The sequence below is a fragment of the Meriones unguiculatus genome, chromosome 7, assembly GCF_030254825.1.
Source record: "Meriones unguiculatus strain TT.TT164.6M chromosome 7, Bangor_MerUng_6.1, whole genome shotgun sequence".
Classification (NCBI taxonomy): Eukaryota; Metazoa; Chordata; class Mammalia; order Rodentia; family Muridae; genus Meriones; species Meriones unguiculatus.
The window spans coordinates 92,158,115-92,220,433 of NC_083355.1; the positions used below are offsets into that span (position 1 = coordinate 92,158,115).

At 44.5% G+C, this 62,319-nt stretch overlaps 3 protein-coding genes across 7 annotated transcripts; 1 reads left to right on the forward strand and 2 right to left on the reverse strand.

The window, feature by feature from the left end:
- Positions 1–1,619: 1,619 nt before the first annotated feature.
- On the reverse strand, positions 1,620–36,643 carry Mlh3 (mutL homolog 3). The gene is given in 14 exon segments (XM_021634152.2): positions 1,620–2,658; positions 2,661–2,733; positions 4,412–4,563; positions 6,979–7,057; positions 7,146–7,169; positions 11,827–11,986; positions 13,773–13,884; positions 17,090–17,161; positions 25,134–25,206; positions 27,287–27,391; positions 28,165–28,250; positions 29,096–29,194; positions 32,161–35,470; positions 36,599–36,643. Coding segments are annotated over 13 exon segments (4,329 nt in total). The 5' UTR covers positions 35,408–35,470; positions 36,599–36,643; the 3' UTR covers positions 1,620–2,611.
- A 1,547-nt stretch (positions 36,644–38,190) lies between these two features.
- On the reverse strand, positions 38,191–51,663 carry Acyp1 (acylphosphatase 1). 5 transcript variants are annotated; one of them, XM_060387876.1, is made up of 4 exons: positions 51,248–51,543; positions 45,764–45,855; positions 43,876–43,963; positions 38,459–38,596 (listed from the first exon to the last, which is right to left on the reverse strand). In XM_060387876.1, the coding sequence occupies exons 1-4, from the start codon at positions 51,525–51,527 to the stop codon at positions 38,592–38,594; spliced, it is 465 nt and encodes a 154-aa protein (XP_060243859.1). In that variant the 5' UTR covers positions 51,528–51,543; the 3' UTR covers positions 38,459–38,591. The 5 variants fall into 5 exon arrangements, with proteins under 5 accessions (XP_060243861.1, XP_021489805.1, XP_060243860.1 ...); XM_060387878.1 differs by lacking the exons at positions 43,876–43,963; positions 51,248–51,543 and adding an exon at positions 51,550–51,663 and having other exon boundaries at positions 38,191–38,596; XM_021634130.2 differs by lacking the exon at positions 43,876–43,963 and having other exon boundaries at positions 38,191–38,596; positions 51,248–51,541.
- Positions 51,654–59,957, forward strand: Zc2hc1c (zinc finger C2HC-type containing 1C). Its single transcript, XM_021634158.2, has 3 exons — positions 51,654–51,790; positions 52,380–53,715; positions 59,425–59,957. The coding sequence occupies exons 2-3, from the start codon at positions 52,399–52,401 to the stop codon at positions 59,686–59,688; spliced, it is 1,581 nt and encodes a 526-aa protein (XP_021489833.1). The 5' UTR covers positions 51,654–51,790; positions 52,380–52,398; the 3' UTR covers positions 59,689–59,957.
- The last annotated feature ends 2,362 nt before the right edge of the window (positions 59,958–62,319 follow it).

Below are 62,319 nucleotides of genomic sequence, written 5' to 3' on the forward strand. Positions count from 1 at the left end.
CAGAGGGTTTATGCACTATCAAGAGAGCTGAACCGGAGACATGAGGGCAGGGAGGAATAGCCTGGCTCTGAACCTCACAGACAACACAGAGCTGGCCCTCGTGGCAGAGATGCAGGCAAGCTGGCCCGAGGGTGTGAGCGTGGGAGAGCTGGCCACACCATATGTCTGCGGTATGGTAGTATGGACCAGAGAGAGATGGGCCCCTCATCCATGTCTGGACTGTGGAAGGAGAGAACTGGCTCTCACAAGTCATCCTCTGGCCTCCACACATACCTGAACCCGCGTGTATACACACACAGACACACTCATAAATAAACGAATGTTTAAAAATTACTAGGATATATCAGAAAATTAAGTGTGTCTTTGTTCTTATGGTCTGTGAGTTAAAAGGGACAAAATAAAACACTAATAGGCAATAAAAGTAATCTACTGGATATTTTTGGCTAACAAGTTGTTTTCATGCTGATGAATGCAAATGAGTTTATAAATTATTAAAAGATAATTGTCTCCTTGCTTGAACCAGGCTAGCCAGGAAGGCATAATTCATGGAAAATATTTTCTGATTCTCTGCTCCCCTTGGAAAAACAGGAGTTGGCAATTACACAGAAGCCTTCTGAGGGTCGCTCAGTCGCTCTGTTAGGAAGTACTCTACCACTCCTTTGAAACCCGGTGAACTGGGCTGACAGAAAAGAATTTTTTTCACATTCTTGGAAGCGAAAGCATAGTGAGTCATGCCTGGAGAAGTAAAGACAAAAGCAGGAGTTCAAAGGGCATCCTCAGCTACATCTGAGTTTCTGGACAGCCTGGGCTACAGGAGACTCTGTTCCCCACCCCTTTTCCTCCTCAGCACAGTGTTCTCAAACAGCTGGTCTGGGACAGTGCTGAAGGCGCTGTAGGCCGTGTCTCCCCACCACACACAGGCAAGAGGCTCTGAGCAGATGACATACCCGCTGATACAGCTCTGGGCAGAGAGGCCTGTCCTAGACCGTGGGGCCTATTCTTCACGGTTCCAATGATGAAAGTACCAGGATGGGCAGGAGAACGAGGGCTGGTCCCGTGAACCCGCCCTGAGGCCCACGCTCAGAAAGGCGTTACTTTCATCTCTGCGATTCACTCCAAGGCTACTGGCAAACACACTTTCGCCCATGAGCACACATTAGTTTTCTGCATTTAAAAATAACAGAGAATCATCTCATTGATAGAAAGGCCATCGTGAGCAGGATGGTGAGGAAGTGCTGCCATGGAGAGCCTCTTCACAGCGTCTTGTCGCTCATACAGCACCGAGTGAAACACTTGAAGTAAGCATTATCAGCTGGATTGCAAACCCCCCCCCCCCGCCCCCAGTCCTTTAGTCAACTAATTTGAAAAGCAGGGAAAATACAAATGAAAAGAAGCATAACAAGCATTTTCAGAAAGATCAGTCCTGGTCCCAAGTGAAAGTCTATGGCCATTAGGCACAATGTAATAAAACCAGCACACGATGAAAAAGGACCAAAGAACCTTTGTCTTCTGTGAAAAGAAGATGCACACTTGGTTAGGATTAAATAAATGCTGCACTTTGATATAAAATTACTTTCATTTTAGAAAGTATAAAATTCATTTTAAAAAAACAAACCCAGTATTTTTTAATGTTTTACTGATTCAGGATATGAACATTCACTTCTGGTTTTAAAAAGCAGTAAGACAATCAAAAAACCAGGGTAAGGTGGCAAATTTTCTCATGAGGAAGTAGTAGCACATGCCTTTAATCCCAGCCCTTGGGAAGCAGAGGCAGGTGGATCTCGGGGTTGAGGCCAGCCTGCTCTACAGAGCAAGTTCCAGGACAGCCAGGGCTACACAGAGAATTAAAAAAAAAAAAAAAAAAAAATCAAGTTCTCTCTATTCTAACTTTATGCTTCTCTTTGCCAATAGTTTCTTATTTATTTTGAGACAGGGTCACTACAGCCTAGGCTAGCGGTGACCTGCCACCCATCTTGCCTCAGCCTCACATGTACTGGGGTTTCAGGTATAAGTCACCACACCCAGCTATAAATAATTTTTAATCCCCAAAATAACTAAAGTCTTGCTGGAAGACATCAGGCAACATTTTTATAGAGAGCAAAGAAACACCATCAATCTGTAACATAAAATGTAAAGAAGCAGGAGTGAAGCGAAGAAGACAAATATAAAGTAGAACTGAATGGTAGAGGAGAAGGCTGGGCCCGGGGACCTTGAGGACAGCAGATCAGCCCTTCCGGTTTAGCATCCTCTCACATAAAGTAAATTGAGAGGCTGGGGAAATACTGCTCAAAAACAGCAGCCACACCCTCAAATTAACCAACCTACCAATTACAAAATCATACATTTTATCACTAAATCAGTTTACAAACGATAAGCCTTATATGGCAAACTCCTGTGTCCATGGGTGCAAAGGAATGAACTGTCCTTAGGCTTGAGTGCATCTGCCTGCTCAACTAGAAGGACCATCCGCTCCGGGAGACTGACGTGCCAGACCCGCTCAGGGCCGGCCGGCCGACCCGCCTGCTCACAGCCGTACCACCCCAGGTTGCTCATGCTGTCTGTCGGAGGCACACCAGTCCTCTTGGCTCCTTAGAGATCGGCAGTTTTCTTCTCATGGTGACTCACAAGGGGGCATGGACTGCTGCAGGTTCTGCTTCTATCACAGCCTTCTGCTTTTCCAAAGAGATGCCACGCACGGGCCATTTTTCGAAGTTTAGCGAGATTGGGTTTAACCTATGAAAAGAAAGAGAATAACTATACTTAACACTTTTTCAAAGTACTTCGAAGTATGACTCTCCAAATGTGTTTAGATTTCTCCTCAGACCTGAACTGTAAGTCTAGATTTTTATCTCCTCAGTAATGGGGACTTTTATAGACATGGGTTGTTGTGGAGGGGCAGTGGAGCTGCTTTGCCTGCATGTGTGTCTGTGTAACATGTATGTGCACGCCTTGTGCCTGCAGAATCCTGGCAGAAGAGGTTAAGTCTCCTGAAACTGGAGTTGCTGACATGTGAGCATCCATGTGGATGCTGGGAATCAAACCTGGATCCCCTGGAAGGGCAGCCAGTGCTTTTAACCTGTAAGCCATCTTTCTAATCCTTTAAAAGAAAAGTTTTAGTGGAGTAAAATCAACTGGATAAATCAGGGAACATGAAACGTCAATGCAAGCAAAGACTTTACAGCAAGAAACAGAAGCAAAAGAAAGGCTTCTGGAAAGCAGCAACACAGAATCACTCCTGCTCCATTTAAGATCATTACAGGATGCTGCAGAGATGGCTCGGAGGTTAAGAATATGGACTGCTCTTCCAGAGCCCCTAGGCTGAATTCCCAGCACCCATATGGTGGTTCACAATCACCTGTAAAACTCCAGTTTTAGTGGACCTAACACTCTCTTCTGGCTTCCACGGGCACCACGCACACACAAGGTGCCCAAACATACATGCAGGCAGAACAGCCATATGCATGAAAGAAAATCAGATTTTAACAAGCATAGGCAGTGTCCCCTGCATCTACCGCATTGCCCACAGCAGCGTTCACATGCTGCTCCCATCACAGACTGGAGTACCAGCATGGCAGAGATCTGCAAGGTCTAGCTCCATGCCTGATGATGAAACACGGAGATCCTCTGAGAGGGCTGGCTCAGCCTCCCTGCACACACTTGTAAGATACTGGACGCTTCAGCTCTGTTCTGACAACTGTGAGTTTGAAGCATTTCTACCTCCAGGAATAATCAAACTTGGAGCTGGGAGGCAACTGATGTTCAAGATAGATGTACATATGTTAAGCTTACAAACCAGGAGGCCATGACAGAGACAATGTGACACTTTAGTCTAAGCTCCATTTCAAATAAGAACTGAAAGACCAAGTGTATGGTCTTAAATAAAACTTCCAGTGCATGCTTTTCAAAACTCTCCTTTTATGGGGAGGATAAAGATGAATTGCAATTAGAGAGCAGAACCTGGAAAAGAAAAAAGATAAACTTTTACTCCTTCCTGGTTCTATAGGTTGATGCTGGTTGGGTTTCAGTAAGCTTACATAAGCTAGAATCCCCGGGGAAAAGAGGAAACCTCATTTGAGAAAATGCTTCCACCAGGCTGGCCTGTAGGCAAGTCTGGGGAGCATTTATTTGCCTGACTAAGAATTGGTGTGGGAGGTTCCAGCCCCTTGTGAGTGGTGCCCCTCCTGGTCAGGTGGTCCTGGGTACTATTAGAAAGCAGGCTCATTCTGCCACACAGAGCAGGCAGCACTCCTCCTGGGTCTCTGCTTCAGTTCCTGCTTCCAGGTTCCAATCCTGCTTGAGTTCCTACAGTATAATTGTGATGTATAAGCCAAATAAACCCTTCCCTCCCCCAGGTGTGTTTTGGTTGATCACAGCAACAGGAAGCAAACTAGACCAGGGTCATTACTGTAACCTGTTTTTCCTGCTCCAAGTGGTCCAGGTCAGCTAAGGGCAGCATTGAAGGTCTCCCATGAGCACACTGGAATGGCAGCTGGCACAAGGACAGAGCTTCGATAAGGCGATAGCTCTCCTCGAGGCTCAGGCAATCATTAAACTTAATGGCCCCTAAATGGAAGAGACACCAGAAGGTTATAGTGTGCACGGTGAAAACTCGTGCTAACCATGGGTCAGGGCTGAGTACCTGGCCAGAGTAACATATTTCTTAGACTCCTTTAGCCTGGCCTTCATACTGCCTGAACCTGGCACCTGAGGTCACGGAGTAAACCAAGGCTTCAGGACTGCCCTCTTGTCTCGGAGTTTGTCCCCATGCTCTCTCAGGGAGGCATTCTTAACCTCTTAGAATCTTGTTTTGGGGATTTTTTCTCAAAGGGCAGTATTTTTGCTTACTTAGGAGTGTGTGAAGTTTCAGTTTTCTTCTGTCTATTAGGTTCAAAAGCAAACTATTTTCTTATAGTGTCTATTAAATTTCCCCTTTTTCTTGATCTCCATAAAGTCTTCCTAATTTAAATCTTCACACATTAGAACATATTTTAAGACCAATTCAGTATCTAATTCAATGAATATTAATGTATGTATGCTTTGCGTTAGGTGCCTTTTCTGACAGTGAATGAACAGATGTCTCCACCCTCATGGTGCTCTAACAGGTAAGATAATGTAAAACACGTCAGTACAATGTAATTTAACTTATCAGTGCTATAGAAGAGGCTAAGCATCTACAACACATGGCCAACCAGTTTAGAATGCCAAGGAATGCTCTCTTGGTAAAATACTTCAGCTGAGACACTGGGTTAAGAAGACACAATCTGCTGGGTGCTGGTGGTGGTGGTGGTGCATGCCTCTAATTCTAGCACTTGGGAGGCAGAGGCAGGTTGATCTCTCTGAGTTTGAGGCAAGCCAGGTCTACAGAGTGAGTCCCAGGACAGCCAAGGCTACACAGAGAAACCCTGATTTGTAAAACCAAAAATGAAGAAATGAAAGAGGAGGAGGAAGAAAAGGAGGAAGAAACATAATTTACTGTAGTATTGGAGAAAGAGCAGAAAGGTATTTCAGGCTCAGGAAGGGCCAGTGCAAGGGTGTCAAACACAGGAGGGTCAAGTCCAAAGGAGAGGCTGGAAATGTACAGAGCGCGATGGAGTGTGACATGGGCTCAAATTCAAACAGCAGGAAGGGCCAAAGCACAGAGTCCCTTGTAGACTATGGCCTTTGCCAGGTATGAAAGAAGATGTCTGTGATCCTAGCACTTTGGAGGCAGAGGCGGGAGGAGAGTTTAAGAATATTTTCAGCTATTAAGTTAAGGGACCAACTTGGGCTATAAGAAACTTTATCTCAAACAAATTTAAAAAATACATAAAATAATTCTATAGCAAAAGTATTAGTAAATGGCAATATGTCTTTCAGATAAAGGATGACATGCCTGGGCTAGAGAAAGAGCTCTTTCAGAGGTTCTGAGTTCAAGTCTCAGCAACCACACGGTGGCTCACAACAATCTATACTGTGATCTGATGACCTCTTCTGGCATACAGGTGTACATGCAGATAGTGCACTCATACATAAAATAAATAAATCTTAAAAAAAAAAATGACATGCTAAAGAGTGGCCTGGCTGGGTATAGTGGCACACATCTGTAACTCCAGCAATTCAGAGGCTGAAAAGGGAGGATTGCTATGTTAGGGATCGGCTTATTCTATCTAAGTAGCCTGGGGTACAAACCAAGACCATGCCTGAAAACAAATCCAAACAATTAACAAGGATTCCTGTGGGTGCTAAGAGAACGATTACTTGAGCAGGAGCCAGAAGGGATGTGAGGACTAGGTAGAGGGGTCGTCACTTCTGGCAAGAAGAGAGGCAGTGGAGACATCCAGTTAGACTCTGAAGACACCGAAGATGCAGCAGGTGGGAAAACAGGGTAGAGGGGCAAAGGACACTGGATTTGCAGGGGCAGAGTAAGCTGGGAGAGGCCGAGGTGAGAAGGCTGAAAGGAGGACTAAAACGGGGGAGTCAGTGGGTCAGATAACAATTGCAGGAGGTTCTGAAGCCATCACTTCCCTAATCGGAGTCCCGCAATGCCATGTCCTTCACTCATCACATCCCCACCCAAGACCCCTCACTAGACCCGTTTTCCCTGCCAGCTCCAACGTTCTCTGTGGAACCTTCTAAGCGTCTGGTCTTTATTTCCAGCCTAATTTCTTGGTACTCTTGGCTGCTCCTCATGAGAGGAATTTACTCCTGGCCTTTGTGGCTCTGCCAAGGCTGCTTCTGCATGCCGTGAGGAGCCCCAGGCTTACTCAGGGCCTGACTCTGAGAACCTCCTGTAGGGCCCATTCTGCTTTGTTAGGCAGTCTGCACCTGAGTTCCATTACTGTTCTACTTTCAAAAGTAATTCTTAAGGTAGATTCAGTTTCTTGACCTAATTATACTCTGTAAAAGGTGAGCAGAAAAGGACATCTTGCCTCCTACACAATCACTCCCATTGCCAGTGCTATACACATCCAGGAATCTAGCTGATGTGCAGGCTCTTACCATGACAAGCCTGGGAGGCCAATACCTTCTGGACAGTCAGCGGCAATGTCCCTTGGATGCCTCCTGTGGTCTGGAGCAGCTACATTATTAATAAAAGGGAAACGAGATAATGAAGCCTTTGTGTGTGACACTTCAGTATGACATCCCCAAATAAGAGAAAAGCTTACCTCCACTTGTTCTCGAATAAATTCCTATAAAGCCAAAAGGAAAATAGGCATGAATCTACTGTTCTGTTGTACTTGCCCTTTTAGCATTTAAAAACATCCTCAGTGACACAGGAAATAACCCCAACAATTAAGAAATGTGATGACATGAAATCAAAAAGCAAATGCGCAGCAAAAGAAACTATCAACAGAGGGAACAGAGAGCCTACAGGTGAGGAAAATCTTTGCCACTAATACAAGAGGTTAACATTTAGAATAAATTAAGAGCAACAAATTAAACACTTACACACACAGACAAAACTGCCAATCAATAGTTGGGCTAATGAACTGAACAGACAATTCTCAAAAGAAATATAAATGGTCAATAAATATTTTTAAGTGTTCAGTGTTCCTAGCCATCAGACAATGAAAATTAAACCTTCTTTGAGATTCCATCTCACTCTAGTCAGAATTACAATAATTGAAAAACAAAAGTAAATTAAATACAAAAAGCCAGATGGTAGTAGTACATGCCTTTAATCCCAGCAATTGGGAGGCAGAGGTAAATCTCCAAGTTTAAGACCAGCCTGGTCTACAGAGAGAGTTCCAGGACATCCAGGACTACACAAAGAAACTTTGCCTCTGGAAAGCCAAAACCAAAACCAAAAAACCAAAACCAATAAACACCCAATAAAACAAAACAAAAACAAAAAACAAAACAAAGGAAGAAAGAGAACAAATGACAAGTCCTAGCAAGGATGTGCTGTAGAAGGAACTCTCATCGGTTGTTGATGGGAATGTGAACTACAGCAGCCGCTACAAAAATCCTTGTGAAGTCTTCTCAAAAAGCTCAAATACAACTACCGCATAAGCCAGCTGTCCCACTGGTGGGCATGTGCCCAAAGGACTCCATACCCTCCCATGGAGGTGCTGCTCATCCATGTCCACTGCTGTTCTTTCACATGGAAGAGAGTGGAACCAGACGAGATAGCCAGTAACAGATGAACAGACAATCAGAAGGAGGAAACATACCAAGCGAGGTAACCTAGGCTCACAAAGACAAGCGGTCTATGTCATCTCTCATGTGCAGATCTCAGGTTCCATTTGTTAATGATGTGTATCTAGGTGGGCAGAGGCTACAAACCAGCAAAAAGCTCCTGAGACAGAGCAGCTTTGAGGGGAAGGGGACAAAGGACAACAGAATACAGGAAATATTAAAGTAAAAAGGATACAGCGGGGAGAAGGGAGAGCAGGTAGATGGGAAGGAGGTCAGGGGGCAATCAACCTAAAGAAAGTATGAAAATGCCAGAGAAAAATGTTACTTTGTAAGCTCATTTTTAAGATTTAGTTTTATTTTAATGTTATGCGTATAGGTGTTTGCCTCCATGCTTGTCAAATTAAAAGGCTTATTTTCCAAAACACGTCTCAGAAGCTTCTCCTCCCTTGTGCATTTTTGGCCTTATAGAGACTTTTTTCCCCTTCAATACACTCTTGCTATGAAGCCCAACCTGGTCTTGAACTTGTCATCTTCCTGCCCAAATCTGTCTACACTCCTTTATTTACAAAATAAATTAAAACCTAGGGCCAGTGGGATGGCTCACCAGGTAAAGGCACCCCAGGATTCCTAGGGTGGAAGGAAAGATTTGTTGCCTGATACCCACACACCCACAGTAAAATTTTAAAATTAATTAATCTTGAGACATGGTTTCTCTGAGTAGCTCTGGCTCTCCTGGAACTCACTCTATAGACCAAGCTAGGCTCAAACTCAAATCTGCCTGCCTCTGTCTCCCCAGTGCTGGGATTAAAGGCGTGTACCACTGGCTAGAATGAAAAATTTTAATTAAAGCTGATACTACTTAATATTGTCAATTTGTTTAGCTTCTGGAGGCAAAAAACAAAACAAAACGAAACAACAACAACAACAAAACAGTTTCAAGGCATGGTACATTTAATAATTTTTTTAAACAAAATACAGGATTTATTACTTCTGGTAATAGCTATAAATCAGCTTCATAAGATTACAGAAGGATAATTCTTTTTGAAACTTCAAAATGAAATCAAACATTCTCCTCTTCTCCATATGCTCTAGTCTGAAAAGCTTTATAAATGCACATAATTACCAAGGTGCAAGACACTACACTGTAAACACTTAAAACCTGACCCAGTGCAAATCCAGCCTAACTCCTCTCTGCTGTATGGGTGAGTGGGCTGCACATCACAGTTGTAAGCCTGCAAAAAGCAAGAAGGGTCTCATTTTCAGCTCATTTCTTATTTCAGTTAGTGTAGATGGTTTAATAATGTTAAAAAGGCCCAGTCATGCCAAGCATGGTGGTGCAGGCCTTTGATCCCAGCAGGTGGCCAGGGCTGTTACACAGAGAACCCTGTCTGAGGAAAAGAAGGAGAATGTATCAATGACTGTTGATTGCTAGGATTCATGAAGTTACCTGTCTCAACACTGAATTGCTCCAACTTCTTCCAAAATCAACGGATCTGCCTACCAGCCGAACTTAACGTAATCAAATTTCCTGAAACCGTAAGCTTTGAAGTAAGCTCTTTAAGAGCTGTTTTTGAAGTCACTTCAGGAGTTTTTATTATAATTTTCTGGTTAAAACTTTAGGTATTGAATTACAGTAAGATTCTCACAGATCCTATCTTTTGGATTCAACACAATTCGAATCCAAATCCAGAGCAGAAGTCTGTGAAGAAATGAGCTCTGTGGGCAGCAGAGAGCTCTGCGGAAAGTGAAGCCGAGGCTTCTCACCAACTGCCAACTTGGAAGGGGGAGGCAAAGGTACCATAAAGGCTGGCCTGGCACCCTCCGCGGCAAACGCCCTCAAGTCCTTCTGTCTTAGGACAGAATGTCCTGCAGTCTCTGTCCTGCGCACGCAAACCCAAACTGCTGCCCTGCAGCCACTACCCAGCCACCCAGCTCCTCCTGACAGCCGGAGGCTTTGGTCTCTTTTTCTTCAGTGTTGTGGAAGGGCAAGGGCTTTGTACATGGTAGGCAAGCACTCGACCTACCATGGACCTGCATCCGCAGCCTTGAAGGTTTTGTTTGAGACAGACAGCCAGAGAGACAGAGAGACAGAGAGACAGAGAGGACTGCCCTGCGCAACCCATAATTGGCTAGTTGGCCTAGAATTATGTAGGTCAGGCTAGCTTCAAGCTTGTAATCCCCTTTCCTCAGCTTCCTGAGTGCCAGAATTATAGATGTATGACACCAGGTTGGCCAGAGTTGAGAGTTATTAGGCGTCAGTCCTGTCATCCCAGTGGGAAGACTCAGAAGACCAACCAAGCTTTCGGTAACTCCGAGTGCTCAGGCTTTCCTTGCGGCCACTGTGACTATTTCCTCTTGCTCGCAGCTTCACTTAGTTTAGACGACGTTACCTTCCTAGAGTCTCCCTCCCTCAGTATTGTCGCTCATCTTCTGGCTACTTTTCAGTGTCACTTCCTTGGCCTTCCACTCATCCTCAGCGGTGTGTTCTACAAGCTCTGCCTTCTGCTCTTCCCCTCTCACGCTTATTTTCCTTGTCAGTCTCACTGGCTCCTGGTCCTTCTTCACCTTCCAGTAGTACCCAAGTGTGCATGCCATTACTGCCAACAGATAGGTACAGTCTAGATTTCTTTTCTAGGCAGCAAGAGCTGTAGTCTGCCAGGCCCCTGGCCATCCCTACCTGAAGGTACCATCTGTGCTGAGGTCGCAATCACCACCCCAGCAGGCAGGCCGCTCTTTACTGCTACCTCTTCAGCAGCATCACCGTCCTGTCTTCAAGCTGCAACTCTTGGGATCACTGTCATGTATCTTCCTCCTTTATTGTTTTGTGCTGTTTCTGCATCAGATCTTCTGGAGTCTGCCTCGCATCCAGCTGTCAAATCTGTCGCTCCTCTCCATTCCCACTACTTCTTAGTCAATCTTCAACCAGTACACTAGCCTTAACTGCGCACCTGCTTCCAGCCTTTCCCAGACTTGCACGTCTACCCTAGCTTAGCCACTGTCTATCTTCTAATTTTTGTGTTTTATTTTATTTCATTGTTTTTATGTGCATGTCTATGTGTACATTCATGCATGCACATACAATGCCATGGTGTGTACTTGGAGGTCAGCGGATAACCTGAGGGAGTCAGTTTTCTCATTCTACCATCTAGGTTCTGAGGATTGAACTCAGGTCAGACGGGGCCACGGCACCTTTACCTGCTGAGCCATCTAGCTGCCTCTGACTGCTTTGCCTAAATGTATGTATGTGCATCACATGTGTGCCTGGTGGCTGTGAAGGACAGAAAAGGGCACTAGAGGCCCTGGAATTGGAGTTACTGATAGTTGTGGGCCAACACTTCGGTGCTGGGAACAGAACCCAGGTCTCTGCAAGAGCAGCAAGTGCTCTTCACTTCTAAGCCATCCCTCCAGCCCCCGCCCCCAAGCCTCACTGTGAAACCCTAGTTAGCCTTCCCCTGCTTCCTCACTCCTCAGCCTCCTGTGCCAGGTGCCACCTGAGTAGCTTTGGGGCACACTTTCCAAACACACCTCAACTCTCCACACTCCACTCTATTGTACCTAACTCTCCTTCCTCCTTACTGTGAGCTGAGTCCTCTCTAAAGTTCCTAGCGCCTGGCACACTGAACATAACACAAACGTGTGCTGACTAAAGCCAAACACTGAAGTTAGTGGCACTCAGCCATTTCCCGAACACTGGAAGACGTCTCTCACCTCCACAATGCTCTTCGTCACAGTAGATCTTCCTCTCCGAAGTTCATTGGCTTCTCTTTCTACAAAGCAGAGCGGCACTTTTCCCACAAGGATCAAAGCATCACTGGCGTCTGGAAAGAGCAACTCAAGGCCCAGATCTTCTAAGTGTTTGTGGTAAGACCTAAGGAGACAGCCCCAGATGTAAAATCAAGACTTCACTCACTTCAGTGCTTCTCCAAACACTCAATAGCTTTCAAAAACTCCCATGACCTTTGGAAGTCATATTGTTTTCCTTATGTTTATATGTGTTTAGGGTTTTATTATCAAATTTCCTTTTCAATTACAGTAATTCTCACTCACAGTTACACTTTCTAAGAATTCAGTTACTTGTGGTTGACTGTGATCCAAAAAAATAAATGGAAAATGCCAGAAGTAACCTTTTTTCTTTCTTTCTTTTGGGGAATGAACTGGGACCCTGCACATGTTAAACATATGGTCTGCCACTGAGCTACATCCCCAGCCATAAACTTTAAACTGCATGCTGCTGAGAAGTATGATAACATGTCAAGCTGTCCCACCGAAGCACCCTTTGTCCAGGTCACCCACACCGTACATGCTACACACCTGCTGATCCCTTCATCTTCAGACTACCCAGGATGACAGCTTTAAAGAAAGCATTTATCTATTATATTTATATCTGATGTGTATGATTAGCCTGCATGTGTGTGTGCCACGTGCTTGCATGGCACCTGTGGAGTCCAGAAGAGGGCACTGGATCCTCTGCAACGAGTTACTGTCGGCTGTGAGACTCCATGTGGTTGCTAGAGCCCACACCTGGGTCCTCTGCAAAAGCAGCAAGGGCTCTTAAGCATCTCGCCATCCCTCCAGCCCAGTACTGCAGTTTTTATGCTCAAGCAATCCTTACTTTAGTTCATAATGTCCCCAAAACACATTAGCAATGCAAAGGAGGCACAAAATATGAAAGACCGACCATGGCGCAATGTGGAGACGCTATAGGTAGGACATGCGGTTAGCTGTGCTACAAGGGGATCGTCTACAGGGAACACAAGGGTTTTACAGGGATCAGTACTGCTGTTTGCAGGTATCTACTGGGGTTTTAGAACAAATCCATCACATACAAGGAAGGACTACTGTATACTACCTTTTTTTCCTTTTGTTCTTCTATTGCAGGGACCAATTTGCTTCTAAATCTTATTCTCAAGTTTCATTCTTCACTAAGGAACTAACTTTCTGCCTGCATTTAAAGGAGTCTGGCTCAAAGAAAAGGTCTGAAAATGTTTTGAATTACTGTTAAAAGAGGAGGTAATTAACAGCCCCAAGAACTGAGGAGTCCTGCTTGGGGATGTGTTAGTGGCAGTAAGTAAGTAAATTATGCTCTAGGGAAAAAAGCTGTATTGGCAGCGGTGGATACCAAACCTGAAATGAACTGACAGTCTTTTCATTTTCAAAAATTTACGCTGCCCAGAAGTAGGGGAGTGTCTTATCCTGTGACTTGCTCCAGGACTGGCCCCACCCTGGCATCCCAGTGTTTTGCTTCTTGCTAATAAGATTATGGTAATGAAGAGTCTAGAATGAACCAAGACAAGAAGAATGGAAGCAATTACTACCCTGACTTTGCTTTCAGAAACACTGCAGCATAAACACTTGGCTCTTCCAAGAATGAGAAGTGTATTCTAAACCAACTGCTGGAAAAAATTACCCGGGAAATTCTATCCTATACTCAGGATCTATGCTACAACAGGAAGAATGGCTTTTGGGGTCAGAAGACAGGCTTGGAGCCTGCTCCCCTGCTAACTGTTAAGTCCTTGGGTAAGCCATGCAACACTCCTGTCTCGGTTTCCTTCTCTAAAAAGAAAGAAAGAAAAAAAAAGGAATGGATGCAGAAACCTCACAAAGCTTTGTAAAGCTTTGTATGGCCTGCACCATGTCTTCACAACGTTACTGACCGTAAGAGTCTCCTCTGTTCCTCTGACACTGTGATTGCTAGTGGAGGAATTATTGTGGAAGACAGTAATTTCTTCCGACCAGAGCTTTGTGGCGCTTGCTTCTCATAGGAGTCTATTGGAAGAAAGAACAATGAGACAAGAATAAGAAGGGAGGGCTTTTGGGTTCAGTTAAAAGGATGCTTGCTGAGGCACAGCCATGCTAAGAGTTCTCTAGAACTAAGTAGTGTGCTCAGTGTTTGTTTCTACAGTTTGGATTCTGGCAGTAAGCTAAGGGGTAGCCAGCCACTTGACTCATTTTAGCAGTTTTCCAAAACAAGAAATAGAAGACTTACCTCTTACATCCAGATCAACAAGGCAGTGCTCCTATCGTTAATATGTGTGGTACTGATACAGATATGTATATAATGTGGCATAATGTCTATATAATCTATATAATGCTGTAAGTCAAGAGGATTTCTTGGCTCCTTCAGAAAGGTTTCTCAGTCTTTGAAAAGAATTAGCCAGTATTATTTTCAAATGGTGTAGCCCCTATGTAGCAAATAAGTCTGGGTATGAATTTTTTAAAAATATAATTTAATTTTAAAAAGTTATGTATATGGGTATTTTGCCTGCATGTATGTCTGTGTACCATGTGTGTTCCTGGTACCCACAGTAGCCAGGAGAGAGCATCAGAACCCATGGAACTGGAGTTACACAGAGTTGTGAGCTATCATTTTGGTGCTGGGAATTAAACCTGGATCTTCTGCAAGAGCAGCAAGTGCTTTTAACTTCTGAGCCATCCCTCCAGCCTGATACTATTTATTATTATTATTATTTTATTACTTTGTGTGCCACGGCCCACATCTGGAGATCACAGGACAGCTTTTGAGGATCAGTTCTCTCTGTCCATCTTTATGTGGATGAGGATGATGGGGATTGAATTCAGGCTGTCAGCTTGCTCTGCAAGTGTTTGCCAGCTAAGCCTTCTCACTGACCTGTAAGTTTGTTTGTAATGAACCCAAATTTTTACTTGTTCATTTCTTGCATTTCAAACTATTTTTGATGACCTCGTTAGCCTGAGATTCTTTGCCAATCCTTAACTGCTGCACATCACGACCAACCACTTCAATAACTGTTATGATCTTGGAAAAGCCATGGAAAGACCAAGCTTCTTGATCTTCCTTTCTTCCTCTGATACTTTTTATGCAAAATCTCACAGTTTTGTACAGCCAGTTCGTTTCTTGCAGTCATCAGCCTTCTGACCATTGAGAGCTCAGTGTAGAAGGCCTCCATTTAATGTGCTCTTTGTGAAGATAGGTTTGTACCAAATTACCATGAAATCAGGACACTTGAGCAACAAATATCAGCTTAATATTTAGTGAACTGAAATGGTGATTGATTTGTTAGCGGCTCAGCGAGACTTAGCAACTATCCTCTGGATACTGTGAAACTGCTGACCAGCACCACAACCTACACATTTCTCAAACCACTGTATGTCACCCAGCAAAGGAGTAACAATTTAAGCTCACAATTTAAGCCCTAACTCAAAGTTAGTCGTTTTTCTCCCGCTGTATTTTACTGTATCTTTCCAAACTCCTGGGCCTTCATTTTAGAAGACAAAAGAAAATGGTGGTGACATTATTGCTATTCCAGTTCATAAAAATCTCCCTGGATTATCACCTAATTCTTGACATTAAGGCTGTCCATTATCTTATCATAGGAATCAAGATTTTCCTGGTAATTTAAATAAGGGTGTAGTGGCACATACTTTGGAGCATTTAAGGCCTGCCTGAACCACAGAGAAACTGTCATTTATTTATTGGTTTGTTTGTTTGTTTTTCAAGACAAGGTTTCTCTGTGTAGCCTTGGCTGTTCCTGGACTCACTTTGTAGACCAGGCTGGCCTTGAACTCAAAGAGATCCGCCTGCCTCTGCGTTCCTGAGTGCTGGGATTACAGGCGTATGTCCACCATGGCCAGCTATTTATTGGTATTTATCACTTGGTGAAGACAAATGCCTCACAATGACAGAGATTTTTTTTTAAAATCAAAAAGCCAGTCACTTTGAAAAGATACATTTAAACAGTATTGATAGTAGCTGCCCCTGAGAAAAGAAATACGATGGAATGAGGAGAGCACAGGACGAAAGAATGCTCTGTTATATTTTCTTTTGTACTTTTTAGAATTACATCAAGTTGATCATACTACCTGTCCCCAAATAAATGATATTTTAAAATAAAAGCATTATTTGAGACCTGTGAATTGTGGGGAAGGCTGTGAGAGTGCACAACAGTGACAGCACAGCAGTAAGAGCAGAGCAGTGAGAGCAGAGCAGTGAGAGAGGAGAGCAGTGAGAGAGCACAGCAGTGAGAGAGGAGAGCAGTGAGAGAGCAGAGCAGTGAGAGAGCAGAGCAGTGAGAGAGCACAGCAGTGAGAGAGCACAGCAGTGAGAGCAGAGCAGTGAGAGAGGAGAGCAGTGAGAGAGGAGAGCAGTGAGAGAGGAGAGCAGTGAGAGAGCAGAGCAGTGAGAGAGCAGAGCAGTGAGAGAGGAGAGCAGTGAGAGAGCAGAGCAGTGAGAGAGCAGAGCAGTGAGAGAGCACAGCAGTGAGAGAGCACAGCAGTGAGAGAGCACAGCAGTGAGAGAGCACAGCAGTGAGAGAGCAGAGCATTGAGAGAGCACAGCAGTGAGAGAGCACAGCAGTGAGAGAGCACAGCAGTGAGAGAGCACAGCAGTGAGAGAGCACGGCAGTGAGAGAGCACAGCAGTGAGAGAGCACAGCAGTGAGAGCACGGCAGTGAGAGCACAGCAGTGAGAGAGGAGAGCAGTGAGAGAGGAGAGCAGTGAGAGAGCACAGCAGTGAGAGAGCACAGCAGTGAGAGAGCACAGCAGTGAGAGAGCACAGCAGTGAGAGAGGAGAGCAGTGAGAGAGCACAGCAGTGAGAGAGGAGAGCAGTGAGAGAGCACAGCAGTGAGAGCACAGCAGTGAGAGCACAGCAGTGAGAGAGGAGAGAAGTGAGAGCACAGCAGTGACAGAGCAGAGCAGTGACAGAGCAGAGCAGTGAAGAGCACAGCAGCGAGAGCTTACATTTGTGCTGAGTATCAGTGTAAACTAGCTCAGTCCTCTTGTAGGTCTGGGTGGAAAGTAAATATATAGGAAATACTCCTTTGACCAAGTCCATCAGAGCCACATGTTTGAAATAGTAAAGCAAACTACTGCAACCTTCTGCTGGTTTTCAGACTGGGTAAAATGCATCCTTCCTCACAGTCATGTGAGAACTCTTGGAGGCATGTTACCTGTGCTGGAGTCGTAAGCCTCCTCTAGCTGTAGGTAGGTGCTTACCAGTAATGAGCTGTTCCAAACGAATGCGCTCATGGGCAGCGTGCTGGTCCACCAAGACTAGCAGGTTTCCACCTACAAAACCATCCAGGATTATTGAAGTTTCCATCTCAAGATGAAAAGAATCATAATTTATTTAATCCATTTAATGATATACACATAAGATATACAATTGTACTTTTTTGGTTTTGTTTTGAGACTGGGTCTTGTTATAGACTCCCAACAGGCCTGGAACTTCCTGTGTGGGCCAGACTGGTCTTGAGCTCACAGAGATCCACTTGCCTGTGCCTCCAAAGTGTTGGGATTAAAAGTGTGTGCTATCACATCCAACTCAACTATACTCTATATTAAAGACAACAACAACTGAATTTATCAATAATTACCAAATTCCTCCCTGGTGAAAAACTCTTTGAGTCACCAATATTTAATTTTAGAAAAGAAGGTTAAATTTTTAAATATTCAATACAGACTTGGCTTTATTAATTCAACTTTACTACAAGGAAGAATCATTAGATAATGCACTGTATACTTTATAATCAGTGGATTTTGATTTGCAAGCTGCTCTGAAACTCAAGAAGAATGTACTTGTTCACTTTAGATCAGAGGCCTGGACATTTTTTCCACAAAGAGGCAGAAAGGAAATATTTTATGCTTTCTAGGCCACATGAAGCTGTCATGACTACTCAACTATTTATTTTGAGCCATAGCAGCCACAGACAATCTGTGCCACTATAGCCATGTTCCGATAAAACTTTATTTATGGACACTGAAGTAACTGCATAGAATGTGGCTGTGTCAAGAAGTCTTCTTTGTTTTTTCCTAACCATGTAAGGATGTAAAACCATTACTTCCCTGGCTGCAGAGAAACAGACCCTCACTGTGTCTACTCGTAGGCTACAATTGTCGCTGTTTTCGCCTGGGGCTTCCCAAGCTTTCCCTGGGTGCATCTGTCACCTGGGAACATACTCAATGCGGGGCAAGAGGTCAACAATGGGGCCCAGCCTCTGTAATCCTAACTCCCGGATGATCTTGTTTACTGGCCCCCCTCTAAAAAATGTTATGGGGGCTGGAGAGATGCTTCAGCAGTTAAGAACACTTGTTCCAGAGGACCTGGGTTTGATTTTCAGCATGTACATGGAATTCACAACTGTTTGTAACTCCAGTTCCAGCAAATTCAAGGCCACATGATATCCACATGTACTGTTCACATGTGACACACATGCATACATGCAGGGGAAACTCTAATACAAACAAACATTTTTAAGTAAAATAAAATAAAATTTTTAATTAAAAATATTTTGAATTATGCGTATTTGTGTGTCTATATGCTGGTGCATGGGCACATGTATGCACATGAGTGCAGGTGTCCAAGAAGCCACTGGTGTTGGATTCCCTTTGAGGTAGAGCCACAGGTAGCTGTGAGCCTCTTGAAGAGGGTATTGGAGACAGAAATCTTGAGGAGGAGTATGCACTGCTAACCCCTGAGTCATCTCTCCACCCCCAACAGGCCTCACTTCTAAGATCAGGGCTTCAGATTTTCAAGCACAAGCAAGGAGGCAAAGGGTTTGGAAGTCAAACCTACAGGGAAATCTCACAGGTAGGACAATTCTACATGACATTATTATACCCTTTAAAAGCTGCATTTGTATTATTTTTTGGCCAACAGATTAAAGTTTATTGTTGTTAATTATATAGAGATAAAAGGTCTTCTCTTGAATTTTCCCCTATTTCTATTAAAAGATGAAACATTATTCTATGACACTGTGACAATTTTAGTTGTCACCTGGACACAGTGTAAAATCACAGAAAAAGGTCTCAATCTACACAGAGCAGGCTGGCCTGTGCATATGTATGTAGAGGACTGTCTTGATTACACTGCCTGGAAGTAGGAGGCACCAAGCCTGGGTGGATAACGCCGCTGAGCAGATGGGCATGCCTGTGCTCCTTTCTCTTCTCTAGACTGTGAGTGTGCTGTGACTAGCTTCAAATTCATGCCTGACTTCTTCCCAGGGATAAGGGGTGCACTTGTTGTATACTTTATAAAGATTGTCTCTGTATTATTCAAATGCTGATTTCCCTATGGCCTGTCATTTTTATGAAGCATTTCCTGCCTCTGTATTTTGTAAGCATTGCTCTCTATCTCTTCTTGATTGGTTAAATAAAGAGCTGAGCAGCCAACAGCTGAGGCAAGCAAGAAGGAAGGACTTCTGGCACAGACAGGAACTCTGGGAAGGAATCTCAAGGGGAAAAGTTGCCCACCAGACACGGAGGAAGCAGCAGGAGCAAACACTAGAGACGAAGATAGACAGGCCTGTGGTGGGACGTGGGCCAGGCCAGAATATTTAGATTAAAGTATCTGAGAATCTGCCTAGCTATAGTGCCACTTGCTTAAAATAAATATAAAAGGTCTCCATGCCATTATTCAGGAGTAGGGGGTCTCAAAGAAAATCCTGTTTTAGTTAATGCCCAACATGAGACACAGAATCCAAGTTTAAGGCCTGAGAGAAGTCTGGAGTACTAGGCGGGAAAAACTAGAATGCTGCTCTGTGAGTGGAACAGTTAAGTCCAACTGGCCACATGGGAAACTGCAGAGAGGCCAAGCGAGGAGGCCAAGTCCCTCTAAGAAAGAGCGGGGAACCAGAGCCTCAGGCAAGCCTCTCTCTGAGAAGCTTTTCAGAGCTGCTGTGCGAAATGCAGTATACACAGTGCGGCCAGACCTGCAGTGGGTTGCCCTGTTCCAGTCCTGTGGTGCTTGTGACCCTTCTGAGCCCTTCTGAGCCTTGCTGCTCAGGAGCCAAGAGGCTGCTGCAGGCCCAGAGTGGGCGGAGGCCAGAAGTGTCTACCTAGCCTAGCAGTGCACATGGGCTCAGGACAGGCAGCGGATCATGGGAGCATACCAGCCTAAAGGGCACCTACTGCTGCATGAGCCAGCACAGGGCCTACAGCCAGAGCTGGGTGGTTGACAGAGTCCCTGAGCTACCAGCAAAGGAGGCAGAATAGGTCCCTGTACTCCCTGTACGGAGGACCATGCCTTCCTGTAGGGTTGGTCAAGGTTGGTCAAGGCAGGCAGCCTGGCTCTTTAAGACTAGTCAGAAAACAGCTAGAGGATGCAGAAGCCAGGCCCAAACAGAAACCCAGAAATCCTGAGCACAGATGAGCCTCTGATAAGAGGGCTCTGATGACATTGTTATGCTTGGAAAATGTGCTTACAAAGCTCAGTGTTCAAGTGGGTTCCCTAGCAAGGGGAACAGGAACTATCTCTGACATGAACTCAGTGGCTGGCTCTTTGATTACCTCCCCCTAATGGGGGAGCAGCCTGACCAGGTTACAAAGGAAGACAATGCAGCCAGTCCCGATGAGACCTGATAGGCTAGGGTCAGATGGAAGGGGAGGAGGACCTCCCTTATCAGTGGCTGGGGGAGGGGCAATGGAGAAGAAGGAGGGAAGGTGGGATTGGGAAGGGATGGGGGGGGCTGCAGCTGGGATACAAAGCGAATAAATTGTAATTAATAAAAAAATTAATATATAAAAACCTGGCCTCAATTACAATGGCTAACATAGTGTACAATGTTTCAATGGGTTTTTGCCTTGAGTTCTGAAGAGGCTGACTCTAGAATTACACATTTATTAGAGGTGATGCGTTGGAGGTTGGTCTAATGTTCATTACTGGCATTCAAGATCTGGTTACTGCCCGCTGGATACACCCATCCTTGTTTGTATAAACCTGCCTAAAATATTATACCTGATTGGTTCATTAAGCAGTCTATATCTGGGTAGAATGCGGTAGGCATGGCAAGGTTCCCAGGCTTTTGAGGTGGAAGAATCATGAGAATCATGGGGCGTATGGAGAGAATCACAGGAATCAGACAGATGGACAAGAAGAGAGGAGGAAGGAGGATGCCACAATGGGTTAGGTAGAGAAGGAACTATGTGGACTGGGAGAAAGGGCTCCAATAACGGTGCGAAAAGGCTCAGATGAAGAATATAAGCAAGTACCACAGGATTGTGGATGGAAGGTTGTTCAGATGAGGATGGTGAAGGAGGATGGCATTGGATGGGGGCTGGGAGATGGCTGGTGAGGATATTGAGACAGTGTAGGTAAAATTTCTGCCTGGCTCAAGGTAAATAAGGCAATTATAAATCTAACAGGTGTCTATCTCTTATTATTTGTGATAGCAGGTTAGATAAAAACACCATGATACTCTTAGTTTTTAATTTACTACAACATATAAAGTTCTAGTCCTTGAAAGCTACTATTATAAACTGTTTAGGATAATTAAGAAATGCATGTTAGTAGTCAGTCAATCACACTTACGGTCTTAGGTTAGTTTATTTAACCACAGAAATAATGTTTATTTAGCCTCTTATTGATGTTTTCAAAGTTAAGCAGATAGTAAATAAGTGGAAACAAAGGATGTGGATTTGGGATTTTTGTTTTTTCTTTCCTTATCCATATTCTAACATAGTATGTTAAATCTTTTTATTATTCTTTGAGAATTGCATACGTTTATACAATGTATTTTGATCACACCCACATACATACCAGAGCTTTTTGTGGGCTGGAGAGAAGGTTCAGTGGGTCAGACATTTGCTGCCAAGCCTGAAGACCCAAATTCAATCCCCAGGACCCACACAGTGGTAGGAGAGAAACAACTCCTTTACAAAACCTTGAACTAAACCTAGAACAGTTGATCTTTCTAGATCTTTAAATCTATGATAAAGTTTAACTTATAAGTTCGGTCCAGAGGCTGAAGAGATGGCTCAGTGGTTAAGAGCACTGTCTGTTCTTCCAAAGATCTGGGTTCAATTCCCAGCACCCACACAGCAGCTCATAACTGTCTATAACGCCAATTTGAAGGGATCTGACACCTTCATTCTAATGTATATAAAATAAAATTAAATATTTTTTTTAAATGTTAGGTACAGCAAGAAACTAACAATAACCAATAATAATGAAGAACAGGGCTGGGGTGTAGCCCAGTGACAGAGTGCTTGTATAGCATTCCTAACACTATAGAAATAAATAATAATACACTTACAACAGTATGGTGGAATAAAACTGCTAACACCATTTCTATTGCACTCGGCGCCATGATTAAGTGTAACAGTTTCTTGGAACATAAGCAGCGTGATGCTGACTGCACAGGCAATTTGGTAGTGTATGCCAGCTGTTGACTAATAGGCAACAAAGGTACACAGCATGAACACACTGGACAAAGGAGTAATTTGTAGCTTGGCGGGCCACAGTGAGACGATAGATTTCATCATACTTCTCAGAGCAGGGTGAAATTTAAAACCTATAAGTTGCTCATTTCTGGAATTTTCCACTTAATATTCTGACCTTGGTTGACTGTGGGTAACTGAAACCAAGGAAAGCAAGACCACAGAAGCAGACAGACAACTGTAATTGCACTCAAAATCTTCATCTAAAATCTCCTCTGACTCTCGGCTGGTCACTCCCTTCCAGGTCTCAGATTTCCCCACAGCAGCAATGGCTCTGCCCCGTCTCTGCCCTCAGACAGCGTGGCTCTCAATGCCAAGTCTGCACTGTCACAGAACGGTAAGGTACCCCCGACCTTCGCAAACAACAGCGGAGGCTCGTCTGCGGTCCTGGGTGCAGTACAACTGCCTATTTTCTGTTTTTCTAGCTATTCCTTCTTCTCTTCTGTTGGCGTGCCTTTCTATTCAACTGCTACATGTTAAAATTATGCCCGATTCAGGGCTTTTCCTCACTCTTCACATTTCTAAGTGATAAAACTTACACCACCAATAACCAACTTTAGGCTGACAATTCAAGTTCTATCACCAGGTCAGGGGGTTAGTCCATCCCTGCACTAGCCAAACGCATTCCTCTTGAACATTTCAAAGAGAATTTAGATTAAACTTGTGATTTTTATCCTCCCAGCCTGCTCCAGCTCTAATCTGGTCCTGTAACACCATCCATTTGGCCATGGAGGTCAAAAAACTAGGAGTTCTTTGATATGCCTCTCCCATAACAATCCACCACCAAACCCTTGACTTTATCTCCTGCTTTCCCAGTACATCCACATTTCTGTTGTTTATTTGAGATGAGGTCACCCATGGTAGCCCAGGCTACATTATCTAGCCTTGCACTAGTGTCAGGCCTCCTGCCTTGGTCTTCTGACTACTGGACTGTTTCACACAACCCCACACTCAGTACTAAAGCCTTCACTTCTTCTTCTACCGTGATCCTAGGTAATCCTTATTTCTTAGATGCTGCAATATCTTCTTAACTGTCTCTGTGGAGTTCGCAGAACTCTACCTGAACTCAGTCCATTCTCCATACTGCAACTAGAACAGTCCTTCTAAACACACGATACAACTAGACAGCATTCCAAAAACAAACAAAAGAATAGGAAACGCCTAATTGTTTCCAGCTAGTGCTGAGACAGACTAAAGCTTGAAGCTACATTTAACACCTGGCTACTACTTCCTTCCCAGCTTCACCTCCAGGCTTACTGCCCTGCTGCCACCTGACAAAGAGGGAATTACAAGTCACTTATTCACTGTCTTACTTGACACGCTCAAACTCCAGGCTCACTTTATGTCTGCTGACCTCCCAGACAAAATCAAAATTTTTAATGTCAGTTTTTACACCATCTTCTATTTCTCTGTTAAGACCTACTGTTAAAATTTTATGTGTTTTTGTGATTATCTGCTTTTTCTGACTATTTTTTTCCTATTATTGTGCCCTTAGGGTCTGGTTCAGTCCCTAGCAAACACAATGCATTCAAACAGTATTTGTTGAATGATTTAATTTACGTCAGAACTGATTCTGTTTAAAAAAAAAAAAATCATGTGTCTGGGTGTTTTGCCTGACTATATGCATGCCTGGTGCTCAGGGAGGCCAGGAAAGAGTGTCAGATCCCCTAGGACTTGAGTTACAGACAGCTGTAAGCCACCATATGGAGGCTGGAATCCTATCCAGGTCCTCTGGGAGAAAAGCTAGTGCTCTTCACAGCTAAGCCATCTCTCCAGACTCCTGCTTCTGTGTAAGCACTCTTGATAAACCTAGCAGAACACATTTTATACATTTATATAAACTTATTACTGTAGATGAAAACGCTGTGAAAGGAGCTGGGGATGGCTCAATGGATAAAACACTTGATAAGGACTTGAGTCAGAGTCTTAGAGGTGGAGACATGAAGATCTCTGGGGGCTCATGGGCCAGTCTTTGCCTAACTGGTGGCAAATTAGAAATCCTTTCTCAAAGGAGATGGATGGCACCCCTGAACATGACAGCCCAGGATATTCTTTGATCTCCTATGTGTAGGCGAGCACCTGTGCATACATACATACACGACATTAAAGGGTAGGTTGAGAGCTCCGTGATAAATACTTGCTATGCAAGCGTGAAGATGTAAACGTGGATCCTAGTGTCCACATAAAAACCTGAATGTGGTGGTCCACACCTTAACTGCAACAATGGTGAGAGGCAGATGAGGCAGGGTATTGCTGGCAGCCAGTCCAGCACACACAGCGCAAGCAGCAGGCCCCAGGTTTACAACAAACCTTGTCTTAAAAACGACGGAAAGTGATGGAGGAAGGAACCTGAAGTTACCGCTGGCCCCACACTCCCCCCGCCCCTGCAAACATTAAAAAATGGACAATGTAAGATAGTTTAAAGGAGAAGATGAAATTCTCCCTTTGCCCACCTTCATTTTCACTTCCAAGGTGACTACTATTAATAGTTTAACCAGGTGTGGTGTGGCATAGGCCTGGGTCATCCCAGCAGTCAAGTGGAGGCATTGGGATCATAAGGAGTGTGAGGCAACCCTGGGCTATCTCAAAAGACCAAAAGCTAAATGTGTATCTTATTCATATGGGTGTGTGTCAGTGTGCTTAAAATTTATGTCTTTAAACCTTGTTTCAGATTTTTCTTAAGGCTAGTTTCTCCTTATCTGTTTAAATCACTGAAATTACAATTTCAAGTTGATGTATCCCACAAGAGTATCCCACAGGAACTCTAAAAGGCGATTACCACACCACCAGACAGCTATTTAATGAAGCAAAACTCCATGCTCACCTGCTTTGCCATTTTCTTCCATTCTTGTGCTCATTAAACAGGCAATAAACTTGTTATCCACTTGCTGGAGAACCTGCCATTCATTGAGATAAATAATGTGACACTCACCAAAGCTTAGCAAAGGCTATCTGCATCAAGGAAAAAGACATGCTGCCATGCGAACACCCACAGCCCAGACCCCATGGAGGAGACAGCTAGACGGCTCCATTGGTGATGGTGTACACCACCAAGCCTGAATGCCTGCTCTATGGCACACGTGAGCTTGCTGAGAAAGATAAAAGGATGGGCGAGTAGGCGGGTGGAGGACATGGAGTCTTTCTGTGATGATTCCAGCAGAGACACTCTGTCACAGTATGACCAGAGACTACTAACCAACAGAATCAAAACAATGCAGTTATCTTTTTAACTTTTTAACAGTGTCTCCACCTTGAGACACTGTCTCAAGGTGGAGGCTGCTTGGCTTGGGACTCTCTAGGTAGACCAGGCTGGCCTCCATCTAACAGAAATCCTACTGTCTGTGCCTCCAGGTGCTGGGATCAAAGGTGTGCACCATCATGCATGGTCTAAAATACAAATCCTCAGCTGTGAAAAGCAAGAAAGCCATTCTGGAAGAGCTAGTCTATAGCAGCAGCAGAAGCCCCCAGCAGCTTTAGACTGTGGGGCTCCTCTCTATCCATGTGAAGTTTCTTTCTGGATAACTTCTCTCTTGCTCTCATCCCAGGTCACCATCTGTGTAGGAGTTCACCTAGCACTGCTTAATATTCTAGTTTATTTTAAAATCCGAAGGCAAGGAGACTACAACAGTCAAAACAGTATAGAGAACACAGCAGAAAAGGACAAAAGACAGGGGTCCCTTTTGTTAATGAACTTCCCAGTCTATGGCTTCCTTAGCTTCAGCCTCATACAGAGTGTCACTTAAAAGTGGGTATTTTTGCACATTTAAGGACAATGTTAATTTATAATTTTTTATATTGCTATTAAATATAAAATCCAAATATAATTCTTTGCAGAAATGTTAACAGTCCTGATATTATTCATCCCCTGCAAACATGCTTGTACTAGTAAAGGCATTCTTCTTTGCTATTAAAATTAATCTACATTTTTTTTTTCTGATGATAAAAATTCAAGGTTCCCGCTGGGCAGTGGTGGTGTTAGAGACCAGCCTGGTCTACAGAACGACCCTACAGACCCTGTCTTGAAAAATAAAAGAAAAAGAATAATGATAATGTGAAAATAAAAATAAATAATAACAATTTAAGGTTCCAGTCAGATTAAAAGCAAAGAAACCCACGTCTGACGGCTAGTCTTGGTTGACAACTTGACTGTACCTGGAATTAACTAAAACCCAAGAGGCTGGTACACCTGTGAAGGATTTTTTTTTTCTTAATTAAACCATTTGAACTCGGAACACCCACTTTTTAGTTCAGATCTTTTGAGGTGAGAAGGTTCACCTTTAATCTGGGCCACACCTTCTGCTGGCAGTCTATATAAAGGACACAGGAGGCTTGCTTTCTTTGCTTGCTTGCCCTCACTTTTGCTGGCAAGTCCATTCCTTCACTGGCATTACAGCCTACTTCTTCAGGATTCTGCCATAAACTAACAACCAGCTGAGACATCTAGCCTTGTAGACTGAACAACTACTATATTCTTGAATCTTTCATTGGGAAACATTCATTGTTAGACCAGCTGGACCACAACTTGAAAGCTATTCTAGTAAATCCCTTTAAAATAATACATGTTTTATATATATGTACATATATACGTATATATATATTTCATATGTATGTATGTTTCATATATATATATACACACATACATATATATATATATTTCATATACATATTCATTCCATCAGTTCTGTTCCTCTAGAGAAGCCTGACTAATACAACATGCCTTTACTAATACAATCTCATTAAAAAAAAAAAAAAATTAGTGAGCCGGGCGTGATAGCACAGATCTTTAATCCCAGCACTTGGGAAGCAAAGGCAGGCAGATATCTGAGTTTGAGGCCAGCCTGGTCTACAAAGCAAGTTCCAGGACAGCCAGGGTTAAAAACCTGTCTTAGAAAACCAAAGATAAAACAAAACCAAGATTCAGTTTCACAAATGTTAGTCTAGCTTAATCATTACACAGATTTCAGCGTTGATTTTTACCTGTACTGAGTGAATCATCTCTTTGGTGAAGCGGTAGGGATACAGCACGTTGTGAATTTTAACTGCTAAGCTCTCAGCCTGGCCACTGCTGACATCAACAGCAACCTAGAAAGACCCAGTAAAGACATAACTTAATTTTTAATGTCTGTGAAACTGTTTTACCAATCATTTCAAACTTCTTTAAAATCCTCATTTTTCAGGGTGTGGAATACACAGGTCAGTGGTAGAGCACTGCCTAGCATATGCGAGGCTCTAGTTTTCATTCCTAGCACTGCAAAAAATAAAGCCCAAACCAAACAAACATTATTCATATAGCCTGCTAGAGATAGGATGGATATAGAAAACCTAGAGATTCAACGGCTCTAAGGATAAGCCGTCTCAATTAAATACATTTTTATAAGCACTGACAAAGCCAGCATTACTTCAGAACAATCTGTTTATGCTCCATGATTAAGTTCTTCCAGGCATCTTAAGTGAAGAATCAGTAGTCAAAAGCTTGTCTGTGACCCACGCTCATCCCCACACTCAGTACACGCTGTGACAGCACGCCACAGAAAGAGCAGTGCTAGGACACACAGAGCTGTTCCTGCAGATGAGATGATATTTTATCAAATGGTAACAGTTACGATCACCACCCTGTAAGACAGGACAAACACATTCACTCTTCACCCTGAATATGTATGTTTAATCCAAAATTCCCCACCTTTCCAAAAGGCTGACTTCTCCTCTCTACCTTAAACACTAATTTCCAAGTAAATCATCTGGGAATCTGCCTATTTTCCATTCGTATCCACAAATTCATATACTCATATGCCCATATCCAGCTTAAGTGAAGTTCAAATTTAGAAACAGGCAAAGAAAAAGTCCTGTAGACCTACCTCTGGGTAACGGGCGAACACTGGATTGTTCCATTCTGAAAATAAAGACTGAAGTGATTCACTGACAACAGCAGCATCCACAGCATCTAGGACAAAGGGGAACAGCTGCTATCAAGACCCCAGAAGAGGCTGAATGTCTTTTCCCCCTTGCTACAGCCTCAAGACCAAAGATTGGACACATTATAACCAGCCTTAATGCTACTTTTGAAACTAGTATCATGACTGTCCCATCTGACAGTTTTTCTCCGAGTTGTCTTCAACAGTGTTTCAGGGGCTGGAGAGGTGGCTCATTTGTTAAGAGGGCCTGCTGCTCTTGCAGAGGACCCAGGTCTGGTTCCTAGCACCCACGTGGTGGCTCACAACCATTTGTAACTCCAGTTCCAGAGAACATGAAGGCCTCCTCTGGCCAAGGGCACTGCATGCACATGGCACACAGACATCCATGCAGGCAAAAACATCCATATACATGAAACACAAATAACTGAGTCTTAAAATAAAAGAATATTCCAAATATGTGTTCAGAGAATACGATAGTTCAAATTTCCTTGTTGCCTTTCATTAAAAATATAATTACTCTATTTTAAGAAACAACAACCCAGTAATTTCTTTAGCTTTTTTCAAAGAATTTTACAAAGATCAAACTACTGAAATATGGAGAAATTCAATCTTTAAAAATAAGAAACATTTCCCAATCACAAACACCATAGCCTATGCATAATCACCCAGCACGGAGCTCCAGCCTGGAAAAGCAATTTCTGGCTTAAATACATGTACTGAATTACTTAGTTCTGCTGCTAAACAGAGCTGTGGGGAATGCCTGGCTCCGGAGGCACAGCTGGCGCTGATCAAGCTTCAGAATTCGGCCCTGTTTCTTCTCCTGCACCGAGCAGGACGGTGCGTCCTGGGTCCCAGCCTCTGCTACTGCCCTCACCTCTGTTACTCTGTTTCAGCGTAGTCCTCTCTTCCTGAGATCTTGGGAGGAAAGGAAGAACAAGATCGCTTCTAAAAGGATGACACCTGTACTGAAACCCTAAACAAAAAAGAAAAACCTACAAATTTGAACTCAACAAATAAACTATTAAAATTATATAAATCTTTCTCTAAAAACTAAAAAAAGGCATAAGGCAGACTACTAAACACTACACAGAAAATCCCAAGTTTCTTTTTTTTGTTTGTTTTTTGAGAGAGAGTTTCTGTGTGTAGCTCTGGCTGTCCAAGAACTCACTCTGTAGACCAGGCTGGAATCCAGAGATCTGCCTGACTCTGCCTCCCAAGTACTGGGGTTGAAGGCATGCACCATCACTACCCAACATAAAATCACAAGTTTCAATGAAATGATCTGCTAACCTACTTACATTAACGCACTGTCTTTTTATTCATGAACGTGACCCTCAATGGCAGAAGGGTGGTCCTTTTACAGGGCTGGGGCACATTCGGCAATGTCTGGAGACATTTTTCATGGTCCTCCCTTGAGTAAATGGTGCAGATAGTGGAATCCGGCAGATAAAGGTGGGGTGGTGGCTGCCAAATACCTTCCAAGGTATGCTTACACAGGAACGCCTCTTCAGACACACAGGTAAACTTAATGATCACCCAGAACTTGCTGCAGCCCTCACAGATTCCCAACTTTTGTGTCCCTTATCCACAATCTATGTCTCTACTATAAATATGATTTCACTGTATTACACAGGTAGCCCTAACAGACTGAAATGCTGGCAAGTTGGACCATTTCCAACGCGACAACACCTGCCACAGTGTAACAGCCCACAGATGCTGAATGAATATGCACAAAGATGAATGAGTGGACAAAAGGTACTCTGTTAAGACACAAATCAGGGAAGAAAGTCTAAAATCAATCCATTCTTTTGAAGGAAGAGCAAATGTGAGTCTTGGAAACAACGCTGAAGAAATAGTTTAAAAGGTGAGGGGGACATGGGGCCTGAAAAGATGGCTCAGTGGCAGTCCCAGAGGACCTGGGTTCAATTCCCAGCACCCATATGGTGGCTGCAACTATAGTTCCATGGGATTTGATGCCCTCTCCCGGCCGCCATGGGCATGAGGCTCGCACATGGTGCAGAGACATACACACAGGTAAACCACTCAAACACAGCAAATAAAAATTTAACACAGGGATGGGAGCACATAATAAAAATATTACTTGAAAAGACAAGCCTGTTAGGCAAAACTAAAGCAAGAGATTAGCTAAGAAAAAGCTGTATAAGCCATAATAAGGACATTAAGTGGGGACTGTCCCTAATTGGTAAAGTATTTAACTGATGTGGGGAAGGCCCTCACTGGAAAAAGAAGATATTTTTAAAGAAAAAAAGCCTATGGATTAGGGATATGACATTCTAAATTTACCTTTAAATACTAAAATTTTTGGTTCCATGTAGCTCAGCTGGCCTTGAGATGTACCTGATGGTGACCTCCTGCCTCCACCTTCAAGTGCTAAAATTAATGGAGCTTTAACACATCCCTTAGTGATGTATTGCATGTGTACATTTTCATGTGTGGGTCCACCATGTCCTGCTGTACCACTGTAAAGATCCCTTTCATGTGAAGGGGGGGTATGCGGGGCCATCTTTTCAACGAACTTGACTGGATATCAAAATTATTTTTCATTTGGAACCTGACTTAACACAGCTCTCCCAAGTTCACAAGATATGGTACCCAGATGGTTAAGTGGACTGAAGTAGTTTCAACATCTACACCTACTTAACAGGGGCAGATGTTTATGCTGGATGTGGCAGCTGAGGTCCCCCCGCCCCTCTGTTTTGGCAACAACCACCCCTCGGCTGACCATGATCCAGTTATTTGTTGGCACTGTATCAGAAGCAGTTATGTTCAGGAAGATGAGGTGCTGCGGCCTTAGACGGTCCTCTCTGATAAGCACTCAGCACATACAAACCAGTACATGCAACCTCGGCTGAAAAGCACATAAGATGCCTGAAGAGCAACTGGATAGTCTCAAGAGCAATATTGAAGTAAAGGGGTTTCTCCTCATATTAAATTCTCTAGAAGTTACAATAGTGATTTTTTTCCATAAGGAAAAAGATTTGGAAAACATTGAAAACTAAAAGATTTATTTAACCTTAAGTAAATCAGGGCCTCCAACTAGAAATATTTATCCTAAGGAGACATTATAATTTGCAATTATATTCATACAATTTACATTCTTTTACAGCATTCGAGACTTTTAACAGGGGTGCATATTTAATGTTTATCCTACCAGTGAAAGCCAAGATTATAGCCAGATGGGAATCAGCTTTAGTCTCCCAACATCTGGCTCTCAACAGACTGCCAAAACAATGTCACTTTTAATGTTGCCGGAAACCTGAGAACCCAGAGTCCTAGAGCAGGCTCTAGAGTTGCCTTGTGGTGTGACCTGACAGCCACGTTATTATCAGCTTCTTATGTCAGAAACATGTCAAGTGGCTTGATATTAGAGTACATTTGAAAAACATAGTTATGCAGGCACCTATCTAGCCTACATTTTGAATAATGTTGAGAAATCTTACTCTCTCGGGGAAGCTTATAAAATCCCACTGTACTGACCTATAAATCGTGCTGGAAACTTTTAAGTTAAGGTCTTAGGCTGGTAGCCACAAACAGAAGCAGTCATGACTCTATAGACACTTCTAAAAGTATATGGGAAGAAAGGGAAACAGGAAAGGGAAGTACTGTGGGCCTCTTTTTAGCCATCAACAGTATACCATTTTATTTTATAAAGAGGGAGCTTCCCCCTCTCTTATACACACATTTTCTTAAATGCATTCTTTACCGGTCTTCACTAAATTTTTATATTTAGACCCAGAGAATCTCCATAAGCCTTTAACACAGTATAGGTTTGAAAAAAAAACCTCCAAAACAAAACAATAAAAACTGCCTTCTAATGCTGTCTGCTGAGGTCATCTCTGTGAACAACGATCATGGTGCTCTTTGGCCATTATTCTCTTTTTCAAAAACATTTCATGCCAGTGAATACTGCATACTTACCATTCCTAAGCAGGACGTCCACAGCCACAGTTGTCAGGTCTTTAGTACAAGCAGTTTGAGTGTCTTCGGTAGGAGCAACAAAAGTGCTAAGTCCTGTCCGTCTATTGATGTAAACCATTCTGCCCAGGGTTACATCAAAATGTTGCAGCCAGTCCACAGAGCATGTATTTGATTCTTCACTTTTGGAACAAAATCTTGTCTTAAAGTCATCACTCTGGGAGTAAGTTTCATCTTGGCTGTCAGTGGTATCTTCTACCTGACTTGCTATCATTCTACTGGGAGACTCAGGATTTCCTTTATGTTGTTCTGAAGCTCTGAAGAGAACATCTGAATCTTTGCTGATTTCAGAATCATTACCAGGTAACAGCAAAAGAGTTTCTGGCTTCTCTGTATCATCCATTTTATTGTTAGGATGTACTGTCCTGTTTTTATTGATGGAATCACCCTGGGTGGCAGAATCTGGCATTAGGAGCATGTCACTCTCTCCTTTTTCATGCTTATTTTTTAATAACTCACAAAAATCTAAGTCTAGCCCAGGGCACTGGCTGTTATCTTTCCAAGTGGGATCTGAATCTGGAAGTGCATTAATATGACCTGTCATCTCCACGGTTTGCACGTCTCTTTCAGAACCTTTCAGTCTGGATAATTTAGAAGCCAGTGACTCAGAGGACTTCTCAACACCTGAAGGTTTTCTGTTACAGTGAGCTAATTCTGCCAGGGTAATAGGACTTTCCCTCCAGTGAGGCATCTGGTCTAAGTGATCTCCTTTGGAAAATGGAATTTCCTCTGAGTACAGGCCGTGACTTACTGGTTGACAGGTACCATATGAATCACTGTGCTCCACAGTAGTGATCTTACAACCACCAGACATAGCTAAGCGGCTCTTGTCTTTCAGTAGAAAGTCAGGCTCGACTTGAGGATCGAGGTGGGTCCCGACTTCAGTGCTGTTTTCCTCTTCTGTACCTGAAGAATTGCTGACCTTTCCATATTGCCTCTTAAACTTCTCCAAAGATCCTACTCGTGAACGTAAGCTTAGCTTCCTATGGACTGTGTGTTTGCAGGGGCCCATCATCTTGTCTGTTTTCTTACAACCACGGGACACGCATCTCTGCCATGGGAAGGAAGATGTATCGGGCAACATGTGATCTGTGTGTGATCCTTTACCACCTTCCTGAGAAAGGGACCAGTCCTCATCTGTTGCTCCTGGTTTGTTCTCTGTCCCATAACCTCTATTTGTTGTGCAAAACCTTTTGCTGGGCAGCTGAGTGGACTCTTCACTTGGAGGGCTTGTTAAATCGTTGCTGTCTGGAGTCTCAGTTGCATGGTGTGTTCTATTTCCAAATGTTTCTTGGGCACTTACAGGACCAGGTCGAACATAATTTTTAAATGGATGTTCTGTTTCAGTTGAGTTTGTGTGCTCATTTTGTACAACATGAGTTATAAAGCCAGTGGAGCATAACTTAACTTGTCCATAACTAAAAACATTTACTCTTTCATGACTACTAGGCTCCCTTTTTCTCTCCTTCTTCCTCTGAGTACTCTGTACTCTTAATAACGTTGTCTCAAAAGGCAGAGGTTGGCACCCCACTTCAGGAGCATCTTTAAATTTCTCTAGTTGACTCTGAATGTCACTATTTGGGGGGATGTTGGCAGACAGGACATTAACAGTAGGACTTATTTTCTGTATTTCTAGATCTGCCTCACTCTCCTCAAAGAGATGACATGTCTGAATAGGGCCTGAAAACATTTTTGGACTTCCTGAAGTCCTGTGTTCCAAGAAGGATGTCTTACATTTCTCATCTTCTCCGGAGTCTGATGCTCTGACTACCTCTTCCAACATCCTTGCTTCTAAACAGACACTGTCCTTGTGTAACGATGACTCTACCATCTTACTGTGGCCCAGGCCATCCGATCCATAAGTGTACAATGAGTCTGTTTTTTTTCTGGTAGCATCTGAATCCCCAGAATTCTGTGTGTTTTTATTTCCTATAGTAGCTATTCTTTTTACAGCTTTTGACTGCATATTAAACATTTCATAGGAATCCAAAATATTACTACATGCTTCCTGGAAACTGCTTTGGTCACACTTCTCCAGAGTGGACACATGTGTCTGAAGGGTAGCACCAAACAAACTGAAACCATTATCTTCATTAAATTCCTTAATATCTTCACCTGATAATTCAACAAATAATTTTTCTTGCTTTAAAAACTTCTTTACTCCTTCCTGAATACACACCAACAGGCTATCCCAGTTCTGAAACTCAATCAGCGTTTTGGCTGGCTCCAAGCACACATCATATTCACAGAACTGGCATTCCACATTGATTACATATATGCCATGGAGTTCCGAGGCAGAACGATGCCGAGGACTTGAATTCATTTGCCTACTGGCAGAGCCATTCTTTTGCCTGCATATAATACTTTCTTTTCTTAATAAAAAGTCAATGAGTTTATGCAACTTTGTTCTTAAAACTAGTCTTCTGTTCACAAACAAAAACTGCATATTCTTATTATAGTGTGCTTCGGAGCTGATGTAGCCACTAAACTCAAATTCCTTGTATTTAAAATGTATTTCTCTTAACTTCTGAGACTTGCCCAATCCATAAATTTGACAAAATCGAGAACATGTGTCTTTGGTTTTAGGGAGCTGCAGAACCGTGGAACCAGAAACATCATTCCTCAGAGAGAAAGAAATCGATGGGTGCATGAGTGAGAGAGCTTCTATCCTCCGCCTGACTTTCTCAAACTCTAGCCTGGGATCCATGCTTTTCCTCCTCACAGGTAACTGGTAAAATAGGTTATAGACTGTTACTGTCGTCCCCACACTTGGTCTGGTCAAATCAGCTTCACAAGCATTTAGGGCTTTTCCGTTCTGAAACACTTTCACAAAGGTTTTCATCGTCCTGTTTTTCTTGGATGAAATTTCCATAGCACTAGCCATGTCGGCTATACTTGCCAAGGCCTCTCCTCGGAAACCATAATACCTTGGGTTCTCCAAGTCCTGTATTGAGTCGCATTTGCTGGTAAAATACCGGTTTCCCACCTTCGCGATGTCTTCACCCGCCATCCCAAATCCATTGTCTACCACTTGAACTTGGAAGGTTTCCATATTCACTCTGATGGCCACACATGTTGCTTCAGCATCAATACTGTTGAAGGCAAGTTCCTCAACACACTGGCCTAAGGAGCTTATCGCTAAACCCGAGCGCAACTTGGCTTGTACTTCATCTGACAAACACTTAATCATGGCAGGTAGACATGTGGAGAGATCGCCAGGCACTGGCTTCCTTCTCTGCCTGGAAATAACCAACTACAAGGAAAACAAAACACATTCCCTATCAAACCTCAGTCATATAGCATCATCACTTCTTCCAACTACTATGAAGAACGACAGTTTGAGGTAAATCTTAAACCAAAATATGAAACAGAAGTATACTTCTGGTTTCTAGACAGTGCATAAAACTCACGCCTGGCATAACGGACTTCAATTCCAAAGAAGCATTCATAATTTTATAATGTTTCACTGTTCCTAAAGTGAATGCCCTAAAGCAAAATCATAATTACACCTGATGTTGACCCATAAAGACACAATTCAAAATTCTGAGCACTTCACTAAAAACAGATGCCTAAATTAAATTCAGCTAAGAAATATTAGTTAGAAATTATTAATGAAAAAAGTCCAAGCTAGTTTCATAATATTTATACATTACACAATAGCCATGGCTTTTAGGAAAAAAAAACTTTGGATGTGCTAAGACACTGTAAACAGAAAGGTAAAACAATAGGGCAAAATCTGAAAGTCAGACGTATCCGGGAGACACATTAAGCTATTAGCATGTCACGATTACTTCCCGAGGAAGAGGCAGGGGATGGGAACAGGTAAAATTTCTTTGATATTTAAACCGTGCTCCAGCGTTGCTTGCTAGCTTTCAGAAAAGCCCTTATTACTCATATTCTTTGGTCTCGACACTCTAGGCCTTTATATAGTCCTCAGAACCAAGACTGGCAACACTAATGGACGGTGTGGGGTGGTCGAAACCTGATTTCAGGGTTTCCTGTAGGTACAAACAAACCCTAAGAGTCTAGGTGGTTAAAGGTCTCACTTCCTTCCCCATAGGCTAACGGCGTGGCCGGTGGCAGGGCTGTCTTTTTGGGAAAAACCTGGGCTACGACTGCTTTCTAAGACAACGAACTTAGCAGTCGCTGGCAAACGGGGGGAATGTTCACTGATTACACCGCGGTCCTGGGGGTTAGTCGGTCCGTGGAGGCAGGCCCGCGCCTGCGCAGTCCACCCGCCCGCCACTCCGGGGGACCCCGCGCTCTGCCAGACAGGCCCGCGGCAGTCACCACTGCCCTCCCGGCGTTAGACGGGCTCCCGGGACCACACTTCACCACGTGCTACCCCCCTTCACCCCGGATCTCCTCCACCAGCTCTCACCGACCAACCACCTCGGACGCCGGACGCGCGCTCCGGAGCATGCGCTCCCGAGACGCCGCGCGAGCGCGCCTCAGTGCGCAGGCGCCGAGGTGGCCCGGCTGAGCATCCCTGCACCTGGTTCGTTTCTATGCGTTCTCGCGCTTTAGTCTCTTTTGGGATGGGGTGAAAGGCTGTTTCTGGTCGATTTAACTTTGTTTCCTTTCTCTTTGTCGTCTCCTTTGCATATTCGAATATTTAGCTCGACATATAATTTAATTGCTTCCTTAGTCTTTGTTCACTAGAAGGTAAACCGCAGTGTCCCGGTGGCAAGCAGCTATTCAGAGAATGAATGCGCGGCGTTCTTAAAATTAATGCTGTAGGGAGCTGGAAAAGGCTGAGAAGCCCAACACACGCACACGGTCTCTCTCCCTCTCTCTCTCTCTCTCTCTCTCTCTCTCTCTCTCTCTCTCTCTCTCTCTCTCTCTCTTTCCTTCAAGGCATGATTTTTCTGTGTAACAGCCCTGGGACTCACTTTGTAGACCAGGCTAGCCTCGAACTCACAGAGAACCACCCAACTCTGCCTCCCAAGCGCTGGGATTAAAGGTGTGCACGCCACACGGACCAGCTCAACTCTCTTAATTTGCAAATCGTGACCCAAGGCGTCCCTTCTACGTTCGTTTGTACGGTTTGGCTGTCTTCCCAGTACCACTAATGCTTTTTCCAAACGAAGGAGAGCAGAGCACAACGATTTGGCGACTATTAGGCAATCCTCAGTCTTCGCCTTCCGTCTCCATCATTGAAATTTCCTCCCCTGGGCCCTGAAACCCTTTTTAAAAGATACATGTATTTTGTGTGTATGGGTTCTTATCTGCACACCAGAAGAGGGCATCCAATCAGATGGGTCTACAGACATAGCCGGTGTGAGCCCTCATGTGGGTGCTGGGAATTCAGGACCTCCAAAGAGCAGCCAGGGCTCTTAACTGCTGAGCTATCCCTCCAGGCCACCTCTCTTCCCTTTAATGGAACTTATGACAAATTTTTAAAAATAGGCATATATTTGTTTAATTACTAACCAAATCAAATCAGACTTCTGGAGCCTATGAAGCAAAATTCTCATTATTCAGTCTGCCAGGGTTTCATGACAAAAGGCCACAGGCTGGGTGGCTTAAGTCAGTTTTTTTTTTTTTTCCAGTTCTGGGACAAGTCTGAGCTTAAGGCGTCAGCCAGCATTTCCTCTTGGGTGTGGCTGGCTGTCTTCAAATGATCTTTTGTGGACACTTGTGTCTGAAGTCCAATACGATTGGTACTTGGGTTAGGGTTTCAGCATATAAATGCGAGAAGGGGGCAGTCCTGCCCATAGCTGCCAAGCGTGAATTTCTAACTCTTGGAAAAGGAATGACAGTAGATGTTCCAAAAGACTGAAAAGCAGCAGTGGTGTACCATAGCATCTGACCTGATGGCATTTGATCTGACTACACATGGAATCTCCTAAAGATTCAAAGTCACTTCTCTTTCAAACCTCTTTACCTCAAAATCTTCTTCTCACAATTATGATTAAATGCATCATGTTGCCCAAGAGTTCACTAATGATTTTTTAAAAAGCACTGTAAGCATGAGGTTCTAATGTGTTTTTATTGGTTAGAACTGTACACAATTGTATTCCAGCATACATGCAATACACAGTAACTTTCAATAGGCAACGAAAATAACTTACTGACAAATTCTAATAATGAGCACAGAATAGTTCTATCTTGATTTAAAAAAAAAAGTGAGATTATTTTGAAAAAATTAAAATTCAGGTCATTACTTTACAATTTGGAAGTCTGAAAAATCCAAGTTTACAATGGCTTTCTCGTTGTTGAATTTTGCTCTGTCGATGTGTGATTTAGGGCTCCCTCTTGTCCTCAGCCACTCTTGCATGTTCCGCACCTTGGAGATGGGGCCTTGCAGCTGGCCTTGCACTGTGCCCCGGTCAGTGTTCTGGACCCAGCCTACCAAGCCTAGCTTTTTACCTTCAGCCTAAGGAGGAAAAAGGAAAGAGAGATACAGTGAGATTGCACAAAAAAGTGTGACTATGATCTGTGGCCAGAATCTTGGCCTAGAACAAACCACTGAAACTAATTTGACAATGTCCAGAAAAATCAAAACAGACACAAAAGAGGATCTCAGGGCTGATTTTAGCCACTTGATTGTATTTCCTTTTTTCATTCTACAAAACTCAGCATTTTGAATTCTTTAAAATTTTCCATTATGTAGTAAAAGTGGTTAAGTACTAAAGAGTAAGTCCCCAAAAGATGCCTTCAAAATGATTTCCTGAGGCTGACTGACAGTACTGAGCTTACAGCTTGTTCATTTCTTTTCTTTTTTTGAGACAGTCTCATTATGTAGCCTTGGCTGGCCGAAACAGAATTCATCATGCAGAACAGGCTAGCCTTCATCTTCCAGGCACTGTCCTGCCTCTGCCTTCTGGGTGTGGGATTGAGTTTGTACCATCATGCCTAGCCAAATAAATTGAGGTAGGAGAGACCCTGGGTTGGAGCTTATTTTTGCAGTACTGGGGATTTACCTAGGGCCCCATACATGCCACCTAGGCAAGCACTCTGCTCTAGGCTATCCCCCACAACCCTCTTCTCTTAATCTCCTTAATCAGCAATCTACTGGGTGTGTTAGATAGAAAAGGCTTTGAGTTATTTGATCCTTCCCTGTGCCTTTAGCCAGGACCACACCTAAACAAATCCAGATGAAGTGATCCATTCTCTCTTTAAAGATTACACAGTGTTTCACAATTTCCTGGGCAACAAAGCCATTGTTTTTACTGTGGAGGAACATGTTTATGCTGCAGCCAAAGCCCACTTTCTGTCAGACTTGGTAGAGAAGGGAAGCAGCTGTGAGCAGCCTCTGAACACTCCGGGAGCTTTCAGGCTCTCACTCGCCTTTATTGTTACATCATATTCTGCCACTTGAAGATGCTGGCTGCTCTAAGAGACCAGGCTGGCAAGCTGGGGAAATCAGGCCATGTTTCTGCTGTAGCTCTCTCTTGGTAGACCAAGAGTTAAGAAGCTATGCTGTGTTACAGTCTCATAGCTCATGGCCCCTAGTATATGATCCTGTCCAGTCCTTGGTTCCTCCATGCCCTTTATCCTGTAGGCTATCCTAATCGCTAAAAATAACTTACTGACAAATTCTAGTATCAACATAAAAATCAGATATTTTCCTTTGTTTGGGGATTTTACTGAAGGCCCATCTCTGTGGGCCTTCTCTCTACTCCTAGCATGCTTTGATAGATACCTCTCATCTTTTCTTTCAAAAATATAGAGGGTGTGGCATGTGAACGTATGAGTGCTGGTTCCCATGGAGCCCAGAAGTGGGTGGTGCCCTGGCTAGAATGAGAGTTGGTTAGGAACCACTCTGTGTTCTGGGAACTAAACTTGGGTCCTTCAGAAGAACAGTAAGGGCTGCTGAGCCACCTACCTAGGACCCTTTATCTTTCTTAATGATGCCCCTCCTTTCAATTGTTTACTTCTTTATGGGTGTGGGCCACGCATACCATAGCAAAAGCGTGGAGGTCAGAAGACTGCTTGCAGAAGTCTGCTCCTTCCTTCCACCGTGGGAGTCCCAGGGATTAGCTCAGTGCCTTTACCACCCACTGAGCCACCTTACCATTCCTCTCTGAGTTTTAAATGAGAGCCTTTTTGCCTGCCATGTTGCCTGATCTGATGTATTGATGCTCTGCTACCGCAGGGTCTGCCCACAGACCCCGTGATCATCAAAGTCCTTCCAAAAGAGCTCCAGCCACCTTTGCAAACCCGCCCTTCCTTCTCCTAGGGTTTCTTTTCTCTTGTCTAATAAATAATCACATTAAAGTTGAAAATGTGGGGCTGGACAGATGGCTCAGCGAGTAAAGACACTGGTTGCTCTTCCAGAGGACCTGGATTCAGTTCCCAGCACCCACGTGACAGCTCACAACCATTTATTACTCCAGTTCCAGGGGCTCCAACACCCTCACACACACATATAAGCAGGCGAAGCACCAATGCATCAAAAAAAGTTAATTAAAAAAAATAAAGTTGAACATGCTTATGAAGACCCAACTAACCACTGTGTTTTTCCCCTTCTCAATGTTCATTATTAAGTTGTGGCAGAAGTGACCATTTAGGAAAGACAGTGATGTAGTGGAACTAGCTTACTACATAATTATATAATTAGGATATTATATCGTTGTTGATGTGTAATAGGAGTTGGAGTACAGACGAGTACAGGAGCTAACATGATTATATGTGCAAATGCCAGTGTTACTCAGTATACGTGGGAAATTACTGGAGTATGCCAAAGAAAGTTTATGCACAGAAAAAAAAAATGTTCAGAGGAGGAACTGGATGGAGCATCCATCCAACCAGTTATGTTCAAAGCAGACACGTTTGCCTAATGAACAAAAATATTTCCATCAAATAACAGTCTCAGGGACAGGGAAAGGAAGGCATGAAGAAAAGCAGGGGCTACCTACAGTATGAAATGTTGAGTGCCAAAGGAGAGACATAAAAGAAGAATGCCGAGAATGGGTTCTGAGGAAGACAGCACACCCAGCCAACTATGTGGAACTGCGCCCTGGTGCTTCAAGCTAATCCGGAGGAGTTGGCTGTCTCCATCGCCATAGATGGTAAATAGGTATCAGCATGATTGTGCAGTTTTGAGAGGAAGGTTCTATCAGCCAAATACAACTTTAATTTGAAATGTGATTGACCTGAATTCTTGTGAACAGGACGCTCTAAATTTTGACCCACCTGAGGAAGGGAATTTCCAACAGGTTTTATCTGTGTACTAAATTCTACCTTTTTAATTTTTATTTTTTTGTTTTTTCAGGACAGGGTTTTCTCTGTGTAGCCTTGGCTGTCCTGGACTCACTTTGTTGACCAGGCTGGCCTCAAACTCAAAGAGATCTGACTGCCTCTGCCTCCCAGAGTGCTGGGATTATAGGCATGCAACATCATGCCCAGCTAAAGTAATTTCTACTCGTTTTCATTTTTTTTTTTTTTTAAGATTTAAAGCTTTATTATGTACACAGCATTCTGCCTGCATATATGCCTGCATGCCAGAAGAGGGCACCAGATCTCATAGATGGTTATGAGCCACCATGTGGTTCCTGGGAATTGAACTCAGGACCTTTGGAAGAACAGCCAGTGCTCTTAACCTCTGAGCCATCTCTTCTGCCCCATAACACTGCTGATTCACATTCAGATTTGAATACCCAAGTGCTAGGGAACTCTGTCCTCGGGCCTGAAAGCATAGCAGTGTGATGACTGGACGAGCCCCTCACATCCGCCCCAGTAACATTCCCTCCTCGGGAAGGGGGGACACAAAGCAGTGCACAAGGGACTCACGAACTGGTGCAAAATGCAAGCACGCTCCAATTCTCCCTGTGAAGGACAGGGGTGGGCGGGAATTGCACAGTGTTGCCGCCTGGAAGTTGTCCATGCCCCTCAAGGAATCAAAGTTAAAAGGAGAGTTCACCAAACTACCCTGCAGTAGTTTGCTCTGTTCCTGGTACCCTGTCTAGTATGAATAGACAATTATTCCTGTCTCCCCAGGAAAAGTTAACAAGACAACGAATAAAGTGAAATCCCAATGAGCTTCTCTGAAAGGAAATTCCAATACCCTACACCATCTCATAAACCATTTTCCAGGGCTGGCAAGACGGTACGGCAGGAAAGGCCACTTGCCACTAAGTCTCATGACATGAGTGTGATCCCCAGGATGCACATAGTGGAAGGAGAGGAGAGAAGTGACTCCCACAAATTGTCCTCTGACCTCCACATGCATGGGGGTCACATGTACACACACACACAAACAACAGAGAGAGATACAATCAAAACATTTTCTGTTTACATAGTCACCTAACATTATATATGTCCATTTAAATTTTTTATTTTCACTTTTTTTCTTTTGAGGTAGGATCTTGCTGTTGTAGCCCAGGCTGGGCTTGAGCTCATTTATTTACCCATATCCTCCTACTTCAGCCTATGAGTATATGCACCACTGTGCCAAACCTTCTAAGAACAGTTTACAGAACATGGTTACCAGTTCTTGTTTTCGATCTAAAAAGAAAATCCCTTCCTTATGGATCCAGAACTCTGCTTTAGCACATGAGAGAAAGAGTAGGGCTGACAGGAAAGCTCAGCAGGCATGCAGGCTGATGACCTGAGTACGGTCCACCAAATCCTCGGAAAGAAAACGCACTGAGAGAGAAGTGCAGCAGACAGAAGCAAGGGCATGAGCTGCTGGCAAGTTGAGGGAGCGAAGTCTGTAGAGGCTGGCATTGCTCAGGCATCTGGAGTCTTCGGTCTCTAGGGAATGCATAGCCACCCACAAAAGCACTGGCCACGAGAGTTAAGAAAGCCATCTGGCAGAGCCCCACATGCTTTTTTTTTTTCTATCCCTAAATATCAAACAAACAAACATACAACCCCTGCTCCCCAGAAAACACCCCAAAGCGTTGAGTAAGACATGAAAAACCTTAGGAGAAAACACAGGCATGACTCTCCATGACCTTAAATCACTGTAAGTACAAGTTACAACATCACAAGTACAAGCTCCGTCCCCCGATCTCCCACCAAAAAAGAAGCAAAACTCAGAGTTCAAAAGGAAATCCTTCTGCTGGGCCCCAGTACTTGGGAGGGATACCATGAGTTTGAAGCCAGCCTGGCCTACAGAGTGAAATTTCTCAAACAAACAAAATTAAACATTTGATGCTTGACAGAACCCTGTTAAGAAAAAAAAAAAAAAAAAAAAAACAACTCTCCAAAATAAATGTTGGCATCACACATTTGCTAAGAGACTAGTATCCTGGGGGTGGAGAGATGGCTCAGTGGTTTAAGAGTACTGACTGCTCTTCCAGAGGACCTGAGTTCAATTCCCAGCATCCACATGGCAGCTCACAACTATCTGTAACACCAAGATCTGACACTCTCACACAGACATACATGCAGACAAAACACCAATGTAAGAAAATAAAAATAAATAATATTAAAAAAGAGAGAGAGAGAGACTAGTATCCAGGCAGGGGCTGGAGAGATGGCTCAGTGGTGAAAAACAGCTGCTGCTCTTGCAGAGGACCCATGTTCATTCCCAGGACCCACATTAAGTGACTCACAACTGCCTGAAACAGCAGCTCCAGGGACCCAACACCCTCTTCTGGCCTGTGGGCACACTCTGCCATATACTCCCACAGACAAACATACAAATGCACACATAAATAAAAGTTTTTTAAAAAGAGAAAGGGCATTGGGCATCGCGGCACACACCTTTAAACCCAGCAGTCAGGGGAGAGAAGCACGTGGATCTCTTAAGTTCCAGGCCAGCCAGGGCTACATAGTGAGACCCTATTTCAAACTCAAAAAAAAAAAGAGAAAAGAAAAGGTCAGAGACAAAATAATATTTGGAATAGATAAAACACAAACGCATACACACACAAAGAAAAAAATAATTCAATTTAAAAATGGGCCAAGGATTTGAATAGAAAGTTATCTAAATATGTCACATAGTATCTTTTTTTGCCTGCCAAAACACACATAAAGATACTCAACATCATTATTCATTAGGAAAAGGCAAATCAAAACCACCCTGAGAGTATACAGCATATTATTCAGCCTTGAAAAGGAAGCTCTGAGTCAGGATATGTGGATGGATCTTGAGGATACGATGCCAAGTTAAATAAGATATTCACAAAAGGACAAATAGTCTATGATTCTACTCATGATCTAGCTAGAGTGGTCAGATTGATAGAGATCCAGCAAGATGGCTCCTGGTTTAGGGTGCTTGCCACCAAGCCTGACGACCTGAGTTTGATCCCAGGAATCTACATGATGGAAGGAGGGAACCGACTCCCATATGTTCTCTAATCTCCTCGTATATATGCATACGTGGGAAGCAGGATCATGATTGCTGGGGGCTGGTGGAGGGGAAATAGGAGGTGGTGGTTAGAGAACCTCAGTCTTTCAAAATAAGGGGGAGGACCTGCGAATGTTCTTTGGTGATAGGACAGGAATGTCTGAATGTACTTGAGGTTACTGGATTGTGCGTTTTCAGATGGTTAAAATGGTTAAGGGTTTTCAGTGTGTATGTTGCAGTGTTCAGTTACTGATTTGTACATGACTTCTACTGTGACTGAAGAACACTCCTTGTGTGACTTACGTTGTTATAAATACACTGAAGCCTGGACTAAAACAATAAGAATTCTCAAGGAGATGCCATGTCACACTCATCAGGATGGCTGTAATGAGCCAGATAGTTCTGCTGAAGGCAGGAGGAAAGTCGAGATTGCCCCTGTGTCCCGGTGAGATTAGTGATGGGGAAAGGCCAAGTTCGTTCATCCCTCAAGTAGTTCCCATTACTATTAAGGGGAAACCAGACTCCACCACCCTCGATGTCAACACCTATTCAAGAAGAACGGATAAAGGTTTTTGTTTTTTTGAGATATCGTTTTTCTCTGTTTTTCTTTGCTGTCCTGACTCTGTAGACCAGGCTGGCCTCGAACTCAGAGGTCCACCTGCCTCCGGAATGCTGGAATTTAAGGCATGTGCCACCGTGCCTGGTCTGATACGGTATTTTAATCAGGAAAACTTAAATTGGAAAAGGTGGGTGTTCTTGCAAAGACAAAAGGACAGAAAGGAATGACCTGAGGGGCTGGAGAAGTAGCTTAGCCGGTAGAGTCGCTTAGAGTGCAAAAGGCCCTGGGTTTGGGTCCCATGGTGGGGGAAAAAACAAAAACAAAACAAAACAAAAACCTGAGGTGGTGAGAGGAAGCTGGAGGAATAAACTTGTGGTAGGTATGATGGATGATTATATAACTTATATCGGTGTGATCGGTCCACCTAAATGTCACCTCTCTATCTTGACAGTAGCTGACCTATCAAAGTGACTTGGCTTGCTGACAGCACAACAGGGTACACTAGGGGCATTCTCGCTCAGAAGGGTGTCTAGAGCTCCCTTACCACTCCTGGAAAGGCCAGGGCCCCTTGCATCTGTATCCTGTTTAACAGACTGCAAAACATTCTCAACCCTCATCCCTTATCTCCAGCCACAACTACCGCTCAACTCCCTGCAGCTACCAAAAGCCAGCCTCTCCCAAGTCCCCATCTGTCGGACCCAGGCCTCGTGTCCGTCACCTCTTCAAGCTCATAGGCCACATACCTGAGTGTACTTGCGGAAAAACACCCCTTGAACCTTCCCAAAAATTTCGTAATCCACTGAGACCAAGGTATCCCCTTCTGCCATGCTCAAACCTGTCAGAGACCAGGAAAGCATCAAAGTGAGACGTCATCCTAAGAAGGGGTTACACCCGTACTCCGTCACCACTGGGACCTCTCCGGAACCTCAGGGTCCCGGAACTGCGAGGATGAAGGGGGTGGTGGGCTTGTGCAAACGCGAGTTCCCTAGTCGGGGGCCTTCACCTGCTGACCCCGTTACCCTCGCGGCCCTGCGGCCGCCATCCATCCTCTCCCCTCGCGGCCCGCAATCCCCTCCACTGACACTTGGATGATCCGAGCAGCGGACACTCGGGCTTTCGGAGCTTCCCCACCAGCCGCCGACCGGCCCCGAGGACTTGCAGCTCAACCGCCGGCCCCGCGCTAACCGCCGCTCCCGGAAGTTTGGAATAAGAAGCCGCCAAAGCTTGGCCCGCACGCCCATCACCGCGGTCTGACCAATCAGAGGCGGCATCTCGGTCAAGAGCCCACCCTTGGGCGGGGCTTCAGGACAAGCGGATCAGGCTGCGGAAGGGAGCCTGGGATTGATAGTCTACTGACCCACTCTGAACCCCACTTCTGTCACTAAATGTACCCCTTTCTTATTTTCCTGTGGATATAGAAAGGCATTGACAAAACACTTAGAATATGTCCGCTCATAAACTAAGCAGCAACATGACTGCTGCGTGCCAAGGGCTGTTGGCATAAAATCAGTGATTGTAATAGAAAATCCTACTCTGGAGGAGTTCGAGGTGGGAGACAGCCAATAAATATTAAGCATAATAAATACATCGATTAAATAAGATCCATACCCCCTTTCTGGCCTGCTTCTCTCTCTCTTTCTCTCTCTCTCTCTCTCTCTCTCTCTGTCTCTCTTTCAATTCTCTTCCAATTCTGGGTCATGCATAACTTGGACTTGATATGAAGGGACAATAAATGCACTCGACATCATGGTAAAGTTATTTTATCTAGATTTTTGGAAGCTGCTACCCAGAGTCTATCTTACTAAAATTATGCTTGAATAAATAAATAGATAGATAGCGGAAGAAAGGAAGGAAGGAAATAAGGCAGAAAGAAAGAAGGAAAAAGAAGGAAGGAAGGAAGGAAGGAAGGAAGGAAGGAAGGAAGGAAGGAAGGAAGGAAGGAAGAAAGGAAGAAAGGAAGAAAGGAAGAAAGAAAGAAAGAAATCACAGGCAAGTAATTCATGGTGCTGGAATCTCAGTTTGAATCAATAAATATAAGCAAAATAACCAAATCGCATGCATTATCTTTTAGAAAAAGGGAATTACTAAAGGTTTTGTAGATTAGGATTGCTAAAATGAGAACTGGCTTGTATGCATTGGAACTCAGCTACCCTTAGGATCAAGAATGTGTACGAAGGAGTTTATTGTTCCTTCTTGGATTGCTTGTACATATTATATCATTTCATAACACTGGGCTCCATTTGTTACTATGTCAGGCTGGTAGACCTGGCAAGATGAGATAGTTTGCAGCGGTTGCTATGGAAATCCATCATTACACTAGCTCCCCACTCAGAGTCATAAAGCCATCCTGCTGGGAGGTGAAGAAGCTGGGCTGAATGGTGTCCTTGGCAATACTTGAAAACAGCACTAAACAGTATATTGTATTCGACTGATGTCATTTCTCTGAAATTCATTTAAAGTAAGTTTCACTATGGATTACAAACCTACTGAGTATTTAAATGGATGGAACACCATATGGTGTATAAAGATGAAAGACATATATATAATCTTTGCCCTCAAAGAATATGCATGCAAAGAATGACATGATAATGGGCAAATTCATTTCATAAACGTTCTCTGGGAGCTCACCATGAACCAGCCTAGCATTATAACAGAGACAGAAAGTGTTACAAAGAACCACAGAGATTAATTCTGACTGGAAGGACTGAGAAAGCCCTCGTGGAGAAGACAGCCTTTTTTCCCGAAATTACAGAATCTCGAGGAGAAAGTGGTGGAGCCAGGATTTAGTTTCAGGCAGCCAATCCAAAGTCCACCCCCAAGACTATTTCCTTCTGTCACTCCCTAGTTTGTGGACGAGGCAGTACCAATAGGCAACAAGGTAAAAGTAGTTGTGATGAGAGCAGGGACTCTGAACACCACCTGCACATTAGGACATTTGGGGAACGTTTTTAATATATGCCCACATTTTATTCCCAAGATATTGCTTTCCGCTGCACGGCCATGGTTGAGCCCTGCTGAGATCGACCCCATTTATTAAGGGAAGGCAGAACTATAGAGATAGTCCACACCTAATGTTGGAGAATGTGGCGAAGTCACATAGCTCAACTTTTTAAGAAGTCGCTAAGGAAGAGACACTATAGGATCCGAAGAATTAGCTCAACTTAATCATTTTACTATGTGTACTTGTATCAAGACATCACATTTTACACCGTTATATACATAATGTAGGTTTGTTGTGTATCTTCTTGTTCATGTGTGTGCGTGGACACACATGTGGAGACCAGAGGACAACCTGGAGTGTCATTCTCCAGGTACAGCCCCCCCCCCCTTTTTTTTTCCTGCGACAGGCTCTGTCACTGTCCTGGAACTTGCTCAGTAGTTTAGGCTGACTGGCCAGCGAGCCCTGTGTATGCATTCAGAGAAGCAGGATTGCAAATCTATGCTATCAAGCTGGACTTTTAAAAATCTGAGTCCTGATGACTGATTCAGGCCTTTGCGCTTGTGTGACTGAGCTAGCCCACAGCCCCAATATATACAATTTTCAGAAGACACACTTTGTAAATTTGTGTTTCATTCTTGAGCAACAGCTAAGCTAATATCAGTACCAATCCCATTTAGTATACATGTTGTCAAAGTGCTATGTGCACTTTTGATTTGTGATCTCTTTGTCCCTTACCCTCCTTTCCACCCTCCCGCACTGGTGTGTGCGTGTGTGTGTGTGTGTGTGTGTGTGTGTGTGTCGCTTAGGAAGGAACCTAGGTCCTTGCACATTCTAAGTATACATGCTACCACTGATTGATAAGCCCAAGCCCTGCTAATATCTTAACAAGGCTGGGAAAGAAAGTTTTAGAATCACCGTCCAGACTCTAGCAAGAAGGGTGGATTTGGGGAGCAGGTGCTGACGGTGAGGAGGATGAAGCTGTCTGCACGAGAAACACAGGCAGAACAAGAGGATACAGCTTATTATGAGAAAAATGGCAGGTGTAAACTCAATAGAATTTGTAGGTCAGTTGGAAGAGATAGCAAAAGTGGAGGTGGGAGGAGATGGATACTTTGAGGGTGAGATGACATGAAACATGGGGAAACAGCAGACAGAGAATAGGGAGATGACCAGTGTCCTGTCACACTGAGTTTGGGGCTTCTAAGAAACTGTCACAAGGAGGTACCAGGCAGGTAGTTGGAAAAAGACTATGGCTAAGCAGGGCTAACTTTAGGCATAGGTGGAACCCCATGTTTCAGATCTGACAAAAGTCCTAAGTAAGAGACTGCCTGGGACAGCATCCACATGATTAGGAGAACAGCTAAACTTAGAAGGCCAGCAAGGAGAAAGTGAAAATGCCAGGGGCCTTAAATAAATGGAACAAGGCTGAGAAAGAAGAAACCAAGAGGACTCGGAAGTAGTGAGAAGAGAGTCTTTAGGGAGAAAATGCTCAACACTGCCACGTGAATAGGCTGCAGAGATAGAAGCTTGCCTTCCTGCGCTTTAGGAAGGACACTGTGCAGTTAACAAGAGAGGGCAAAAGCCAGACCACAGGGGCCTGGACAAGGAGGAGAGCTAAGAAAGAGGGTGTGTGTGGGGGTGTTAGTATTTTGGAACACAACCTGCTTCTGGGTTGCCCAGCAACCTATGATGACGTCATGTGTCTCCAGCCAGCCAGGTGACCACACCTGGAAGGCGTGGTTACCGTACCCCCTTAAAAGGGCCCACCCCAACACATGGTCTCTCTCTTACATTCTCTCTTTACACTCTTCTCTCTCTCTCTCTCTCTCTCTCTCTCTCTCTCTGCGTGCCCTTTCCCTTTCCCTTTTCCCCTCTCTTCCCTCACCATGTCCGGATACCCACTTCCTCCATACCCCTCTAATAAACCTCTTGCAGAGAATATTGGTTGTCCCGCTACATCTTCTTATTTTTAATTAATAACAGGGGGCATGTTAGTGATTGAGGTGTCCTGCCCATGGCACACCTCTCTAATTCCAGCTCTCAGGGGGCAAGTGGGTCTCTATGAGTTCAAGGCTAGCCTGGAACACATGGCAAGTTCCAGGCCAACCAAGGATACATTTTGAGACCTTGTCTCAAAAACAAAAACAAACAAACAAACAAACAAAAAAGCCAACCAAAACTCAAGAAAGAAGAAAGAAACTGAGGTGTTCTGTTAGTTGGCTCACAGTTGCCATAACTTCAGGTCCAGGGGTTCCAATGTCATCTTCTGGCCTCCCCAGACACTGCACACACACAGTGCATAGACTCACAGATCTCCCTTCTTCACACCTCCCCCCCTGCTCCCCGCCCCCCCCGTGTGTGTGTGTGTGTGTGTGTGTGTGTGTGTGTGTGTGTGCAGGCCTATATCCCAGCCTGGGGCAACTGAGGCCAGAGGATTAAATCCGCAAGAGGGCTAACCAGTGCTAACCCATGGACTAAATAGGGAGGGAGCCTGTCTCAAAACAAACACTAAACAAAACAAAATACAAGAGAAACCAGGGGGATCCTAACAGGGGAGACAGAGCCAGGAAAGTTAAAGTCGTCTTGCATGAGGAATTATGCATATTTTAAAACCAGAGCTTAAGATGCGGAGTCCTGAAACTTATTTAAAAGCATGCATAGGAGAAAGCCGCGTAAGTTGCCTGAGGCAGGGGGAAAGCTCTACATTTACCAGCCACAGTCGGTGGGAAATGCCTGCCTGCAATGTGGAGAAGGCAGAAGAGACAACCGGGAATGAAAACGACTGACTTTCTGCCCTAGAGAGCCCACCAAGGAACTTCTTTGTAGCACATAAGAGCTGACATCTGATATACTCAAGTATTAACGAGACCGCGGCCCACTTTTCCCACGTGCACGGATCTTCCGCGTAGTTACAAGAAACACTGAGCTCTCTGTTCCAAACAGCTTGTCCAAATGAACCGAAGCACGAAGAAGACAAATAAAGTCTCCTCAAGTAAAAAAGTTACAGAGGATCATTTAATGTCGAAATCGAGTTATGGTCATTATTGTTGATCTAGTAGTTAATTTTATTATCGTTTGTTACATTTGGCTGAGTCATTCCTGGGCCCGGAGTAGAAACGGTCACGTGAGAGTAAAACATTGTAATAGCAAACTGATTAGATTGGCTTTAGAGACTACCTTGGGGCGGTAACACGTAGCGAAATAAAAGTACATCTAATAGCAAGCGCCAAAGCGTTTCGAGGGAAGCCAGCCCGGGAGCACGGAGCCTGGAGCTTGCAAGCCCTACCTGGGGCCTGGGCGCAGCAGCCGAGCGCGCTCAGAAGGGCGAGCAGCAGTCCCAGTCCCGCTAGCCGGGCAGACCCCCGTGTCCTGGGGCGGGGTAACTCCGCAGCCCACCCAGGGGCTCCCCTCTTCTCCAGACGAGGGCACACCCTAAGGTCCGGGAGCCTCATCGTCTGAGAAATCCAAGCTCTTCTTTGATGTAGCCCCAGGGAAACCTGTCCAACCCCTCCCTTCTCCCCAAGGGCACCGCCGATCTGAGCTGCAGAGTTGGCGGCACCCGGCATCAAGTGACCGGACTGCACCCACCTCCGTGGCCCCAACTCCACCCCAATCCGGCCCCAGCAGCTGCGGGCCGCCTGCGGACTGCGCCTGCGCACATCTGGAGCGGAAAGTTCGCACCCTGAGGCCGCGCTCCGGTCCCCAGGCAACCGGGATAACCGAGGTGGACCGGAGAGCGCCTGCGCGGACGGCGGTTGGGTGAAGTCAGGTGTGGAAAACTAGGTCTTGGGGATTTTCCCCGAGCAGGAGCGGCCCCTGAGCGCCTCAGGTACGCGGAAAGGAGGGGAGACACCGCGACCTCCCGAGGGGCTGGAGAGTTTATCCCTGGAAGCCGGGGCTCAGGGAGGGTTCCGAGGACATCCTTGAACGGGGGTTTGACGGCGAGGCACCTGCTTCTTTGTAGTTTCCGGCGGTGGAAAGCCCTGGGAACGCCTTGTGCCAGGCCCTGTCGCCAGGCCACTGTTCTCGCCCCGTGAAAACCGCGGGGCTGGACGCAGAGCAGCCTCTGCCGTTTACAGGAACCGGGGCTAGCGAGAGCAGGCTGCCTGCGCTGTCACGGACGACCTTCCGTCCAAGGCTGTTTCTGCCTCCTCCAGATCAGACACGGGTGTGGAGGAAGGCCAGTGGCAGAACACCTGTGTCACGTTCACCTTTTGGTCCTCCGGGCTTAGCAGTGTCTGGCATGTGATCATCACTCCTTAAATGCTTATTGAAAGAATGCCCCGGCACATCCAGCACCACAGTCCGGAGAAACGTTTAAAGGGAACGTGGGTAGGCCAAACGTACAGCTTACCCTAGCAGCCAGGAATGAACCCCAGACAGATTCTTCACATGTATCTGGTTTAAATCTCCCTTAGGCTTCGGTCCAGGCCCTGAATGGCTGATCTCCAGTTGGCTCCACATCTGCCTGTGGGCGTTATGTTCCCACATAATAAAACAGAAGCTCCAGGGCTCCACTCAGCTAAGCGTGACCCTTTTGAACAGAGTGACTCTTCCCAGCGGTCCTCGATGGGACATTTGAGGAACACTCTCCAGCAGAAGCCTTGGAGCAACACGGAGCCGGAGCAGAAAGACGATGCCTCCGCTCACCCCAAAAGGAACATCTGCACAAAACCCCGCAGGCACTCCTGTCCCCACAGTGTGAGAATCAGCCAGCAGGGCACAGGAAGCAATCCCCAGGGCCAAGGAAAGGGTTTGTTTTACTTGTCAAGCCCTCAACCCCGGTATCCCAAAGCGAATGACCAGGACTTCATTCCCTTCAGGAAGAAACGAGTTGGGGTGGATCGGGCATACCCACTGAAACCCATGGTCCACCGGAAGTCACATAGCACAGGTGAGGCAGACAGCGATGGCGACCAGAATGGCTACCCAAGACTCCCTGACTCCAGCGAGTTTTCAGACAGCAACTTTGGTTTGAGGAGCTGGGTGAATTCGTCTGTGTTTGCGTCCGTGCAGGCAGAGAAGGTCATGGCAGACCTCCACAGGACCGAGTGGTCGCAGATCCAAAGACTGGAAGCGGCCGGGGAGAGTTTACAGAAGGAAATCCGAAGAAAGGAGCTCCTCCTAAGGGAAAAGCTGAAGAAGACAGAGGAGGGTCTTCGAAGGATCCAGAAGGAAAAGAAGGAGGCCAGGGAAAATGAAGACAGGCAGCTACAAAGAATGATCCCACCTGCCGGGAGAGTTAGAGTTAGTAACAGGAACACCACACACGACCCCAGTTTATCCCCGGAGCTCAGGTCTGAGGTGTTCAGAGGAAACGGGAGAGAGGACCAGACTTATGAACAGGCCCAGGAAAACTCCAGTCCACTCCAGTTCTCTGATTACGAAATCCAGAAGCTCAAAAGGGAAAGGCTGATGGCGAGCAACAACAAAATTCCACAGCAAGACTCAGCAGACAAGTTCTCCCCACCTTCAGAGGAGCTGGGCAGTGAACCGCAGGCGTCAAGCCCGTCCGGAACGCCAGGCTCCTCAGCGCCAGGCTCCTCAGGGTCCACCTCCTCCACGGAGGAGCCAGAGCTGAGCAAGTGCGGCCACTGCGGACGAATGTTTCTTTCACTCAGGCTGCAGAGACACTCCGCGGTCTGTGGCAGAATGCAAGGGTCCAAGAGGAAAGTGTTTGACTCCTCCAGGGCCCGGGCTAAGGGCACAGAACTAGAGCAGTACTTGAACTGGAAGGGGCCAGCCACAGCCAAGGTAATAAAAGCCTCCTAGATTTGACTTTGGATGGGGGTGCGTGTAATGGTCCACTCTGTCCTCACCAGTTTGCTTTTGGGAACCAGGGTCTTGTAGGATGGAGTGGAGAACCGAAATTTCTGCTTGCCAGTCTCTGTGATCAGAGCTTTAAGTAGGACCTTAAATTCTGTGAGAATCTTATTGTCTCTGTGGGAATGTCATTGTATCCATTCAAAAATCAAGAATCAACCTCCCCTAAACACAGGAGTATGTACACACACACCTCCCATAAACACACCATACACACACACACGCACACACACACACACACACACACACACACACACACGCTTGAACAATTCATACCTTTTATTGCTGTCCTCAGAGACCTGTAGGTACCAGATAAACAGTCTACGGCTGATCCATAGCCCTTACTCTTGAGTTAGTTACTATCTTAACACCTTTATGAGGTCAATATATAAATCTTACTTGAATTCACTCCAAAGTCGAGACTTCACGATATATGTCCTTTTGATTATTATAAAACAAGCTCATGTTGGCTACACGAAAAAAGAAAAAAAAAAAAAACAACATAAGAGCTAAAATTAAAAACTTGCATTTTATTTTAAAACAAATACAAAATATTATTTTCTTGATTTAGGATGAGAAATCCTTGCTTTCTCTCCATCTGTTACCATGCTCATTTGTCCCTACTCTTTCAAAATTAGTTCTGTTTTGATGTTCATTCAAGAGACACGTGTAAGTTTGGATTTTTCCCTCCTAGTTAGAGTATTGACACCAGAGCGATAAGGTACTTAATTTTTTTTATTTTTTTTTTTGTATTTCAAAAATATCCTTCACTTTAGAAAAACCCAAGTGGAAAGGGCTTCAGGACATCTAGCTGATCTGGCTCAGGGTTTTATGGGCTAATTAGACCCATCTGGAGACGATTGCCCCATAACCAGCTTTTAAGGGTATGCCACCTGGTTTGTAAAATAAAGAGTTTTTTTCTGAACACTGTTTATTTTAGAATGCATCAGAAAAACTCATTAAGTCTCTAATTTCTGTGGGGTCATGAATTTTAAGAAAAACACTAAAAAATAAGATGATCAGGCTTGGGAAACATCCATGTCAGACAGTCTCAAGGCCACCATATAACTCTAATAGTCTGCGGAAAAATAGAACATATTTCGGTTTTCATTTCTTCCTAAAGCACGTGTGTCCTCCTAGCCCCATTTTCTTCACCCCTTCTGTCTCTTGCCTCCCTCTCTTCTCTCCCCTTCTTCCCTCCCTCGATGGCTGGCTTGGCACTCACTGTGTAGACCACACTGTCCTCACACTCAGAGATCTGTCTGTCTCTGCTTTCTAAATTCTGGGATTAGAGGCATGGGTCCCCACACCTACTTTCCAATTACCTCATACTTTACAACTTAAATGTCCCCTTGCTGGAGCCTTTAAAAAAGCACATTAATGGGGCCTGAAGCACTGGCTGCTCTTCCAGACGAACCGGAGTTCAATTCGCAGCACCCACATGGCAGCTCACAACTGTCTGTAATCCAGCTCCAAGTGATATGACGCCCTCACACAGACAGACGTGCAGGCGAAACAGCAATGCCCATAAAATAAAAAATAAATCATTACTAAAAAATCATATTGATGTGATGGATGTTTGACGAGAACCTATATTTAGAGCGTTTTCTCTCAGTGCAGTTTGAGAGATTACCACAAGAACGTCTCTCCCATGTTCTGAGATAACCTCCCTAACATCCAGCTTTAGCAGAAGTCAGCATTTTGCTCTGACGACAGGATGGCCAGTTACTATTCTGTCCCCTTTGGTCAACCCAGCAATTCACTGGGGATTCCCTATGGCCTATCATAATAATTTATTTGGGGCCATCATGGAAAAGAACTCTGGTTCCTAAGTTCCTAAATATAGCAGCATTGAGGCTGGCAAACACACCCCAGCTCTACCACACTGGCTTGAGGTCACGGGCCGCACTGGGGATACAGACAAAAAGGACTTGGGTTGAGCCACTCTACATGACTGCATCTCCATGCCCTTCTTCCCATGTCCTCCGAGAGCCAGACTTCCTTTATGTCGTCGTCGTCGTCTTCTTCTTCTTCTGTTTTTGAGACAGGGTTTCTCTGTATAGCCTTGGCTGTCCTGGACTCGCTCTGTAGACCAGGCTGGCTTCCAACTCATGAAGATCCACCTGCCTCTGCCTCCAGGAGTGCTGGGATTAAAGGTGGGCACAACCACGCCCAGCTCCTTTAAATTATCGGATATTCACCTAACATCAGCAGACACAAAGCACGTCTCCTACACTGTCAGGCAGCGTGTGAGGCAGGAGCCCACGGGTCTTTGTGCTTAATGTATTAAATGTTTCGGCAGACGTAAAACAAAAGTGCGGCTACTGTGCTTTGCAGTTCCTTCTGGCTGGATTCTCTTAAGGTTCCTGTGCCATTTCTACATCAGTTCCTCTCTCTTCTCTCTCAGTAAGATACACCTGGTCGAGCCTGCTCTTTCCTTTGACAGCATTCCTTGTTATTCCCTATCACCAAGAAGTGTTTGTCTGTTTTTTTTTTTTAATCCTCTTAAAGATTAACAGTCATTTATTTTGTGTGTGTTGCATGTTGACATCAGAGGACGGCTTGTGAGAGTTGGTTCTCTCCTTCCCACTGTGGGTCTTAGGATGAACTCATCGGGCTTGAGGACAGGTACCTTACCCATGGAGCCATCTCGCTGACTAGTTTTAGGTTGTTCATTAGACACATTTTAAAAACCACCAGATGCTAAGTGATACCACATGCAGTCTGACTTCATCCTTCTCAGGTCCCTTCTTGAGTCCCCAGTTATGTGAGATGTCTTCTGGCATGCATTTCCATGTTTCTAAATAACAGGCTAATTTTCTGGATTTGCCAGCCTTCCATATTCTCTGGTAACTGCTTGTGGAACCTCACAGGTGAAGCAGTTTCAAGTCCCTCTTTCCTTTGTCTTCTCCACGATTACTTTCCTTTCCACTTTAGTTGATTACAGTTCCAATTTAAAACAGTGAGATTTTACAGGACCGTTATACCATTATGTATCTTCATTGATTAACAAATTCTGCTCCTGCCTACATGTACTTGGAGTTATTTACCTAGTTTTTTTTTTTATCTCCTTCATTTTCCACGAATCTATATTTTAAAATTTCCCTAACTAATGTGCGAGATGTTAGGCATTTGTTAATGTTTTTTTTGTAAGTGTCCGGATACCTTTTATAACAATCAGTTTGAGGTGTTTTTCTTTTCCCCCAAATTCTGGAAACTTCTCTTTCTCCTCCTGCTCTTTCTGGTGTGGTCATCCCTTGGCTTTGGAACGTCCATCTGCTTCTCTTCTGTGTTGAATCCTGTCTTTTTTTTTCTTTCCCTGATTGTTTTGCTGAAGTTTACCAACAGATATACATAGATGGTGTATTTTTATTCACATAATTTAAAAAAAAATCTCTACATAAATGCTTCCTATTTGATAACTTGGCTAGGTATAGAAATCTTAGTGGGAAATTATTTCATTAGAACTTGTTTTTAAGACCTCACTCTGTAGGCCTGGCTGGCTTGGAACACATAGATCAGCCTGCCTCTGTCCTCTGTTTCCATGCTTGGCCTTTTATTAGATATCTTTTTTTTTTTTTTTTAGTTGTCAAAGAGCAAATTTAATAAAAGTTATAAAAAAGAGGAAAGAAACATTTCATGATTCCTCTATTAGAACTAAGACATTATTTCTTGCTAGCTTTTAGCATCCAGTGTTTACTGTCAAGAAATCTAATGTTTTGATACTGCTTCATTTTATGAAACCTGTTGTGTTTCATTTCCAAAGGCTAACAGGATTTTATTTCCTCCGAAGTTTTAAGATTTTACAGTGATCAATTTGAAGTTCTGGCAAACAATTTCAGTTTCAAGACTTGTGATCTTTAATTCTACAAACATCACTTGTATTATTTCTTTAATTCGTTCTTGGGCTTTCTGTCCTTCTTGGAACACGTTGCTCATATGTTGAACTTTATGGATGATTATTTGATCATTTATACTGTCCAACTGATTTCTCTCATTCTGAGAGTTTTTCTTTATTATTTTGCAATGCTTCTTCTATTGACTATCAGGCTTTTAATTTATAGTTGTATTGTTTCTGTGGTTGTTCATCTTTCATAATATGCCCCTTTTGCAGACAAAAATCTTTTAAAAATGATTTATTTATTTTTACCTATATGGGTGTTTTGCCTGCCTGCAAGGAGGCCAGAAAAAGGCATGGGATCCCATGGAACTAGAGTCACAGACTAATGTGAACCACTGCATGGGTGCTGGGAGTCAAACCTGGGCCCTCTGCAGAAGCACCCTGTGCTCTGAACCTCCGAGCCATTTCTATACCTAGGACACGATACTTGCTATTATATTTTTCTGTTAAAACATTTGGTTGTGGGGGCTGGAGAGATGGCTCAGAGATTAAGAGCCCTGGCTATTCTTCCAAAGGCCCTGAATTCAATTCCCAGAAACCACATGGTGGCTCCCAACCATCTATAATGAGATCTGGTGCTCAGCATGAAGGTGTACCTGCAGGCAGAATACTGTATAAATAACAAATAAATAAATCTTAAGAAAGAAAAGTTTGGTGGTGGTGGTGGTGGTGGTGGTGGGTGGTGGGTGTGGTGTTTTCAGTTCCTAGGTTTTTGTTTTTGTACTTTGGGGCCTTTTCTCTTAAGATAAACATTCATTAGGGATCTGACAGGCACTGCCTGTTCATTTGTTTTTTGTTGTTGTTGTTGTTTTGTTTTTGATTTTTGTTTGAGACAGGGTCTCACTCTTTAATCCTGGCTGGCTTTGAATTCAGAGATCCCCCAGTCTCTGCCTCCCAAGTGCTGGAATTAAAGGCGTGCACCACCACACCATATCTTCTGTATTAGTGGGTTTATTCACTAAAGGACTTCATACTTAAGTTATCAGATTGTGAGCCCTGTGACTGTGGTCCCCCAAACTCAGAGTTGGAAGGTTTATTTCTGGCTGAGTGAATCCAGAGTGCTGTGGTCCCCTCCCAAGAGGGATGCCAGTTATTGGTGCTCTGATCTTAAAAGAGTCACAGTTCTGTGGTTGCTAGGTACCTTGCTCAGGGTTCCCTGCCACCAGTGCTGAGATTAACCCCAATCCTTATCCTGTCTGGAGTTTTCTGAACAAAAACCCATCTAGGGGTTGGAGAGCCATCTCAGCACTTAAGAGTCCTCAATACAAAGTGGAGTTACAACCACCTGTAACTCCAAGAGAGCTGACACCTTCTCTAGGCTTTTACACGTGCGCACACACACACAGAATTGAAGTTTAAAAATAGGTTTAAAGCCTATCTAGTTCTAGGACAGCCAGGTCTACAAAGAGAAACCCTGACTTAAACAAAACCCTGAGGAAATGGGAGTGCTGGGCACCTGGATACGCAGGGTGGGAGAGAAGCCCTCAGTCCAGCTTTTTTCCACCCCCACACCTCCCTTCTTTCCACCTGACCCAAACCTCTCAGGGTTGCCCAGCCTCCAGGTAGGATCCCTCCTTGCAAGCTCTTGTGCTGTGCTTCAATGCTCAAGTCAGTCATCACTCTTATACCTTTTGTTTTTTGTTCTTTGATCTCACGGATCTTTCCACATGCTCTCATGGAGCCTCAGAAAGGGGAGAGATACAGACAGCTGAAGGCTCAGTGTTCCTTTCATGTTACAGGCTGAACCTCCTCGGAAGAGCACCTGGAGACAGAAGCACGAGTCTTTCATCCGGACCCTGCGCCATGCTCGACAGGTCCAACAGGTAATCGCCAGAGGTGGAAATCCCTCAGACTTGCCTCCCATCCTGCCTGCAGAAAACCCAGACTATGTCCAGTGTCCTTACTGCAGCCGCCACTTTGCTCCCAAGGTGGCAGAACGACACATACCTAAGTGTAAGACCATCAAGAATCGTCCTCCACCTCCACGGAGGCATGACAGCTGAGCGGACAATGGCCAAATCTGTGTTTCCCTTCAGCAGTAAACCAGAGAACAGGCGGTGTAAGGCAGGGAGAAAACAACTTTCCCAGAACTCGGTATCTTGCAGAGCCAAACAGCCCATGAAGGAGAGCCACTGCTACATGGCAGGAGACAGATGAAAGGCCCAGCTTCTCACTGACTCAGAACCTTAGCTGCATGTTTATGTTCTTGCCTGAAGAAGTGGTAGCTGAGGACCCTGGGCCATGAGGCTGCATTAAAGCTCTCTTTTCCTGAGCCTCAGCGTGGTTTGTGCCTGTATTTAGTGTTTTCCAGTCATGGCATATGCCCAGGGCTTCTGTTAGCCCTTCTCACTCTTGAAAGTCGTGGCACACGCCTGTAATCCCAGCACTCGGGAGGCAGAGGCAGGCGGAGCTCTGTGAACTCGAGGCCAGTCTGGTCTACAAAGGGAGTCCAGAATAGCCAAGGCTATACAGAGAAACCCTGTCTCAAAAAAAAAAAAAAAAAAAAAAAGAAAAAAGAAAGAAAGGAAGTTGGGGTCAGAGGGTCATTGTCATGCAGATGGTAACTCTTACAAAAGATATTAAGGTTGTGCTGTGAGGCTTTATTAATGCAAGCTATCCCTTGGCCTCCATGGCCCATGGTCCTGGCTGAAAGCCAACAAAAGTATGGAACGTTAGGGGGCCAGTATAGCCTAAACCTTCCCTGTGGTGTACTGCATAATGAAATAGCTTCGTGCACTTTACAGGGTAGGGATGGGTAGAAAACCATTTCACTTCTCTGTACTTGCTCTCGTTAAATGTGTTTCATATGTTAGGGGAAGAAGCTGCTAGTACTTTCAAATAAGGCCATCTGGCTGCCTCGAGGCAGCAGATCCTGTCTAAGCAAGTGCGGTGGATAATGCTCAGTGTGTCACAGCCCTGCCATCAGGCATCAGAGCACAGTCCCACTTCTATTTTAAACTCTGAAAGGGATCAGGTCTTCTGAACCGTGAGAACAGTGCCTACTTCAAGTTAGGCCCTTAACTAATGGGTTTAAGATGAATGCTTAAGCTCCTAGAACCACGGGATATTTAACCTGACATGCCCTATTCCCCAGGCTAGTTTACTGAGCAGTACACAAAGTTCCGTACTCCATGTTAAAAGCAACAGATGGTAAGCCATGGCTAGTCACAAAGTCACATCCCTGCATATGCTCAGAATTTTTCAAGACTGGTGTTTTGACTGCATGTATGTATGTGTACCACATGCACATTCGGTGCCTGCGGGAGTCAGGAGTGTGGGGTCCCCTGGGACTGGAATTACAGACGGTTGTGGGCCACCATGTGTGTGCTGGGAGCCCAGGTCATCTACAAGAGGAACACGTGTTCTTACCTCAGAGCCGTCGCTCCAGCCCCCAGGCCCTCCCAGATGCTCCTGTGTTAGGAAGCATCATGTTTTTAAAACTTGGGATAGGAGCCTGTCAAACAAAGTGGAGGCTGTGGGAACACTGGGCAGCAACCTACACAGGACACACGAGAAAGGGTTCAAAGCTTTCCACTCCTTCAGTCGGGAATGATGGAAGTAGAGCCAGATGCCCTTGCTTCATCTGCTGGGCCCCCTGGGCATGTGGGTTTGGGACCACAGTGATGTTACGAGGGTCATAGGTTAGAGCCCTCGAGAGGGAACAACTGTGTGCAGGGCGTTCTACAGACAGAGCAGTTATTTCCTAACTGCCGAAGGAGCACAAGAACTCTCATCTTTGTACTCCCTCTGGCCTCAGTGTCCGTCAGTCTTCTGAACTCAGCTAGCTTTGGCTGTCTTACAACCTCAAATCTTCCTGGATAGAGGTCACAGAGATGCTGCTTGTAAATGTCCATATTCTGTTACGTGAAGCACATGCCGTCAACATTATACACTTTAAAGTTCAAAAGCTACGTGAAATTCCCATGGTGAAACTCAGAAGGTAGCTCTTTTCATTTAGAGGTGCGTGCAGACACATGGAGCTAAAGACTTCTTAGTTCACACGGCACAGTGCAGTGCCTCTTGTCAACATTTGCTTTCAATTGATCATTCTTCACAGCTACACAGATGGCAAGCAGAGCTGTGATGGAGAGTTTCCTCCTCAGAGCCCATGACCTGTGAGGATTAATGATCAGTACATTTATGTCAGCAGTTAATCACTAAGGCAATAAATGACTTCTGGCTTTGCAGGGAATCTCACAGTCCTGACTAGCATCCTGATCCTGCCCTCCTGCTATCATGACCGTTACTTCCTCTGAGGCCTGGGGATCTCATGTGAAGGACTTTCTTTAAAATCCCTATTTTTCTCTGTTCTTCCTACCATGAATGTTTCTGAATAGATATCAAACCAGATGAAACTTGAGCTTTTGGAGCTTTTTGCTTTAGAGTTTACTGTTATGCTCAGCCAAGGAAAGTAACAGCTGCTATGCCAAGAAGACCAAATACAACTCGGCTTCCTTGAGGCTGATTTCTAGACAAACTGGCACGATTACTTGGAAGTCTTCCCGTCAGGACAAAGGAGGTGTACAGAGCTGTCTCCTCCTCATTACAGTGTATATACAGGGCATGCAGGAGTGCAGGCACGCACATGCCAAAGTGTGAGGTCAGAGACAGCCTTGCGGACTCTGTAGGTTGAA

Excerpts from the sequence above, each read along its gene's own strand:
- Zc2hc1c (XM_021634158.2), top strand. The coding sequence starts at position 52,399 with ATGGCTGATCTCCAGTTGGCTCCACATCTGCCTGTGGGCGTTATGTTC. Across the intron at positions 53,716-59,424 it reads AGGGGCCAGCCACAGCCAAG|GCTGAACCTCCTCGGAAGAG; the intron begins GTAATAAAAGCC and ends TTCATGTTACAG.
- Acyp1 (XM_021634130.2), bottom strand. The coding sequence starts at position 51,527 with ATGCCGGGTGCCGCCAACTCTGCAGCTCAGATCGGCGGTGCCCTTGGG. Across the intron at positions 45,856-51,247 it reads CTGCTGCGCCCAGGCCCCAG|GTTTGAGCATGGCAGAAGGG; the intron begins GTAGGGCTTGCA and ends GGTCTCTGACAG. Across the intron at positions 38,597-45,763 it reads TTTTCCGCAAGTACACTCAG|GCTGAAGGTAAAAAGCTAGG; the intron begins GTATGTGGCCTA and ends TTTCCTCCTTAG.